Genomic DNA, 63896 nt, shown 5'->3' on the forward strand with positions numbered 1-63896 from the left:
TTGATTCTATACAACAGTCTTGTATTATATATGATATCAAAATATGCTGCCGCATCGCACGTGTTTAATATCTCCAAAGGTTTGTAGGCCTACTGCATACAAGGAAGGAAACACCAAACTACAACGTCTTGCATTTGAGAAGTTTTTCTTTTTTAATTTATTCACTGTCGCTAACATGTTTAATCATTGTGTGAACTGGACTGGTCATAAGGGCACACTTACACTTGACCATTGATGATGAACTCATCTTTAAAGTTGCGTTGCTCCAGACTGTTTTTCACTTCATCCGTCTGTTGGTTTTGTCAGTCTGAGGTCACACGTTTGTCGCTTATTGAGAATTTGATCTAATGACGCGCGTTGTGGTCTCAAAAGGAAATGAAGAGGGGAAACTCAAAGATTTCAATGAACTGCACAAGCCCTTGTTTACAGGAAAGGGCACACAGGCCTGTGGTTTGCGCTGCATTAATGCTTACATGTGAGATTTTTCAAGTCAGGAAATTTACTTTATATACGTTTGTATTTTTAGTCTCACACACTGAGTTCCGAGTCATCTGAAGTCAAACCGTCATGCACTTTAATTCCTCAAAGTGATATTCTTCACGACACGTTCTCTTAAGAATCTGACATCAGCGGCCGGCCGGCCGGCGTGTGTAGTGTACGTATATCACAAATGCTCCGTAGAACTATGAGAACTATTTGAATTCACCAGCAGAATGCAGTGTAGAAACCTATCGAGGTCTTTAGAGAGACTGAAGGTTTGGTGTTTCCTGCTCTTAGTCAAACGTGAAAGGCTTTTCTCCGTGAATCAGATAATGTACCTGACTCTTTCCGTTCATTTCTGACCACAGACACACCCTCGGCTCGCACACTGTAAAAACCTCCACCGCTTTACTTGACACGAGGTCCTTCAGACGTGTTCATAGTCACAACGTGGTGTAAATTTGACCTTTGTAAAGCAGTTCTGTCTGAATGAGAATGACAACGTTTTTCAATTTGGAAACCATTAAAGCAAATGTGAGATTCTTTGCTCATCATCGCTGTTTGAATAACGTAAAGATTTAAAACAGGTTTAGAGACGAAACACATTTTTTATTCTTTTTAGTGCCTTTTGTTGTGTCGTCTGAGACCCAGATGATAAATTGCCTGTATATTTCTTGAGTTTGTGACATTAGTTTGCCTTTTCATTGCTTTTCAACTTGAATCTTTTTGCATTGTAGCGCAACCGAACCTAAATGCCCAAACATGAATTGATTTGTCCTTATGAACTGGTTTTCAGTGGGCGTACATGTTTGGTTCATTTAAATGCACTTATAGGAAGCTGGCGTTTCAGTTGTGACGTATCTATTGTTCTAATTGTTGTTCAGGGCATGTAGCGTATTTGTTTTTACACAAACCAACAGTTTATTTCACGTTTTTGGTCTCCTTGCGCTTCATAACGATTGAGTGACTGAAATGAAAACGTTTGGACAACCAAAGACTTTGTGTTTTTCAGGTTTATTGGCCGTGTTCCTCCAGTTTCCCCGTGATTCAATGGGTTCCCTGCGGTTCAAATCCTTTCCACAGAACAATAAGAAGGGAATTTACGTTCTGCCCATTAAAGCACATTGAACAGGCCTGAAGGGTTTTCATGCTCTGAAGGTATTGACTTCCCCCGCCGCTCATTGGACGAGATTTAGAGAGTCACCACTTGATGTCGCGGGCCTCCGCCCAAACCCTTCATGACTGATGTCTTTTTCTGTCTCTCTCTGGGTGACGGCTTATAGACGAGAGGCTTTTTTGTCTCCGTACGACTCTCAACAGCAAAGTGCACAACATGAAAGCAAACAATGTGACTGAGGTCACACACCTGCGCCCCGAGAGACCCGATGCAGGTGTTTTCATGTTTGTTTAATCGGTTTCCTCTGTTGATGGTAATGCTTTCTACGTTTATAGATTCTGACCTTCCACATCGGCCTGAAAGAAATAGACAAAAAAATGTATAGTAATAGTTTTGTCAACGGGTTAAATTTGCTCAAATTTTGCTCTTTCACAACTTGGTCGTGTTTTACTATAAGATACTAAATACGCCTAATCAAAAAACGAATAAATTGTTGAGATTAAAGATACAATATGAATGCAGATTGTATTATTAAGATCATTTAGGAGACATGAACTTGTATTGAGATCTCTGACTGTTGATTGTAGACTTTGAGTTTGGCATTTTGGAAAACACACGTCGAGATCTCATATCAAAGTTATTTTTTCCCAAAACTCAATTTCTGCTGGATTTAATCTCACTGATCCGCTGGATCTGTTCCTCTCTGATCTTTGTGCTAATGAAAGACAGATCAACATTACCGTCACGTAAATAAACTTGAATCTTCGCGCCAGCTATTAAACCTTAAGGATTTTGTTCTCTGCCTTTTGGTGCCTGAACAACACCGTGAGATGACGAAGGGAAATCCACACAGAACGTTTAGATGTCTCTTTTGTCAAGTGAACTAAACACGTCGAGCAGTTTGTGAACAGAAACCACATTTGACATCACTTTCAGATTTGATGATGTACGTTTGCAACACATTTCATCATCAAACCGAGCTGTTGTGAGTCAGGCAGCTTAACTGGAAATGCTAGACAGGTGCGACAACTGGTTTAAGGCTGTTATTCAGGGACGTCCGTTTGTTGATAAAGTACAAAGCACAACTGGGATCACAAACCAGCAGAAGTGCACCTGTGCCGGCCGACCGACCGCACCCTCTGTCAGTTTGCGTGAGAGCAGTTTACAACCATTGATTCATAAAGACAAATGAAGGTCACAAAGATGTGAGATGAGTGACTGACAGTGTGTTGTGGTCAACGGGACAGTACACTTCTGAGGCGATGTTAAAAACGTCAAAAATTAATTGTACAGAAATCACGAACGTATACATAAAGCTTTAAATGTGCCAAAATGATTATAAAGGATTTTATTACAGATGTAGAAATGAGTGTTCAACTCGCAGAATGTTTCTACATAATAAATGATAATAAATTATTCTCTTAAAATACACAACTTTACATTGAAGAAGCATCTCTTTCTTGCCTTTCATAATCTGAAGAACCTTTGAAAAGACATTTCTTAATCTTAAAGGTTCTTGATGAGACAAAAAACGTTCTTCTATGGCACCGAAAAACCTTTCGAATCACCTTTATTTTCAAGAGAATGCAGCACTTGGTAGAACCACACATAACAACAAAATCACTTCTCAAATATTTTAATCAGGCTCAGTTTGCAACCTCTTACAATTTGTTAAAATAATATTACAAACGAAAACAAGAAAAAAGGAACTACCAAAAAAATAAGCATTTACAAAAATATGACTCAAACCTCGACCAAACCCCCATTTTTAATTTCCAAAGGTAAAAAGTGTGACATAAATAAGTTAGTTTTAATTTTCTCAGTGTTTTTACATTTATGTACACAGGTACATCGTTTGCACAAATACACAGGCAGTGTACATTGTTCAAATATTAATATTTACTTTCTCTATAAATACAGTTATGCATCCGTCTCACCACAGAATCGATTGATAGAGTTTTTTTAAGATGCTGACGGGTCCAAACACACAAGCGCGCCCGCACACAAAACTAAATCAAGGGTGATCGAGTCAAACAAAAGGAAATCAGTAGAAAATCTCACTCGAAAGAAAGACGATGAACAGAAATAATTTAAGCGAGGCCGCTCGGCCTCTGGAAGTGCCTGACATTAATACTGCTCAATGCTACAAGGTTTGACCTCAAACTTTGACTTTTTCAATGATCTGGAAAATTAAAACAAAAGGTTGATGTACCTCTCTGAACAAAAGTTCGGATGTGAAAAGACACTCCAAACTGAAACAAATTATAATATTTTAAACAGCATTTTAGAAATGATCTACACACGGCTCTTCAAGTCAAACCAAAAACTCACACCTTCTCCAAGAAAAACCAACATAATAGTAATTATGTGCTACATACGAAAAGAAACAAATATATAATTATATACACAGGTAGTAAGAAAAAAATGGGCAAAGAAGTTTTTTTGAACCTAATTGCACACTGCTACATAGACTGCTTGAGACGCAGCGGCTCGAGTGCCACACGTGTAGTGTTTCAGTGCTCACAAACACACTCCGCTCGATATGTTCCTTACAAACGCTCCTCTGGGTCTCCCACAAACTCACTCGTGAAGCACTGAGATCTTCAAACAGACGACGAGATGATCTTCAGCCCTGCCACGAGACACAAGAGAGAAGCGGTGAGACACAAAACACACGGACAAAATATTGTGTAAGAACAAACACGGATTTATTTATCTATACACACACACACACACAGAATATCCTTGTGGAGAAAAACACTGCACACCTTTGTGAAGCAATGCTGGAAAAACACTTTATTGTAATTAACTTTTTCTTATTTGATTTGCATCATCAGCGAATATAAAATATAACACACAAATAAAAGGATATGAGCGATTCTCAGACACGGAGAGAATGTGAACACATTATTTGCGCATTAACAGGTTATTGGATTCACCCGCAGGTTTGCGGTGTTGCGATGCGAGATCTCGAAATGTGTGTTTTTATGAATCGGAATGCGGCTTTTGTTTTGGAGTGAGTGGCTCAGGTGTAAACATTGCAGACTTGCTGACGTGTAACATGTTTTTCACTCAAAGGGAAACTCGAGCTCTCGTAGTAAAGCGCGCTCCACATTAACCCTTCAAAGGTCCGACAACAGAACTCGGACAAACCGCATCACAACACTGAGTATCAGACACGAACCTTCATTGTGAACTCTTTACTTTGAAATGTCAAAGGTTTGATTGAAAAGCCATAAAGGCCGTTGTGACGTTCTCGTCTGTTTCCAGGTGAAGACTTTAGATGCAGAATTAAACCGAACAAAGACTCGTTTCTCACCTCGCTGTTGTTTATGTGGGTGTCGGGCTCGGGTGTCTCCGGGTTTTTCTGGGCGTCCGGGTCACTTCATCCACACAGATGTGTGCGCGTTTACTGTGACACGACGAGTCTGAAACAAAGCAAACACATTTACAATCTCCAACTTAAACCAAACACCGCTGTCCAGATGATAAACATCGCTGTGACTTTTCTTTGAGTTGCTCAAACTGAGCGTAAATGTTAAAGTCGCAGATGCGCGTCATGAATTGTCGTGTGCGCGCTTTAATTCTCTTTTGATGGGCTGTCTATCGCACCCGGGATTCACAAGCATGATGTCTAGAGGCGAGAGAATGAAAGACAAAAACACACACCGGGGCAGGAGGGTCTTTTCCGCTGATCTCCGGGTGACTCGGGCGTCTCCGCGGTCTCCTCCGTCACCAAACAGTCGTGATTACCATTTAAATCCACATTAATGTCGTTGTTATTATTCCCAGGCGAGCAAACATTCCCACTGGAGCCCTTTCTCCGCGCAGACCTGCTGTAGAATCCGGGCACCGCGGTGATGTCCAGCGCTTCCCAACGGAACCGCCCGCCGGTCCGCGGCGTGTGCGCGCAGAAGTCAAAGTTCCACGCGTCCGCCGCCGCGTCCTCCGTCGCCTTCATGTGACGCTGGAAATCCTTCTTTAACTCTTCGTGATCCACCGGGCCGAACAGGTTTCGACACGCCGACGGCTTGGGCTGATCGGACATCCGCGCTCCCATGCGCTCCTGCGTCGGGCTGCCGCTTGACAAGCGCACGTCGGACATCTTTCGGGTGTTATCGTCGCCAAACAAACCAAACCCAACAGCTGTTCACTCCCGACTCAACGCGATCCGAGAACGAAGAACGCAGACGTGAGAGTCACGCGCCGCATGAGCGAGAAAGACACGGACGCGCGAGGGGCGTCAAAACAAAAGCGGCGCTCGTGTCAACTGCGCGTCGTAGTAAAAAAGGGGAAGAGAAATAACAAGGCGAGGCCAAATGGCGATGAAGGAGGACAGAGCTCGAAAAAAACGCGTGAGTGACAAAGGGCTCTTTAAACGCGACGGAGAACGCAAGCTGATTGGTTGATCTGAGATCCACCTTCTTTAACCCCCCCCCCCAAACCACACACACACACAACACACGAGAGAACAAAAATCAACAAACACATTCGTAGACACTCAGATTCATTTGAGTGAGTGAATCGATTCATTCGGTTCATACATCATGATTCACAGATTCTTTAGCACAACTATTCTCTTCGAATCCGCGAATAAATATACACAAAGTCTTCATTAAAATGCTGTTGAATTGATTTTTTGAATAAGTTATAAATGAATCATGTTTCCTGCCAGATAAAACGATCTAAATCTGTTGACTCGTGGAAAGGGTTTTCGTTAATGATTCCCATATGTCAGCCCAAAAGAAAGTTTGCCTAAAGCAGGAGGGATTCGCTTAAGCTTTCCGATTCGTTAAAAAAGAGCCGATTCAAATGAACGATTCGACCCGACTCGTCGAAAGATTCACGACGCAGAATTAATCAACGAAAAAAGAAAAGAAAGAAAGAAAAAAGAGAACAAAGGTTTCTGTGTGAATAAAGGTCTCTGACATTCATCATGAAACTGAAACTAAAATACATGCGACGGAATGGAGATATTGCTATAGTTTAGTTTTGGACTAAGATTTACTGTCCATTCAAATCCAGGAATTAGTTTAAAGTTTTGAACTAAATTCATTAAAACATGTGTTGTTCAAAACTCATTGATGGGATTTAGTTATGTTATAACGGAAAGGTCTTATAATGATAGTGTTATGAAACTTTAGAATTGTGAGATCACAGTGCTGTTGGTTTTTAAAAGCGCATTGAAGTAAAAACACTTTTTATAGATGATGAACTGAAGAAGATGTTCAAATGAATCATTCAAACTCAAAGAAAATGTGGAAGTGCAAGACGTGACATTGCGACTATGATGTTCCTAGAAGTGAGAAACAACAACAGCAGTTCCAGGAACAGTCCTGTCCCGCTCACAAACACAGAATCACTTTCTGTCTTTATCGTATTCTGACCACATCACACTGCAATAAATGACTTCTTACTTTCTATTCTTGTCTTGTTTTCCAGTACAAATGTACTTGTTTGTTTCTTGATGAGTAAAACGACATGTATTGTTTTTAGACCAAACATATGAAATGTCAGTGAATTTGTGCTTAAAACAAAAGGACCAAGAAAAATGTTAAGCTTAATTCAAGATTATTTTTCTTACCTCATTGGCAAATTGTTTTTGTTTGTTTTAAGCACAAATTTACTGAAATGTCATATGTTTGGTCTAAAAACAATACATGTCGCTTTGCTCATAAAGACAATGCATCTGATTCAAGAATTTGTAGACATTTGTACTGTAAAACAAGACAAACATACGAAGTAAGAAAGTCATTTTTTGCAGCGCAGACCTTACTGATGACATAACATCTCTACATTTAAAGTGTTTTTAACTTTATGCACATTTTACACCTAATTTAAATACATACATTATTGTGTTTTAAACCGATAATATTTAACATTTTTATCTAATGTGGACAGACCTTTTTAATACATCTAAATCATATAAGGCCGGTTTCCCTAAAGCCAATGTGTGACCTGTCTTAACATTACATGCCCAGAAATATCTTTAAATATATCAGTGCCATTGTTTAGTCTTAAACAAACCAGCATTGTATTCTACTAAAAGCGACATAACCATCTTAATTCAACTAAGGCAGAGTCATGGCTATATAAACTCAGCCGTGTCTGTGAAACTGGGAGATAATCTCATATATTTCATTGAAGAGTGTGAATTTGAATCAAGAACACATTCACACTCGCATTATCAAGACCTGTAATTTGTCCAAATAAAACAAGTCAAGACTGTTCTCATGTCTTTGATATAATCCACAGACTGTAAATATAACCATCCAAAAAAAACAATTCATAGTCTTTGATGAAATTACAACAAGCTCTACTGACAACTGCTGGAGAACTTCAGAATTACACGACTATTTTATTTTCTGTCATATTAAATACACAACATCCATTGGAAAACACAAGTGTGCATTGATTATTTCACATTCTGTACACATTTCTGGATAGATTTATTTATCTCTGGAAGGCATCGGTGCACCGGACGATGGTTAATAAATCACATACTGAGCCACTTGAGGATGTAAAAGTTTCTCTTGCCCACTCGGATCAAACTGAGTCCATTAGCCAGGATGTGCTGACCCGGAATCAGAATCTGCTCTGGGTTTACTGCCCTCTGGTGGTTCATCCAAACACCACCATCCTTTATCATCTGATACCTAAAACAACACCAATAAACACATTATAAATCACACAAACATTTGAGTTAACAAGTGTTTTTGTTGGGTTGTGTCTTGAAATACTACACTAACATTTAGTCATTTAGCATAAATAAACATCGACAGAAAGACAAAAAAATAACATATTTGAAATAACATAGTCTGAAATAACATATAAAAGCTTAAAAATAATGTAGACTATAATGACCAAATTGTCTTTGGTAATGAAAAGTTACAAATAACACTTTTCTGCTTTTTTAAGTTAAATAAAAACAAACACAGACCGTAAAAATAAGCAATACAGATAACTAAAAAACAGATGCACGCCTTGTGAGAAAAATTCAACATTTATTTTGTCATGTTATTATTGTCATACAAGGCATCCTACTCTCACTTATATTTAGTTATTGTGTCAATGCTTAAATAAATAAAAAAGGTATGAAAACAGGAATCATTTTGTACAAAATAAAACCAATGTCATGAGATACGTCTGGAGTAAGATGATGATGTAATGAACAAGTGACATCAGACGGAGGGGCGGCGTCTCTTACCCGCGTGGACCCTCAGGAATGGCTTCTGCCCGTCTGCAGGCGTCTAACACAGTCGACCCCGGATCCAGAAAAACCTCATGAAACGGAGCCTCTCGGAAAAGCTCCTGTAATTCCACGTCGCTCATCTGTTCCAGAGCCTGAATGTTACTGTGATAAAGAGCGTCTGTGCATCTGTGCACACACAAATCAAATATTAAAAGACCTTAAAGTGAACGTTTCTTCAGTCTGACTTCTTTAACGTCTCCTGCATGATGTGAAATAAAGTAAACAGGGCACACGTCCGATTTGGGTTTTGAAATGATCTGAATATCCACACTCACCTCTTGGCACTTTCCAGTCCCTCTTTACCGTGGACCAGTTTGGTGACCTCAGCGGCCAGACGTTTGTGAGCGGCCCGCTTGCCCGGCTCTTGGCTCTGCCGTTCCATAACCTTCTGCACTTCAGCCAGCGGTAGAAAAGTGAACAGCTTAAGATACCTGCGGGGTCAAAATAAGGCCGATGACAACTATACACACAGAGAACATAAATGTTCAATTCAAATGTAAAACCTTTAGAGAAATCTTTAGTCATTGTGTTCATGTTCATATTAAAACAGGAAGTCAAATCGCTAACCAGAACTGTGACTTTCGGTACAAATAAACAGCGTGTAATAAAGTCATCTGGGTTCGTAATCCTCATTTTTGACTGAACGATTTCTTTGTTTCCATTATTAAAAGTCTCACCCCTCTACGCTGTTATCGGGCAGGCGGAGGAAGTATTGGTAGAACTCAAAGGGCGATGTTTTATCTCTGCTCAGCCAGACAGCGTTACCAGCCGTCTTTCCCAGTTTATCTCCCATCGAGCTGGTCACCAGAGGAATGGTCAAACCGTACACGTCCTCCCCTGTCTTTCTATCAGAAAATAAAGAAATAAAAACATCACACGTGAAGGCCAGAGACAAGAGGTTCATGTTCAGCTTAGACGGAACATTTTGGCATATATACAAATATATATATATATTTTTTCAGTGCAAGTTAAAGGCACAGTTCACACAAAAATCTAAATTCTGATTGTTTGTTTCAAACCTGTATAAATGTTTTGCTAAACACGAAGATATTTGTAAGAATGTCAGTAACAGATCTCTTCCCCATTGACTGCCATAGTATTTATATTCCCTACCATGACAGTCAATGGGGGAAGAGATCTGTTACTGACATTCTTACAAATATCTTCATTCGTGTTTAGCAAAACATTTATACAGGTTTGAAACAAACTGACGTTGACAACATTGTCCCTTTAAATGACGTCATACTTGTGTACGAACTCGTGGCCGCTCATGATGTTTCCCAGCTGATCGGTTCCGCCCAGTTGGATCCTGCAGCCGTGCAGCTGGTGCAGATGATAGAAGTCAAAGGCCTGGAAGAGCTGATAAGAGAACTCGGCGTAGCTCATGCCGTCTGCGCTGCGCAGTCGCGTCTGCACGCTGTGTCTGCTGAGCATCGTGCCCATCCGGAAGTACCTGCCCACCTCCGATAAAAACTCCACCACGTGTCTGTCCTTATACCAGCTCGAGTTATTCAACACGGTCACCCGACCCAGTCTGCTCGGGTCCGAGCGGAAATAAAGCTCGTGGTGGGTGAAGATCCGCTGGAGGTCCTCCAGGATCCCGCGGGCGTTGCGCTCCACCGTGGCCGGGCAGAGTCGCTCTCTCTCGGCCGTCTTCCCGCTCGGGTCGCCGATCCGCGCCGTGGCTCCGCCGAGGAGCGCGATAACGTCATGACCCGCGTCTCTGAAGTGCAGCAGGCCGATGATGGCGAGCAGGTTGCCGGCGTGCAGGCTGTCCGCTGTCGGGTCGAAGCCGCAGTAGACGGTCTGCGGGCCGGACCGGAGCAGATCCGGTAACTCGACCTGAGCCGCTTTCTCCGGGAAAGCCTCCTTCAGAACGCCCCGGTTATATAGGGACGAAAGGAGTCCGGTTCGTCTGGACGCGGAAGTGTGGAATAAAAGTCTCAGACGAGAAGTTAAAGGTGTTTTTCTGTACATCAAGTGCGATTTCGATCGACTGACTCTGCAGCATGACCGCGCGAAGGGCGCCGCCATGTTTGAAGGCGGTGATGAGACATCAATGCCGCCACCGTGTGGCTGAATGTGGAACTGTCAAGTACACGAAGCGCGCAGCTAGAAATAAAGGGTCTAAATGTTTGACTTTCAGTGTTTTACTATCAGAAATCATACATTTCATGTTTAACGATGCGTTACAATTTAAAATAATCACAAAAACTCCTCACTAGAAGATCCGCAATCTGTCCTAGATATATGGCTCCACATTAAATCGTATATAGTAGTTTTATCAGATCAAAAACACTTTATATTTGTCTTATTTATGTGTAAAATCGAATATATTTGTGTTCTACATGCATTCCTACCTACCACAGGGGGCGCTACACATTGTCTTATGTAATGTTTGGACTCCATAAATAAAGACTGAAAGAAAAGCACAATGCTTGAGTTTACAATCATTTTTTATTCTAGGACAGTACAAACATTGTCTATAGTTACGAAGCCGTCATAAAACAAACGTCCTTTTGTGCAGCATTATATTCACAATCAAGAGCCAATAGAAAGATCTGCTTCTTAAAATGGAGCGTTTATTAGAAACGATGCTGTCGATGGCAGAGCAGTATTTCACTGTGACCTGAGCTATAGAGACTATGGGAAGACCAACACACCGTTCCCTGATACAAAACATTTCAAATCCCTTCTACCTATAAACTGCTGTGTGTCATTATTTAAAAAAACAATCAAACGTGTCATTTTAATTTGAGAAATAAAACAATACTTCATGCACAGGCTCACATTTGCTCATGTACTGACAAATTACTTTGGGATATTGTGAAGCGGACTGGCATCAAAGTAGATGCAAGTACGTTTTTAGAGAAACACAATTGTTCACTTTAAAACAAATAGTATTAAACTGTGCTGTGACATCATTCACCTTCATAAACTTGCATTCTTCACGTAAGGCACAGGTGAAGGACAATATTCAGAATGTCACACTTCATCCTCTATTTATACTGTATAAAAAGTATGCTGTGCTATTGTTTAAGCAGAATAAGCAAATATGAAATAAACAATATATCCCACAATGCAATGCGCCTCATTTGACCCCAAACAAACTGTCAGCTGTAATATTCACGTTCCTGGTTGACATTTCCACACCAAATTGGACCAAAATGCACAATGAAGTTGATAACAGAACCCACCCACCCAATCACACCTGCGATACGTTTAACATTGCATTCTGATTCACACACAAATGCAGTATACAACATATCATGTGCAGTATTCAGTACGTAGCAAGCTAGTATTCAGTTCCTCATAGAAAACGTTCATTCAGTACATTCTGAGGGGATTTGATGTGTAAAAACAAATACACATCAAACCGCAACTAAATCAGTGAACGTTAGCATATAAACACTAGCCGAGCAAGTAAAGTTAAGCAAACACGTGTGTTTTACTGCATTCCTGACAGTGTGTCGAGAGACAGCAAGGAGTGCTCGGAGAGAACATTCGGCTTGATTTATATCACATGGCAGTCGTAGATCATCTACATGATGAAAATGTCCACGAGCATCTTCACACCTGAGACCACAAGAACGTTACAGTACATCAAAGCAACCCGACAGGAGACAAAGATCATTTGAGCCAAACTCAACGTGATTGGTCGAGATCCGTCAGGATCAGATGTTCTTGTTTTCCAGTAACATCTTGTTTTATGGCACTTGCTTCAGAAGACATTGACGTTTAAATATGACATGGCCAAGAGTCGGACTCTAACTCGCCGTTCATCTTCAACACCTCTGTCATGATGTGTGTGTTTGGAGATTCTCAGATTAGGAATATTGTTCTAGTGCGTATCCCTCAAACCGTCCCTGATGATGGGAGAAAACAGTCTAATCACATCTCAAATCATGTTTATAGATAAATCCATTTGTGCATCGCTTCTGGGAATCTCAATGGAATGTGGAAATATTGAATTTCCATGACAACCGGTTTGCTCTTTCTCCATTCTTACATTGCACCGCATTAACCGCTTTAACAATATCTGATATTTCAATCTATTAGTAATAAAGATACCTTTGCTTTAGTATAAAAAGACAACGTCATCACAATCCCGTCTAGTGCACAATACCAAGAGAACATCTGACAAAGCGTTCATCAAAACCGGCCTACAATATTGAAAGGGTTACAAAACTCCATTGATTCCACCAAAATATACTTTACAGTTTAAGTGCATGTCTCTGCAGGAGCGATGCAAGAAATGCATGAAGATTCACTGACGTGACGTCCATTTATCTGCATGCACACTCGCAAGTGACCCGTTCCTTCATTTTCAATGAGAGCTGGAGATTTTCAGACACTAAATGCAGGATCGGATCAAACGTGGTGATGTGCTGAAAACTGAGCCAAACAAGAGTTAACAACTTCTAAAAACACAGCGACCTTTAGTGTAACCTTTCAAAACTCAGAAACAAAGTCAACGTGGGTCTGGACTGTCTAAGGAACTAAAGTTTCATTTGTTGAATATAAAAGAGAGAAAATGATTTTCTGTAAGACGGCACAAGTTGAGCGAGTGTGTCAGTAACAAAGAAAAAAATCAAGTACACAATTCTGCAGATTTGTACAGAATTCACAAAGTTCACTCCGCCTCGTTCTCACTCATATGTTCACCAAATATTTAGATTTCGAGCAGAATTTCAGTGTAGATTCCTGTCAAGGTCTGATAATAAAGTATTGCATTAACTGCGCTTGCACTAATGGACTAAATGGCATGCTAGCACGTGTCCTGACAGAACTTCCATTAAACACCCCGACCAACACTGAAATCTCATCGGTCTGAATCTCACTTCACTGATTTTCTGTGATTTTGTTCGTTTCACGTTGCATCTGTTACAAACACAGATCTGAGAACTACCAGAAACCGTTGACATAAAAAGACTAGAAACCGCTCAAGGAATCAAAATTGTCCAGTGCTTGTGATACAAAACAAAAACACGTCTTACTTTCGTACTTTCGTTCCCTGTACAGTAAAAATGAGTTTCACTAGTTTCTGTGGAAGTCACTTGGGTGGTCGTACTAATACAAAAGTGATATTGCCGCGTGAAGACATGTTTCATATTCACAGTTTCTGGCCGAGCGTTATAAAACATCTTCAAAAATATCTCCAGAGAAAACGTTACTAAACCGCAGGTCAAGTTTCTATTGACATTGTCTGAATTTTCACGAACACACAAGCCGATCGGTTTTTACGTGACAATGTTCGGAGAACGCAAACGTCGACATCTGTGCATTTCCAGACATGCTTTTTCCCAGAATCCCGCATCCTGGGAACCGTGGTCAACACTGCAGCACGTCAGCGTTTGGAGGCAGCGTGTCTGTTTTAGAAATCTACTAGAAGAAGAGTCAGTACATGTCTCTGTAGATCTCCTGCAGTAAGGGATGCAGTGACATGTCCTCCGTCTTCTTGATCTCCTGCACTAAGTGAGCGTGCTCGGTCACCAGCTGACGCAGATCCACCAGTTTCTGCAGGAGTTTGGGGAAGAGAAAGCTGTTGTCGGGATGGTTGCTCTTCAGGTGCGTCTGAAGAACGTTCACGATGCTCTCCTGCATGCGCTCGATGTGAGGGACGTTCATCAGACCGGGACGATCTACGAACACAAGATGAGTGAGAAAATGAGTTCACTACAATACAAATCACATTTCAATGCTTCTGTGTTCACACCTCCACAACAGATGATGGCAGCGACGAACAGCGCCAGATCGCTATCGTCCAGCTCGAGGGAGTTGAACTTCCTTGCGAACTGAAACTTGGGCTCCATCATGTCGCTGAACGGCCGTCGTAAGCTCTTGAGAAACTCTCTGGTGATGAAGCCGCTGCCGTACGCCACCAGCAGACCGTCTTTATTCATGCAGGACGCCAGCATCGCGAAAAGTGCCTCGTGAACGCCGTACTTCAACAGCGTCACCTGACGGAGAACAAAAAGGATCATTAACATGCACAATTCTCACACAATTCTGCTCTAATAAAAGGATAATAATGAATTAATGATTAATTCTGTAAATACTCGAATGAGTGAGATTTTAAATACTTCATCTTGACACAGAGAAGGGATACACCAATTCAACATACATTTTCCGTTTATTAAATCCCCTTTTTCCATCAGTACACGCTGGATGTATTTTAACACACCTGGTCGTTCAGGTCCAGGTCAGAGAAGCCCGGCACAGACTTGGCGAATTCCGTCAGCTCTGTGACCGTCTCCACCGATGTGCACTGACAGCAGTGGAATATTCGCACCTCAGCGTCTTTATTCAGCAGACCACCGGAGGAGCCCATCATCTTCGCCACAAACGTCTGTTCGGCCAGCTGAAGCGTCTCCATGTCGTGAATGACAAACGGCTGGACACACCGATGAGAATGATATTAGAAATGTTACACACTATTGCAAACAGGCCAGGAGAGTTCTCAGGTGGGTCTCATTTAAGTCTCAGATGTTTCTCTCAAAATTGCTAAAAACATGAATGTAGAGGAGAAATAATCTGGATTTGGGTCAATTTGATGAGAAATGATTGTGTTCCGATTGAGATCTTCAACAATATTGACAAATCTCTTCTCAAACTCTAATCACAGACACATTTATTTTTCTCAAGAATAATATCTTAGACGCACGCACATGATACTTCATTTGCTCTCCATTTAACCTCATCGATGTCTAGGAGAAATAATTGAGATGTTACGGAGATCTCATTTTTGAATGTTTCCTTTGGGTATTAATATAATCCTGATACAGTCACAGCTTCAGCTACACGATGAACTGTAAAAGTAAACTGGGTTGGTAAGGAAGATCAAGAAGAGAGAGAGAGAGCAATGAAAGACAGCTGCTGCTCATGTCCCGTCGAGCTCACAGTAAGAGAATATGCCTATGAACGGAAACAACACTGAACTCCAGATGCAAGATGGGAATCTTTGTTGACTTGTGTTCACACCCGACAGTCTCATTCTGTAACCCCTGACACATAATATGGGTCACATTTTTTTAAATATTCATATTTAGAGTGCAGTGACGTTGTGCTCTGGCCGGTTGCTTCCTGTATGAAGTCCAGTAAACTCAAATAAACTTATTAGTCAAGTTTCCTCTTCTCCAGACCTCTTTAACTACTTGCTTATACAGCTGTGATGGGACAAGCATTTCAACATTCAATAAATAATCACCTGTTTTAAATAATGCATATTTTTGTAAGGATTCACCGCGAGCCGGCTGAAAATCGATTATAATATGTGACGATTCAAGCCGGTTGAGATGTTATTTAAATCGCAATACCTGTTTTGAACAGCAGGGGTCGATGTGTTTACTGCAAACTTGGATATGTGGACATGCTGATGTTTCTTAAATGTAAAAATCTGAGAAAAGCACAAAGTCTTAGTCTGTTTATATAAAAAAACTTTTGTATTATTCATTTTTTATTTGATTGGGAATTTGTTTTGAAATTGCAGTTTACTTTTGCCATTTGACCTAAAATATATTTTTATTGTACAAAGAAATGTGCAGCATTTGAGCACGAATAAAAGGACAGTTGTTCATTTGTAATTTTCTCATTTTGTAAAAATAAATCGTGAATGAATGGTGTCGTGAGATCATTATCGTGAATCGCATCACATCCTGAGCTAAATGAGTCGTTACATCTCTACGTATTTTGGTCGTCATGGCCGTATGGTCTTACCGGCGTGCTCGCCTTCCCCATCAAGATGGTGCGTGCTTTTGATTTGTTCATGTTGAAGTTCTTCAGGTACGCCTCGTAGATCTGCTTGGCGAGAGTTTTCTGGTCGGCCACCTGAGGATCCTCCACCTCCTGCTCTCCGGTCAGAATCTCCGCCTTTAACCTCAACTTCTCCGACTGAGGCATTCGACCGAAGCGGATGGCTGTGGATGACAGAAGAATCTCAGGTGAGATTAAACCGATTCATCACAACAGATCTCAACAGTAAACGTGACAGTTCAGACAAAAATATAATGAGAGTCTTTCTTCAGTGCAACACCAAAGAAGATATTTTGTGAAATGTCTCAGTGGATTTGGGTTCATACAATGGAAGTCAAAGGAGATTGGTGTTTTATGATTATCGATGTGCTTCAAGATATCTTCTCTTGTGTTCTGCAGAAGAAAGAAAGACAGAAGGGTGTATTTTGGGTGCCAAGTAACATCTGCTGAAAGCCAAGAGCACTGTTTATAGATGTTGTCAGATTCTGATGTCTGGTTCTGTACAAACTCACTCAGAGGAATTGAGAAACACGGATTTCAAACTGGCCCGTGTTCAAATGGTGTCAACGGTGGGCATTCAATTGAATTTTCAACAGATTACAACAGAAACCACATTTGTGCAACTTCTGAAGAGACAAAAGCTAGAGCGTTGTGGACACTTGATATTTACACATTTGTCAGACACCCTACAGTATGCAAAGCGAGCTTTCCATAACAACCGCCTGCCAGTGCATTATCTCATATACATGATGATTTATCTTCAGACATCAGTGAGATTAAATGGACTTGCTTTGGTCTCGTCTGCGTCTCAGATATTTCTCCTGAGAAAAAGAGTCAGAAATGTGTCTGAGTTGAGACACAACTGAGAACTCCATCAACATGGATTTTTTGCCTTTAATGTCTCGTTTGCCTGACACTACAGAACTCCTGCCGTGGCTCTGAGGAATGTGTATTTGTCCAGGGGTCAAAGGCCATCCTCATATAGGGTTTCTGTGACGTCAGAGTCGTTTCAGCACATTCTGTGTGAGATGAGAGCTAGCCGGAGGGTTAGTCAGACCTTAAAAAACAACGAAATCTATGACAGACTCGCAGTAAAGAGGTCAAAGACAAAACAGCTTGTGTTTGCACCTGCTTATTAATACAAGTTCAATTCCGTCATGTCCAAACCTGTTTGATCAAGTTATATTAGTATTATTTATTTTTATTTATATAGTATTAGTACATATGTGCACATCCTTTATATACTTCAAACTGTAAATAATCTCTGTGTGAACACATTTTTTACATTCACATTTATTCATTTGGCAGACGCTTTTATCCAAAGCGACTTACAAGTAGTTTTATACAGTGTTACATTACTGCAGAGCAATCAGGGGTAAGGTGTCTTGCTCAAGGGCCCTTCAGTCATGACCTGCTGGCACTGAGATTCAAACCTTCTGATCACAAACCCAACGCTCTAACCACCAGGCCACAACTGACCCCTAACACCTTTATTTCATTTCCTTTCATCCAGATTTCTCTTCTTATTTAATTCAATTAATTCTTGTTTTCTGCACTTAAATAATGCCTCTCTTTTATTATGTTTGTTCAATTTGGTTAAGTAAACTAACTGTGATGTTGTTTATTTGCTTATTGGCAACATAAGAAGCGCTCACCGTTGTGAGACATGCCCACCGACAGGCACTTCTGAAAGCGACAGTATTGGCACTTGTTCCGGTTCTTCTTGAGGATCTTACAGCGGCGTTCACACTTGTCATACTCCAGTTTAAGGCGAATGGTCCGGCGGAAGAAACCCTGACAGAAGAACATAAACAATCAACGACACACATCACACGTGTCAAATATATCTCCAGCGTTCTCTTTAAAGACAGTTTATTCTGTTATTAGTTCAGTATGAAACCGGCCAGAATCTGATGTACACAATGCAAAGCAGACGCTTCTCTGGATAGTCTGGCAACACATTCATACGCCGTTCTGGCTTCCAGGCGTGGTGACAAACATTGAAAATAGAAACAATCAGGGCTAAGGACAATCTTAGATATGGGGAACACAACGCTAATATTAGAACTGGACGGTACGACCACAACCTTATATCATGCTCTTGCTGTATGAATCATTTTACATCATAATAATGTAGATAAAAGAAAAGAAAGTCATTTTTGCCGTTCAATTCAGCAATTTTTTTTTCATTTTAATCTAAACTAAAACTTGCAAGCACCATAAATGTTGTGATTCTCTGATCTTTACAGTTGTTGTTGTTTTCATGTTAATTTGTCTGAACCCGTTGTATGTACATTTGAAAAATGTGAATATTAAAAATGTTCTGTTTATGTGTTTGTTTCAACAGAATAAAATGCAATACCGTGATCACTATTACAATTACTGCAATATGAAAGTCGTTTGTTTAATCGAGCCAATAATGTTCTTATTTTAGAAGTGATCGTTTATTTAAAAGCCTGAGAATAATATAGTCAGTAAACAGACAACAGCTTAATGTCTTTTACTTAGCAATGCAGTATATATTTACCGCGGTATGAACGGTAAAATCAAAAAAAGAGGGCCGTAAACGCATGAAATTCAGTGACTTGTGCAATCTAACTGAGTGATGAAGATAAGCAGCGATTCAGCAGGAGCCGCTCATAAAAACCAGTCCATGTTGCTTCACTTCTGTTGAGCCATTCTGTCCCCAGAAACACTCCTGCAGTTTCGAAAGCGAGATCACATGGAGCGATATGGAGCAGAGGAGGACGAGAGGTTGAGATGAGGACATGACCGTTTGGGGTGTCGTCCCGATGGAGGACCATGAACCAGAACAGAGAAGCGAGTGAGCCGACACATCACGACTGACAGACGTCTACTTCTGCTTTTAATATCTGTACAACATTATATTATACATACTTACACCTGTGCAGTAAACTTTGGTGTGTAAACCGTCTTAAAAGTATAAATAATAAGTCAGGGCTGAAAGGATGTGCATACCGCACTGGTTTAATAACTTATTTATTAGAATTTTAAACAAAAGTTATGTTTTGTCAAAAGTTAAGACGCATGCAGATAGCAGAAAGACTGTCGAGACAGAGAGCGCGTCGCATTCTTATCATTATTTTAATATAATATATAAATATTTATATTCATAAATTATATTTTAGATGATAGTTTAAGGCTATGCATCACATGACCTTTATGTAACCTTTGAATTGTGCAGCTGTGACCCTGTCACATAACTCACACCCGGGCCGGCTTCGGGACTCTTGATCATAATAATAATTCATAGAAAAAAAGAATAATTCTGTTTATCAGCTGCTCCCAGACCTGTGGCCTGTTTTCTGCTCGTCTGTCAGTAATATTATGACTGTGATGTTTGTGTCCCACTGTTCCTTCAGACACAGATATGAGTGGAAAACATGAGGCACATCAGCCCTCAAAGACCTCAAGAGAAAGTGTTTAGAACCAAAACAGACCGATGTCACGTGAAGTCGTTTATTGTTTTGTGTTGGATCGGTCAACAGCTACCAAAGGTGCGTCTGCTAAACATCTGGACTAAATCATAAACATCTTACAGACGTCTCCGAGACGTATTGCAAATGAGCAAACTATGTCTCGCAGATGTAAATGGAGACGTCTGCCAGATGTTTGTTTGCTATCAGGGTGGACCGGTGTAACCCACCTTACAGCCCTCACAGGCGTGAACTCCATAGTGATATCCAGACGCTCGATCAGAACACACGCGACACTCCAGGTTCAGAGAGCCGGAGGTGAACTCATCCTGTCCCGCCGGGCCACCATACACACCCGACGACGGGCTGGACGCTGGGGTCAGTGCATCTATAACAAACACGTGTAGAAACGTACAATGAGACCGAAAGTCCATTTCTAGTCAGAATACACAATGAAACATGACAAATATAAATACTGTAAATGTGATTAGTTACACATTTTTTAAAAAGAAGAACCCAGGAAGAATTTCCTGTAAAGCCGAATTGAAACCGTATCGTGAAAGTGCTATACAAACAAATGTGAATTGACCTCAACCTTGACACCAGAAATCTGTTTATCCAAAACAATAATGAGAAATCCAGTTCACCCCAGAAACATTTCCGTGATGTCATTATTCCAAATGCTTCACCTTCAAACATCTCCCTCCTCTCTGTTAGTCAGATTTTACTTTGCCTCGGGTTAAAATACAGGAAAGTAAAGTTTTTAACGTTCTCCAAAAATGCTGTTCGCTCAACGCACAGAGGAAGCATCTACACAAACCTGTTTTTTAGCTCTCGCAACATGACGGAAAACATGTTAGCATTTCTAAACGCACTCGGGCACATTTCTGTCATTCCGGTTGTGAGCTTCGTACCTAACGCAGTGGAACTCTCTGAACCTGATCCCAGACCTGACGACCGGTTCTCCGTCACCTCGAAGGTGCTGAGAGCGTCCTCATCGATGGATTGAGAGATGTCCTGAAGATCTTCCATTCCACCGATGAAGTCCCTGCACAGAGGACTGTCCAGCACGGAGTCGTCCAGCGGTGACGGAGGATTGTAGTGGCGCTCCATGTCCTCCATACTGGAATGAAGCGCAGATCACACATCAGCCTGCATGAAAAGACAAGTAAACATGCGTCATGGCAGAAATATCAATCAATCATTATAATTGAAAAAATTAAGCTAATTGATTGTACAAAAATGCATATAAAATCATCTGACGCTTAAGTCAGAAATGTTTAAGCATCCCCTTATAATAACAGCTTTCAGATATAAGCCCGACTCAAAGCCATGTGTTGTCTACTTTCCTCCCAATTGTGTCTTTATCAGCAATAAATGTGGTGAAGTTCACCCATAATACTCTTATCTGACGTCTGCGTTGCATCGGTCTGACACAGAGAGACAAATGCAGAGAGAGCAGAACGAGGTCACAAGATCCTTACAGTGACCTCGAAGATGAATAACACTGTGAAGTGTCATTCTGAGGGTTACATACTCACATTACTACACTGCTTTATTATCACACAACGGGGGGGGGGCTAAATTGTTCATTTGGGGGCTAAAGATCACATGACTTTAGACATGGGTGCATGACAGAGGAGCAAAACTCTTTTAAACACTAAAACTGTAGAAAAATCTGTTATCAAGTCAAGTCAAGTTTATTTATATAGTGATTTTACAATTTTCATTGCTACAAAGCAGCTGTACAAGAAAACATTGACTATACCCAAAACATATAAGGTGATGCAAGTCAAAACACAGGTCATATCAAACACACTATAAATTCCTATATGCAGTGTTAATGAAATAGACTATAAAAATCTATGTTCTGATAAAATTCTGATACCATGGTACGTAAGGGTTAACGTACAGGCTGCGGTTGTTATCGCAGAAATAAGCGTGTCTTGTATCACACCAAATGTTTATTTCGTGATAACAGCTGGCTGTTTGGACATTATCCTGCCTATTACATGTCTACTTGCCTCATGAGAAAAAACTGGACATGTGAATTTGAAATATTTTATAAGCTCATTTTATACAGAGTGCAAACCTTCCACGAGGTAAAGCCGTGGTTTTATGGTAAGAAACGACGTTCAAATAAAATGTTTTGATTTAAGCCATAATAACTAAAATGATCTCATTTTGGAACCAAACTCTTCATATATACAGTATATATTCATATATATATATATACAGTGCCAACTACTATACTACATACACTATAATATATAATACTATACTACTACTATTATATAGTGCCAAAAGTCAAACAATGAATTATTGTTATATAAAAAATACCAAACCACACTCACTTTTGCAAGAGTTATAATTAAATACATCAATTATTTAACTTGACCTGCACATTTACTACCGTTCCACATGTTCTAAATTGACAAAAAAAGTTTTGTGTTCAATGGAAAAAAGTTTTGGTAAGTTTTTACCAAGACATTTGAAAATAACACATCACATATCCGTCATACAGTGAAATCTTTGCCTAAATCTTAAATAATTACATATACATTTTGTTCAGTGTAATACAGGACTAGAGATGATATAGAGATAGATTTGGACAGGACGTGGTTTCATCAACCCACACACTCCTTCTATGTTATATTGACTTCATTTGTACATTGCTGGAAGAAGACAACACAATGATGAATTAATACACACATTATCAAAATAACTGTCGTAAACACTTTAAATGTTGAAATAAGTGTTTCCAGAGATGAGAACTTCATTATTTTGCTTCACAAACTGTGTTTTTTGGAGCAACATGTGCATGTGATGTTCTGCAGGATACCAGAACACACATCAGACGCAGCTGAATAAATGAGTTCATGTATAAATAGGATGACAACAAATAAACTAAGATCTGGGATGTAACGTGAAGCTGTTAAACGTGCACCGCTACACGACTGTGATGACACCGGCCAGGACGAGCTGTTCTTCTAAACTTGTCTTGGCCCTCGACACCGCTGCAGGACGGACGGTGGACAGAGACACCAGGACATATCCAACACAGACACCCCGCCGGCTGCTGAACGCCAGCGCATGCACAACAACAGTGAGGTGATATCTGTTCTGTATTTACTCCAGCTACAAATACATCTCTACATATATGACGCCCTCTTATTCCATTCATAAAAAAAATATTTTTGAGAGTCAAAGGTTTTGTTTGCAAACCTAAAACCATGTTAGGTTTATTTCTTTAAACATGAGGATTGAACGACTGTAGCAATAGATTGAATTGGTTATTATCTTCAGGACGGGCTGTGGGACGGTCAAGGTCAAGCTTAGAGAATCACTGATAAATTCTGCCCTCAGCATTATTCATAGAGCATTTATTAATTATTATTACTAAATTATAAAATATAAAATGAATACATTATTATTTCACATTATTTTTCTTCAACTTTTTTGTCACTAGATGAATATATCAGGAACGACTCAAGCGGCTATACAAAGAAACATGTGAAATATGAATAAAAAAAATGCAATATACAATGAGACATTATTTCAAAGTATAAAAGCATCACTATATCTGCATCAACCTGAAACTTTAACTATGCAACCGTATTAAAGTCTCTTCATTTATTGCAAACTATTGCAATTTGCACACAAAATAAAAACTGCACTTTTGAGCCGTCTCATGTTCATAGGGCGCATTCCAAACGTCAAACTTATTTTCTATGTCTCCAAACATTTTTCATCATTAATCGTATGAGCAGAAACTATTGTTAAAAAAGAAGCCAAATGTGTTCATTTATTTCCAGAAGTATTAAAGTCAGAACAACACATGCAAAAGCAGAACCTACGATTCACGTGAATCGATTCAATGTTTGTGTGATTCAGAAAAGATTCATGCGCCAGCTCGATGCGTCTTGTTTCTAGTTGCAACGCGACACATAACCCAATCATCTGTCATTCCTGCATCAAGCCTGCAATACCATATATATACGTGTAATAAAATAAAATGCAGGAAAAACCAATAACCATTGAACAAATACTGAAGCACTGCTGGTGTTTTGAGGGGTTCTGTAATAGGCCCGATTCACATTTCTAAAGCCGCGGAAACCCCTAGCGTCCCGATTTCTCTCCTCTAATGACCTGCGCATGGCACTCCGAAAAGTTGAACGATTTCCATCTCGATGCGGCGTCGACGCGCCTTGAAAAATGTGCCTATTTGCACGCACCTGCATTTAAAAGAATAAATATGTGCGCAAAATGTGAATCAGACCATAATGTGGTAATACCGTAGTACACAGAAACCCTGAGAGGATCACTGGCGTCTCACTGTTGACGGTTGGATTTAAACCCACATAAACAGGTCTCAACAAAAAAACCAAACCCGAAAGTCCTGTTTGAGGACCTTCTCTATTCACTTTTACTAAAGAACCCACGAGGAACAGTCCGATTAAACACTCTCACTAAACCCTGAGAGAGAGAAAACATTGAGAGATAGACAGACGACGATAGCTCAACATGTTCTGACACGTGTGAATGTTTGCTTATTATTCCACAAACACAATCTAACATGTGCCGTACTGAAGTTTCACTGGATTTTCGCACTTAAACAACTTCATCCGTAAACGATGGACATCCAAATGTGAATCCTGAAACACCCTTTAGGTTTAAGGCGATACTACATCATTCACATACATCAACATTGTGGATTTTACTTTCAGATTTTCTTTGTACTAAACATACAGGTCAACAGAAGTACGACGACACAACGTGAACTCAATGACCCTCACAGATCATATGGAGTTACACAACTCTTGTGAGGGGGTCTCAAGTGTTTCTAATTCAGACCCCCGGCAGCGAGATCAGGACGGTCACTTGTAAAGCCTCAGTTATAAGAGCTTGAGATGGAAAAACCCAACAACATTCCTGCATTCCGGCTCCGGGACACGACAGGTACTGCTGCATGTGTGTCATATTCATTACATACACAACCTCTGCTGCACACGTGTACAAGCAGAACACTCACTGTGAGATGATGGGAGTCCGAGAACACCGCACAGCACTGAAACCAAATAAATCTGTTCTGATAAAACATGAGCACATGTGTTTAATGCTTTTTAAATGCTTTAGGTCACATGCAGAAGTGTAATAGAAGAGATCAGATGGCAAACAGCGCCGTAAATAGAGATCGGAGGAAACCTGCGGGACGCTGAGACCCTCGTGTAAACCGCAGACGAAAGCGCGCCAAACACAACACACGTACAGCACAGCTGATACAGCAAAAGACATTCTGTGTAGATAACAACACAAAACACAATATCAACTCCTTCAGCATCTGTCAATAATGTCAAGACTCCTCATAAAACAATGAAAAACCTGCACAAGAGATTTCTCTGTCAATCTGTAACCACAGACCTCCTGAACGTCAGTCACGCATGACTTCAAACTGGGCATGAAACACATCATCCATGTTTCTCCAATAAATAAAGGATATAAAAACAAAGTCGACACACATTATAATGCACTCAATACCCTACTGAAAAAAACACTCAATAATGGTTTCCATTATACGGATAACATAATGAGTCATTAAAACCAGTACAATTCCCATCACAACCATTAAATAATAGAAATTACGTGATATAAACCACATGGAAAAAACTTTAGCATCTAGTATAGTGTTTTGAACCATGCAGTAGTATATTAAAGTTTGCTACGGTATTACATTTGATCAATTTAATATAGTTAACAGTACACAATCCCACATATTAGCCATGCACAATAAATTATCGGCCGATACCAATAACATTAAAATTATCGGCCGATATAAAAATGTTTGTAGATATTAAAGCCGATAAATCATAAATAATTTCCTCTGGTTAAACGTCTTCAGCTGCTCGCAGTTAAAATACAGTACGGTTCTGTCTTTCTGTCGTGATCATTCACTTACTGATATTAGCAAAACATTGATGTAGGTACAGTATTTATGAATGTGTGAATTATAGGAACAAAAGCTTATTGTTTGAATCTGAATGCTTTCTGTCTTGAGATCTGTTCGACTGGAGGCTATAAAGAACATTTTTCTGGAAGAACATCTAGAATATGTTTATTAAATATACCAGAAAAGTTTGAAGGTTAAATAATCTTTAACTAGTGTAAAGTAGGCTTGGTACATGATTTTCAAGGTACTAACGGTCACTTTGTTTTCTTTTTGCCTTTTGTTTCAGGGAATTTTATCTTAATATTTAGATAATCGGTTATCGGCTTCCAATGTTAAGGAATTATCGGTTACATATCGGCGCATCCGTATTATATAGTATACTAGAATGTACTACAGTTTACAAGAGCAATTATCGGAAAACACTACAGACTTGACTAATGTTTGATAAAGTTAACATTACAGTACAACAACATGTTATCAATTGCTACAGTTAACTGTATAGAATAATATAATATACTACTGTTAACTGGAGTATATATTACAGCATTGAATACAGTTTATTAATTTAATTTAATAGCACAGAATACTGTAGTATATTACAGTTAACTGAGGTAAATATTGGAGTATATACTACAGCATTTAATACAGTTTATCAATTTACTATTAATAGCACAGAATACTGTAGTATAGTACAGTTAACTGAGGTAAATATTGGAGTATATACTACAGCATTGAATACAGTTTATCAATTTACTATTAATAGCACAGAATACTGTAGTATAGTACAGTTAACTGAGGTAAATATTGGAGTATATACTACAGCATTGAATACAGTTTATTAATTTACTATTAATAGCACAGAATACTGTAGTATAGTACAGTTAACTGAGGTTAATATTGGAGTATATACTACAGCATTGAATACAGTTTATTAATTTACTATTAATAGCACAGAATACTGTAGTATAGTACAGTTAACTGAGGTAAATATTGGAGTATATACTACAGCATTGAATACAGTTTATTAATTTACTATTAATAGCACAGAATACTGTAGTATAGTACAGTTAACTGAGGTTAATATTGGAGTATATACTACAGCATTGAATACAGTTTATCAATTTACTATTAATAGCACAGAATACTGTAGTATAGTACAGTTAACTGAGGTAAATATTGGAGTATATACTACAGCATTGAATACAGTTTATCAATTTACTATTAATAGCACAGAATACTGTAGTATAGTACAGTAAACTGAGGTAAATATTGGAGTATATACTACAGCATTGAATACAGTTTATTAATTTACTATTAATAGCACAGAATACTGTAGTATAGTACAGTTAACTGAGGTTAATATTGGAGTATATACTACAGCATTGAATACAGTTTATTAATTTACTATTAATAGCACAGAATACTGTAGTATAGTACAGTTAACTGAGGTAAATATTGGAGTATATACTACAGCATTGAATACAGTTTATTAATTTACTATTAATAGCACAGAATACTGTAGTATAGTACAGTTAACTGAGGTTAATATTGGAGTATATACTACAGCATTGAATACAGTTTATCAATTTACTATTAATAGCACAGAATACTGTAGTATAGTACAGTTAACTGAGGTAAATATTGGAGTATATACTACAGCATTGAATACAGTTTATTAATTTACTATTAATAGCACAGAATACTGTAGTATAGTACAGTTAACTGAGGTTAATATTGGAGTATATACTACAGCATTGAATACAGTTTATCAATTTACTATTAATAGCACAGAATACTGTAGTATAGTACAGTTAACTGAGGTTAATATTGGAGTATATACTACAGCATTGAATACAGTTTATCAATTTACTATTAATAGCACAGAATACTGTAGTATAGTACAGTTAACTGAGGTAAATATTGGAGTATATACTACAGCATTGAATACAGTTTATTAATTTAATAGCACAGAATACTGTAGTATAGTACAGTTAACTGAGGTAAATATTGGAGTATATACTACAGCATTGAATACAGTTTATCAATTTACTATTAATAGCACAGAATACTGTAGTATAGTACAGTTAACTGAGGTAAATATTGGAGTATATACTACAGCATTGAATACAGTTTATCAATTTACTATTAATAGCACAGAATACTGTAGTATAGTACAGTTAACTGAGGTAAATATTGGAGTATATACTACAGCATTGAATACAGTTTATCAATTTACTATTAATAGCACAGAATACTGTAGTATAGTACAGTTAACTGAGGTAAATATTGGAGTATATACTACAGCATTGAATACAGTTTATCAATTTACTATTAATAGCACAGAATACTGTAGTATAGTACAGTTAACTGAGGTAAATATTGGAGTATATACTACAGCATTGAATACAGTTTATCAATTTACTATTAATAGCACAGAATACTGTAGTATAGTACAGTTAACTGAGGTAAATATTGGAGTATATACTACAGCATTGAATACAGTTTATTAACTTACTATTAATAGCACAGAATACTGTAGTATAGTACAGTTAACTGAGGTAAATATTGGAGTATATACTACAGCATTTAATACAGTTTATCAATTTACTATTAATAGCACAGAATACTGTAGTATAGTACAGTTAACTGAGGTAAATATTGGAGTATATACTACAGCATTTAATACAGTTTATCAATTTACTATTAATAGCACAGAATACTGTAGTATAGTACAGTTAACTGAGGTAAATATTGGAGTATATACTACAGCATTGAATACAGTTTATCAATTTACTATTAATAGCACAGAATACTGTAGTATAGTACAGTTAACTGAGGTAAATATTGGAGTATATACTACAGCATTGAATACAGTTTATTAACTTACTATTAATAGCACAGAATACTGTAGTATAGTACAGTTAACTGAGGTAAATATTGGAGTATATACTACAGCATTGAATACAGTTTATTAATTTACTATTAATAGCACAGAATACTGTAGTATAGTACAGTTAACTGAGGTTAATATTGGAGTATATACTACAGCATTGAATACAGTTTATCAATTTACTATTAATAGCACAGAATACTGTAGTATAGTACAGTTAACTGAGGTAAATATTGGAGTATATACTACAGCATTGAATACAGTTTATTAACTTACTATTAATAGCACAGAATACTGTAGTATAGTACAGTTAACTGAGGTAAATATTGGAGTATATACTACAGCATTGAATACAGTTTATTAATTTACTATTAATAGCACAGAATACTGTAGTATAGTACAGTTAACTGAGGTAAATATTGGAGTATATACTACAGCATTGAATACAGTTTATTAATTTACTATTAATAGCACAGAATACTGTAGTATAGTACAGTTAACTGAGGTTAATATTGGAGTATATACTACAGCATTTAATACAGTTTATCAATTTACTATTAATAGCACAGAATACTGTAGTATAGTACAGTTAACTGAGGTAAATATTGGAGTATATACTACAGCATTGAATACAGTTTATCAATTTACTATTAATAGCACAGAATACTGTAGTATAGTACAGTTAACTGAGGTAAATATTGGAGTATATACTACAGCATTGAATACAGTTTATTAATTTAATAGCACAGAATACTGTAGTATAGTACAGTTAACTGAGGTTAATATTGGAGTATATACTACAGCATTGAATACAGTTTATCAATTTACTATTAATAGCACAGAATACTGTAGTATAGTACAGTTAACTGAGGTAAATATTGGAGTATATACTACAGCATTGAATACAGTTTATTAATTTACTATTAATAGCACAGAATACTGTAGTATAGTACAGTTAACTGAGGTAAATATTGGAGTATATACTACAGCATTGAATACAGTTTATTAATTTACTATTAATAGCACAGAATACTGTAGTATAGTACAGTTAACTGAGGTAAATATTGGAGTATATACTACAGCATTGAATACAGTTTATTAATTTACTATTAATAGCACAGAATACTGTAGTATAGTACAGTTAACTGAGGTAAATATTGGAGTATATACTACAGCATTGAATACAGTTTATCAATTTACTATTAATAGCACAGAATACTGTAGTATAGTACAGTTAACTGAGGTAAATATTGGAGTATATACTACAGCATTGAATACAGTTTATCAATTTACTATTAATAGCACAGAATACTGTAGTATAGTACAGTTAACTGAGGTTAATATTGGAGTATATACTACAGCATTGAATACAGTTTATTAATTTAATAGCACAGAATACTGTAGTATAGTACAGTTAACTGAGGTAAATATTGGAGTATATACTACAGCATTGAATACAGTTTATCAATTTACTATTAATAGCACAGAATACTGTAGTATATTACAGTTAACTGAGGTAAATATTGGAGTATATACTACAGCATTGAATACAGTTTATCAATTTACTATTAATAGCACAGAATACTGTAGTATAGTACAGTTAACTGAGGTAAATATTGGAGTATATACTACAGCATTGAATACAGTTTATCAATTTACTATTAATAGCACAGAATACTGTAGTATAGTACAGTTAACTGAGGTAAATATTGGAGTATATACTACAGCATTTAATACAGTTTATCAATTTACTATTAATAGCACAGAATACTGTAGTATAGTACAGTTAACTGAGGTAAATATTGGAGTATATACTACAGCATTGAATACAGTTTATCAATTTACTATTAATAGCACAGAATACTGTAGTATAGTACAGTTAACTGAGGTAAATATTGGAGTATATACTACAGCATTGAATACAGTTTATCAATTTACTATTAATAGCACAGAATACTGTAGTATAGTACAGTAAACTGAGGTAAATATTGGAGTATATACTACAGCATTGAATACAGTTTATCAATTTACTATTAATAGCACAGAATACTGTAGTATAGTACAGTTAACTGAGGTAAATATTGGAGTATATACTACAGCATTGAATACAGTTTATTAACTTACTATTAATAGCACAGAATACTGTAGTATAGTACAGTTAACTGAGGTAAATATTGGAGTATATACTACAGCATTGAATACAGTTTATTAATTTACTATTAATAGCACAGAATACTGTAGTATAGTACAGTTAACTGAGGTTAATATTGGAGTATATACTACAGCATTGAATACAGTTTATCAATTTACTATTAATAGCACAGAATACTGTAGTATAGTACAGTTAACTGAGGTAAATATTGGAGTATATACTACAGCATTGAATACAGTTTATTAATTTACTATTAATAGCACAGAATACTGTAGTATAGTACAGTTAACTGAGGTTAATATTGGAGTATATACTACAGCATTGAATACAGTTTATCAATTTACTATTAATAGCACAGAATACTGTAGTATAGTACAGTTAACTGAGGTAAATATTGGAGTATATACTACAGCATTTAATACAGTTTATCAATTTACTATTAATAGCACAGAATACTGTAGTATAGTACAGTTAACTGAGGTAAATATTGGAGTATATACTACAGCATTGAATACAGTTTATTAATTTACTATTAATAGCACAGAATACTGTAGTATAGTACAGTTAACTGAGGTAAATATTGGAGTATATACTACAGCATTGAATACAGTTTATTAATTTACTATTAATAGCACAGAATACTGTAGTATAGTACAGTTAACTGAGGTTAATATTGGAGTATATACTACAGCATTGAATACAGTTTATCAATTTACTATTAATAGCACAGAATACTGTAGTATAGTACAGTTAACTGAGGTAAATATTGGAGTATATACTACAGCATTGAATACAGTTTATTAACTTACTATTAATAGCACAGAATACTGTAGTATAGTACAGTAAACTGAGGTAAATATTGGAGTATATACTACAGCATTGAATACAGTTTATCAATTTACTATTAATAGCACAGAATACTGTAGTATAGTACAGTTAACTGAGGTAAATATTGGAGTATATACTACAGCATTGAATACAGTTTATTAATTTAATAGCACAGAATACTGTAGTATAGTACAGTTAACTGAGGTAAATATTGGAGTATATACTACAGCATTTAATACAGTTTATCAATTTACTATTAATAGCACAGAATACTGTAGTATAGTACAGTTAACTGAGGTAAATATTGGAGTATATACTACAGCATTGAATACAGTTTATCAATTTACTATTAATAGCACAGAATACTGTAGTATAGTACAGTTAACTGAGGTAAATATTGGAGTATATACTACAGCATTGAATACAGTTTATTAACTTACTATTAATAGCACAGAATACTGTAGTATAGTACAGTTAACTGAGGTAAATATTGGAGTATATACTACAGCATTGAATACAGTTTATTAATTTACTATTAATAGCACAGAATACTGTAGTATAGTACAGTTAACTGAGGTTAATATTGGAGTATATACTACAGCATTGAATACAGTTTATCAATTTACTATTAATAGCACAGAATACTGTAGTATAGTACAGTTAACTGAGGTAAATATTGGAGTATATACTACAGCATTGAATACAGTTTATCAATTTACTATTAATAGCACAGAATACTGTAGTATAGTACAGTTAACTGAGGTTAATATTGGAGTATATACTACAGCATTTAATACAGTTTATCAATTTACTATTAATAGCACAGAATACTGTAGTATAGTACAGTTAACTGAGGTAAATATTGGAGTATATACTACAGCATTGAATACAGTTTATCAATTTACTATTAATAGCACAGAATACTGTAGTATAGTACAGTTAACTGAGGTAAATATTGGAGTATATACTACAGCATTGAATACAGTTTATTAATTTAATAGCACAGAATACTGTAGTATAGTACAGTTAACTGAGGTTAATATTGGAGTATATACTACAGCATTGAATACAGTTTATCAATTTACTATTAATAGCACAGAATACTGTAGTATAGTACAGTTAACTGAGGTAAATATTGGAGTATATACTACAGCATTGAATACAGTTTATTAATTTACTATTAATAGCACAGAATACTGTAGTATAGTACAGTTAACTGAGGTAAATATTGGAGTATATACTACAGCATTGAATACAGTTTATTAATTTACTATTAATAGCACAGAATACTGTAGTATAGTACAGTTAACTGAGGTAAATATTGGAGTATATACTACAGCATTGAATACAGTTTATTAATTTACTATTAATAGCACAGAATACTGTAGTATAGTACAGTTAACTGAGGTAAATATTGGAGTATATACTACAGCATTGAATACAGTTTATCAATTTACTATTAATAGCACAGAATACTGTAGTATAGTACAGTTAACTGAGGTAAATATTGGAGTATATACTACAGCATTGAATACAGTTTATCAATTTACTATTAATAGCACAGAATACTGTAGTATAGTACAGTTAACTGAGGTTAATATTGGAGTATATACTACAGCATTGAATACAGTTTATTAATTTAATAGCACAGAATACTGTAGTATAGTACAGTTAACTGAGGTAAATATTGGAGTATATACTACAGCATTGAATACAGTTTATCAATTTACTATTAATAGCACAGAATACTGTAGTATATTACAGTTAACTGAGGTAAATATTGGAGTATATACTACAGCATTGAATACAGTTTATCAATTTACTATTAATAGCACAGAATACTGTAGTATAGTACAGTTAACTGAGGTAAATATTGGAGTATATACTACAGCATTGAATACAGTTTATCAATTTACTATTAATAGCACAGAATACTGTAGTATAGTACAGTTAACTGAGGTAAATATTGGAGTATATACTACAGCATTTAATACAGTTTATCAATTTACTATTAATAGCACAGAATACTGTAGTATAGTACAGTTAACTGAGGTAAATATTGGAGTATATACTACAGCATTGAATACAGTTTATCAATTTACTATTAATAGCACAGAATACTGTAGTATAGTACAGTTAACTGAGGTAAATATTGGAGTATATACTACAGCATTGAATACAGTTTATCAATTTACTATTAATAGCACAGAATACTGTAGTATAGTACAGTAAACTGAGGTAAATATTGGAGTATATACTACAGCATTGAATACAGTTTATCAATTTACTATTAATAGCACAGAATACTGTAGTATAGTACAGTTAACTGAGGTAAATATTGGAGTATATACTACAGCATTGAATACAGTTTATTAACTTACTATTAATAGCACAGAATACTGTAGTATAGTACAGTTAACTGAGGTAAATATTGGAGTATATACTACAGCATTGAATACAGTTTATTAATTTACTATTAATAGCACAGAATACTGTAGTATAGTACAGTTAACTGAGGTTAATATTGGAGTATATACTACAGCATTGAATACAGTTTATCAATTTACTATTAATAGCACAGAATACTGTAGTATAGTACAGTTAACTGAGGTAAATATTGGAGTATATACTACAGCATTGAATACAGTTTATTAATTTACTATTAATAGCACAGAATACTGTAGTATAGTACAGTTAACTGAGGTTAATATTGGAGTATATACTACAGCATTGAATACAGTTTATCAATTTACTATTAATAGCACAGAATACTGTAGTATAGTACAGTTAACTGAGGTAAATATTGGAGTATATACTACAGCATTTAATACAGTTTATCAATTTACTATTAATAGCACAGAATACTGTAGTATAGTACAGTTAACTGAGGTAAATATTGGAGTATATACTACAGCATTGAATACAGTTTATTAATTTACTATTAATAGCACAGAATACTGTAGTATAGTACAGTTAACTGAGGTAAATATTGGAGTATATACTACAGCATTGAATACAGTTTATTAATTTACTATTAATAGCACAGAATACTGTAGTATAGTACAGTTAACTGAGGTTAATATTGGAGTATATACTACAGCATTGAATACAGTTTATCAATTTACTATTAATAGCACAGAATACTGTAGTATAGTACAGTTAACTGAGGTAAATATTGGAGTATATACTACAGCATTGAATACAGTTTATTAACTTACTATTAATAGCACAGAATACTGTAGTATAGTACAGTAAACTGAGGTAAATATTGGAGTATATACTACAGCATTGAATACAGTTTATCAATTTACTATTAATAGCACAGAATACTGTAGTATAGTACAGTTAACTGAGGTAAATATTGGAGTATATACTACAGCATTGAATACAGTTTATTAATTTAATAGCACAGAATACTGTAGTATAGTACAGTTAACTGAGGTAAATATTGGAGTATATACTACAGCATTTAATACAGTTTATCAATTTACTATTAATAGCACAGAATACTGTAGTATAGTACAGTTAACTGAGGTAAATATTGGAGTATATACTACAGCATTGAATACAGTTTATCAATTTACTATTAATAGCACAGAATACTGTAGTATAGTACAGTTAACTGAGGTAAATATTGGAGTATATACTACAGCATTGAATACAGTTTATTAACTTACTATTAATAGCACAGAATACTGTAGTATAGTACAGTTAACTGAGGTAAATATTGGAGTATATACTACAGCATTGAATACAGTTTATTAATTTACTATTAATAGCACAGAATACTGTAGTATAGTACAGTTAACTGAGGTTAATATTGGAGTATATACTACAGCATTGAATACAGTTTATCAATTTACTATTAATAGCACAGAATACTGTAGTATAGTACAGTTAACTGAGGTAAATATTGGAGTATATACTACAGCATTGAATACAGTTTATCAATTTACTATTAATAGCACAGAATACTGTAGTATAGTACAGTTAACTGAGGTAAATATTGGAGTATATACTACAGCATTGAATACAGTTTATCAATTTACTATTAATAGCACAGAATACTGTAGTATAGTACAGTTAACTGAGGTAAATATTGGAGTATATACTACAGCATTGAATACAGTTTATCAATTTACTATTAATAGCACAGAATACTGTAGTATAGTACAGTTAACTGAGGTAAATATTGGAGTATATACTACAGCATTGAATACAGTTTATCAATTTACTATTAATAGCACAGAATACTGTAGTATAGTACAGTTAACTGAGGTAAATATTGGAGTATATACTACAGCATTTAATACAGTTTATCAATTTACTATTAATAGCACAGAATACTGTAGTATAGTACAGTTAACTGAGGTAAATATTGGAGTATATACTACAGCATTGAATACAGTTTATTAATTTAATAGCACAGAATACTGTAGTATAGTACAGTTAACTGAGGTAAATATTGGAGTATATACTACAGCATTGAATACAGTTTATTAATTTAATAGCACAGAATACTGTAGTATAGTACAGTTAACTGAGGTAAATATTGGAGTATATACTACAGCATTTAATACAGTTTATTAATTTAATAGCACAGAATACTGTAGTATAGTACAGTTACTAGAGTTTACTGGAGTAAATATTTGTAGAGTTTTACAAAAGTGTATCAGTTTGCAATAGTTAACACTGAAGAAAACTCCACTTTACTACAATAAAGACTACAGTGTGGTAATATAATAAGAGTTTGAGTGAGAGATGTTAGTCTTCGGCCCGGGATCAGACCTCAGATCAGATTTTCAAACACAACAAACACCAGAGTCATCTCACCTTGAGTCGGAGAAGTCAGCGCGCGTCAAACATCGCGTACCGAGGCGTGCGTGCGCCGCTGGCGTCACTGTCAGCGCGAGCGAACCGCATTTATATCGCGTATAATATCATCGCGTGCGCGTGCAGCCGTCGAGCAGCTCCGCCGCTGTCAAAATCCTGCGCTCGCCCCCGCGCGCCCCCCGGAAATTGCGTCGTGACGCGGGGACGCACGCGCACACCCCCCGACACACCTCAGCTCTCGGCCAATCGGACGCCCCCTAACCTGCGCGCGCTCATCGTGTTCTGTGGATGATGGCCAGTACATGACACGACAGAAGGACATAAATACATTAACTGCACATACTGCATTCATTATCATGCGAATATCATTTAAGGCCATGCAGAAAAAACAACGCAGACTGTAAAGTTGAAAACCACGTCATTCCATTGCATTACAATAGTAAAATAGGCCTAATAATGCTATTTAATAATGTGTTCATGTTATCCGAGACAATAGCGCAATGCATGACATGATGATGCAGATATAACACAGTAAAATAAATCTAAGTAAATAGAAAATATACCACGTGCAATGGGTATAACGTCACAATAATGAAGTCATCTTTAAAACGGGCTTTGTTTCATGTTTTTATTGTCTTTACGATGTTTTTAGGATGAAGACCGTTTTTTTTGTATTTCTATGATTTATACACATTTATTGTTTTCAGACTGATTTTCAATACTGCCATCTTAACAAAACTAACAGCTGTGTCATATAAGAACATCATATAAGAACATACTATCATATCCCAATATTACAGGCACGCTGACAATGTAAAGTTCATTCTCTGCACTGAATCTGTTTCAATCCACAATGAACACTGTACATGTTTAAAAGCAAGTGTGTCCTTCTGATCTTTGGAAGATCTTCAGAGGCCTGGCCAGCCGTTGTGTTGCTGCTGCCCAGCACCTGGTGCCTCGTGATGGACTCCGAGCTCTCGTTCCTGGAGGTTCTCCAGAGGAAAGGGCTTCACCTTGATCTGTTTCAACACACCCTGAAATCTGCCCCGTCTCCCTCCCTGTTGCCCTCTGGGGACAATTTCATTGCGCAGCCGAAATTAATGTCTGGAAGATTTCTCAATCCTGAGCCCTGAGGATTCCCTCAAAGTGCTTTTGCAACACGATGACATCTAAAGTTGGATGAGATATTCACGTTTGCCAACCTTGAACACTGGACCCCTGCTAAGGTTTCAAAACGCACTAATGTTTCTAAGAATCAAACATAGATTATGAATTATACATTGACATATTTATGAACTGCACGGCATTTCTCCTAACCCTGCCTGTGTGTGTCATTTTTCTGTATGATTTATGTAGTTTTAAAAGCAAAATCAACCGAGAAGAAACACAAATGAAAGATTCCGTAAATAATGAAAGTCCAAATAATGAATTTTGAAAAAAAGAGATGCTGAAAAATCTTATAGACTTGCAAAATGTTTGTTAAATGATCTTATTATTTGACAAAGCACTTCTGAGGCACAGCTGGGAAAACAAGACATGAGGAAAATCAACAGCGCTATTCAAGAGGAATCTCTGTCGTGTTGTGTCTTTTTGAGATGAAATCATCTGGATTTGAGTCAATGTGATGAGAAATGTTTGAGTTCATATTGAGATCTTCACTAATATTGACTTTTGATCATAGACTCAGTTTGACACACTGTTGACGTCTCTTCTCAAACTCTCATGACAGAAACATCCGTCACATTTCTGACTCTTTTCTCAAGAGAAATATCCGAATCACACATGAGACTTTCAGATGAGATGAGCGTTTCCACTTGCTTTCCATTTAATGTCATTAGGAGAAATCATTGAAATGCTGAAGAGATCTTTTCATAGATCTGTGAAGTGCACCAGTATGACCAGTAGATGGAGTCATGTGATCTGTTTTCATGACCTGCAGCTGTTGGCACAGAAATCTACCAGCTCAGCACTTTTACATTCATGCAATTCAGAGACATTTAACAGAAAAGCTTTAATATTGTACAGGGTTGATGTAAACTTACTAAAAAATCATAATGTGCATGAAAGGTGCTTTTGTAAAAGGGTTTTAAACTAATTCAATCAAATGATCCAAACACAGCCGGATAATCTCATTACAGGATTTGTTTGTCTTTGAGATGCAGATGCTGTGGTTTCATTTTAAACAGGTTTGACTTTTTCTTTTTCATGTGACACATTTTCTTCTGGAATAACAAACGCAGACACACAGCCTATGTCAGATTACACGTGTTTTATGCTGCTTCCATGTGCTCTCGGAAGTGTGATAATTCCCACTTCCACCCGGAAATAATTTATGGAACGGCTCTTTTAAAGTCAGGATATACTCGTAATGTTTAATGCGTGTAAATCATTAGTGGCATGAAGGTTTAATGTTACTATCTAGTTTTAATGGGCTCATTTGCCATTTTATATATCCTACATAAACACAGATGCATGTTTCTTAGCAATACGGCTTTGACCAACAGCTCGCTTGAAAATTTGAAATAGTTTTGTTTAGGAATGATGGATAAATTGATCATTTATTCCCTTTCAAAAACGATATGATCAACAATTATTAAAACGCATCAAAATAAGTCAAGCAAGTTTGTTTTCTTCTTCACTATAGTCAAGAATTAAAGTAGTAAAGTGAAATGACTTGACGAATGAATCAGAATATACTTCTAAATTATATCTGAAACATTTTTAGTGCTTAAATGCAACACTTTGTTCTGTAACAAGACAAAACTATACACGTGAAGCATTGGATCAAATCTCTGACACGTTTTCTTCTTTCATGTGACATCACAATATTTGCTTTGCGTAAGAATCTGCCACACTTACTTTTTCCATCGCTTGTGTTTATCTTTAAGACTTCTACTCTGTATCGTATTTCTAATGCAGTGCAGGCTTATAAAAATGACACAACACAAACACTATTTATTCACACTGTTTTATTGCAGAGTTTATACACCAACATGGACTTTCATCATTTCATCAATTTGACTTGACAAAAATAACCTTAAACCCTTCAGCACATAGTGCCAATGATGCATATTTGAAGATCATTTGAATGTACCTGTATATCCGTCTGGAGGCGGTGACGTCATCCCCCTCCGCTGCTGCATCGCTGCCCTCCAGGGAAGGCAGTAGGTTGTATAGTTACCTCCTGATGGGGCAAAATCACTACCCTGAAACCACACAACCTACTACCTCACCCTGTACGAACATCAGGAGTGCACAAAACCATCCCATAATTCAGCCATTCATTTATAAAAGTCCTGTCGTTCACTTTTAATGAGGAATCAAGTTGTTTCAGTGATGGATGAGGTTTATTGAAGGCTGCTGACATGTTTGACATCCGCCTGACGTGATGATGATGATGATGATGACGATATCACAGTCTCTTCAGGAAAGACAGTAAGTTGTATAGTTATCTAACAGGAAGTGCATCACCCCACAACTATACAACCTACTACCTCACCCCAAAGGACAGTCTGACGGCCAGCCGAGAGACGCAGAGCTTTGATGAGCAGACCTCTGACCTGCTTCCTTCTGCTTGTGAAGGTCATGACATTAAACAAGATTATAGTCAACACAATAGGTAACATCATCTCCTCTAACCATCACAATCAGAAATGTGTCACACAACTTCATGAGTAAAATGGGTTGCAACTTTATGTCGATTCTGATGAAATCCCCTTCCTGTGTCCATATTCAATCCATGTCTTCTGCCTCTTCATCTTTTCTGTTTCTGCACATTTGTCCTAAAAGAGAGAAAACAGCAAAATATAAACAAGATTAACGTCATTATCTGCTGATTTTCTTCAGGAGTTGCTCAGATTTGTGTTACGGTTTCCTATCGAATTATTACAATGTGTGTTAAAGCCACAATATGTACATTTGGACCGTTAGTTTGTCCACTTTGGAAACAACAACAAAAGGTGAAGCTAAACGACGTTATGTAGGAGAGTGGAATTATGGGACATGTTGTTTTCACCATCCAGAGGCGTATGGAGATCACCCATCATGTTCAATACTTGCAATCTCTCTGTGATGTCCTTTCCTGCTTTATAGTTTTCCTGTCACGTTAAAACACCCCATTGACGATGATTTGGCAGACAAAATAATGTTTTAGAGAAGAAAATGACCTTGCTGCTTCTTTTTATCACAATATTAAATGAATGTTCTAGATCTAGCTCAACTGGTAGAGCGTTGCGTGAATTTAGTGTGATGTCAGGAAACACAAATACGAAAAATAAGTAACTTTGTTTTAGGCTCTTGGCAGACGCTTTAGCCAATCAAAACATTCAACTCAGAAGTCGGCGTCTTTATTAACACACATTTACTGTAGCACTATCTCTGTAGCTACCCAAGCGCCGGCCCCAGGTGCAGACGGGAGAAACCAGACAGCTGAGTGTGCTCGGCAGATAAATAGGGCATGAGAGGCTCTGCCGGAGCACAGGTTAACAGCGCACAGCCCTAAAGCGCCTATTTATAAACGCAGACAGCTCCTGTTCCAGATGTGCGGGGAACGTCTGGGGTTGGGGGGGGGTTGACACGGACACCACGAACCCTCCGTGATCTGTCAGTCTGACAGCGTGAAGAAATGTTTGATACCGATTTTTTTTATTTCACCCACTTGAAAAAAGTATTTACTATAGTAAACCGTAGTATGGTTCCTAAATATGATGTTGCTTTATACCTTACCATATGGATCTTAAAGTATACTTCAATATTTACTACAATTAACTATAGTTAGAATATTATAATGCACAACACTTTACCATAGTAAATATTACAGCATACTATTTTCTACCGCTCACTATGGTAAATCTTAACGTACTCTACAGTACATACTAGTATATAAAGTCACAATAATGATTATAATATTTACCATAGTAAACTGGAGTACTGAAGTTCCAAACTCAAACTGTGGTGAATACTTAAGTATACTACAGTATTTTCCACAGTTGATCAATCCACTATAAATGAATAACACAAATGCAGTTTAGTGTACTACAGTTTACTATACTGTACTAAATAGTGTAATATACCGCAAAGCGTTCTCAAGTTTACTATGGTAAATAAAAAGTACACAACAGTGCCAGTGTATCAATTTACTACAATCAATACTACAGAACACTATAGTGTACTAAACTGTCTTTATGACAGTAAAGGTATACTATACGTTCACAGCAGTTTACTGTAGTGAATACTCAAGTATACAACAGTATGTTGTCACGTAGGCAGTCTCCATTTCCTCTCCATTTCATGTCAGTCTGCAGTCTGGAAGAAACAATGGATGTCTGGTGTAAACATCACACACAGGGCAGGGGGTCAAACCTCCACAAAACCAAACGCACAAAAGAGCAGACAAGGATTGTCAATAAAATGAATGTTGTTAAACAGATTCTACATATTCCAACACTCTCGGCACAAGACAATGAGCCCGCGGGAGGGTCTTCGGCGGGGCCGCCTTTGATTCCGACCTCAGACTTCAGAGAGCGGAGGAATGTGGAGCAATGATCAATCAATGACGGCCGGATCAGGTTCTCATGTACAGTCACACAATGCTCAGGAATCCGGCGGAGCTCGACCACCTGCCCTGATTTCCTCACCAGCTTGTCTTTCATGGAAGCCTTTCCACATGATTTGTTCATCGTTTCCTGACCGTTCAGCATATACGATCGGTTGTAACCTATAAGACAATGGTCAACAGAGGCTCTCTGCCAAACAGACCCGCTGGGTGCGTACATGAGCTGGCACTCGACTCAGTTTTCCAGCGCCGTGCCGTAGCCTGAACTGAACCCTTGCCGTCCGTTGTAACTGATACCATGTGAAAAAGTGCTGCAGTGAAGACTTATGGGGCAGTGATGCGGTCAAAGGCTCTGTGAGTTCACCTTCATGAAGCCAACAGCTGCATCCTGTTATTAAAACTCAATATTAACCTCTGCCAACAACACCTGACGAACCAACTCAACTCGCTCACTTCACTCTTTCTACAGTATGTAGTCTACTGCCTTTTAGTATACTGCTCTTAAACTAAAATACGTTTCTTCGAAGTATACCTAAAAGAAACCTAAAGGGGTGGTGCAACGGTGTGTCATGCACTTCATTACACTGTTAAACGTGTTGTCTTCTCATGCTTAACCTGTCAAATACCGAGTAGTATTTCTCTGCTCGATACTCTCCCCCGGTGTACGTTCAGGTTTCGGAAAGTTTTTTTCTAACATGAAAAATCGTTACGTCACAACTTTTCTTAGTCCCTTATTGGACAATTCTACCAGAAAAGCACGCGGCACGCATCAACCATGGAGAGCGGGAGAAGGAGCACTTTCACTTATGTGCAGGAGAGAGAAAATATGTTCGTGAAGTTCAGCTGTGTTTGTTTGTTCGCTGCATTTGGGTGATGAATGTTATATAAACGGTGGATTCGTGACTGCATTCCAGAGACTGGTTACCATTATTTTTTGCAGTTGAATATGTTGCGGTTCCAGCGTGCAATCAGTAATGCAGTGCTTTAGCTAAATTTAGCGAACATTTCAAGTATTCAAGACAAGAAACAAAAGTGTTGAACTAGTAAACTATCAGTACGACTATAAGTTCACTTAAAGTACATTTCTTGTGTTCAAAAGATGTTTTTAAAACTAAACTTAACACTGCACAAAAATAGTTATGATTTCTTTGCAGAAATACGTTTACAACCATTTCTAAAGCCATCTTGCCGTCTTCGCTGATCGAAACAGCGACTGGGTTTCAAAAAGTCATTAGCACAGACGCCCTCCTTCACTGCGTTTGCCCCCCGCCACGGGCAGACAGAAATGCATCTGTTGCTATGCTATTATTAGAATGCTGAGAACAGAACGGGACCCTCCGTCAGGCCACCGGCGCGAGAGCAGACGCCCTTAACCTTGAGTAGAGCCAAAGAAATATTACAGCTCTGTACTCCTTCAAACTATCCCAAAATACTTTAAAGGCACTCTACAAAACAAAGAGTTCAACGTTCTCTGTTCCTGAATTGGAACGTCACGGTGCGCGCAACACCAAGGTCATGGGTTCCAGTTTTTATCTGGTCTTCAAAAGAAGCCGGTGACTAACTTTGGAGGTTTGCGACCTGACACAAACCCGCACTTAAGCCTTCCTCTCAGAACCCATTTCACCTTCAAAGTGCGCATCTGACGTGACCCGCTGCGAGAGATCCCACGCCATCAGGCCATCTGCTCGCTGGAAATGTGTCCAGACACAGGTCCATGGAAGAGGAACTCATCGCCGCACCTAACATGAGAGAGAGAGAAATTTGTGATCTTACAGGAGGACTTTTGGACATTTGTGCACAGTTATGTAATGAAGTTCATTACATATTTTCTCTCAAGCAATATGGAAGGTGTTTGATGCCAAAAGCAGTGTCACAAACAAAGCGGACTGATAAACAATCTTGTGGAAGTGTCTCCGTTCCGTAGAAATAAATATTTACTTTGCTTTTATTCTTGGATTTACGAATATTAAATCTGCCCTGAAAAAACACCATTTTAAGATTTCTATACATATTGTCAAAAAACTGAGAGATGATCAGCTTTGAAGCACTGTATCAATATTTTCAAGCATTTCAAGTGGACTCAGATTCGGAAACGGTGAACACAACACAGGTTTGAATGATTATTCGCTCAAGTGTTGTTGGTTGTGAATCAAACCCATGACCTTTGAGCTAAACTCCATCAGCTGATCTACAGAAACACATTCATTCTTCTGTCACACCGTCTCAGATATCAAATACGTCTTTCAAAAGACCATTAATATCGATGCTTTCCGCTGCGTGCAGCTGTAAATATGTATTTACCCAATGTATGAGGATTAAGAACAAAGCTGTCACTACTATAAATAACCAAACTGTTTGTGTACAGAAATGATTTTAACGGCTGTGATTTAGGTTATTGAAGAATGCAAAGATTTAAACCAACTGGAATAAAAACAGTTCTCCTCTTCCCATCACAGATAAAGGTAACCGGTGGGCAGGACCATCGTCTGTCCATCATCATCATCAACATCATCAAATATACATCAATACATACAATCAACAGAATGTGTGTATAAATGACTTCATCACTCATTTGTGTTCACAGGATTGCTAGTGATCTGTGCTCCAGTGTTCAAGTGTCAGTGTCGGGGCTTTAGCTCTAGAGGGCGCCACTATCAGGTAAAGAAACAGAAATATGAATCCCACCAGGATAGAACGCATCAATCTGATCACACATTACTTTACTGATTATCTTACGATCTAAATCTATCTGAATCATCCTGAAGAGCAGAAATAAAACTGTTCCTACCTCCATAAATGACACAAATAAAACACAGACAGGAAACACTGTTTAACCTTGAACTTCATCTTGAAGTTGAGAGGTCAAAGGTCAAGTTTACATCCTATTTGTTTTTTATAGAACATAAAACATGTAATCACTGATCAAAGTGGAGTGATCACGCGCATGTGTTCATTTTCATTCTGAAAGTCTACATTAGTCTAACAATGAAATGTGATTGCACTAGTAAAGTAATTAAAGTTAGTGAATTCAATAATTCGTCATATTTGTACTGACCTGGGCAGGGCTGCTTCAGTTCATCTCAGACGTCTCTTCTTCTCCCTTAAGAAAAAAAGATGAAAATGTGTTTAATTCTTAGATCTTTGCTTCGTTTTGTTCATATTTCTGTGTTTTTTTATATTTACTTGATTCACGCATGACGGGGTGGTTAAAAAATGCAAAATCTACTAAAATATATTCTTTGTATAAATTGAACCGTTGTAAACAGTAAAATGAAGCGCAGGGACATGAATCAATAGGAGCAATTGATCACTGGAGCAGATTATTTGTGTGAATTATTGATCAAAGATCACCATAAAATGAAGCAATTAGTGATTATTAACTGTACAGAAGATCTCAAACAAGATTTCATCATATTCATCACACATGTTTATTTAAAAAAGAAATATCAAATATAACATGTCATATTATAAAACAATGATAAATCTTAAGAAAACACAAATACAAATACACAAATATTAAGAATACCTACTAAATCCCATTTGAACACGTTTACGGAGAAAAACAATTAAGTAACAAAGACTGTAAATTTCCCAACATAACATAATATTGTATACAAGTAGCCTTTTTATCAATCTAAATATATTAAAAATCACATGAAATGTTTTTGACATGTTGTGCACAGAAGTACTGCTTCAAGACCTTTGAGGAGTCATTTTCACATTATAAAAATAAGATTTAAATGATTTTGAGCCTGTAATACTGTTATATAAAGACTTTTAGTTGAAGAACTGTTATTTTAAATACAGTACGAGAGTTTGACATTTACTAAGAAATACATCCGCATGTTTTGGTAAAAACTTTTTTCAGTGTATAATTTTGCATTTTACTTTGGAATTATCTGAGTGACTTCTTTATTGTACACACGCATAACATTTAGAGAAAACTGCTAAAAGAAGAAAAGATGTGTCAAATTGTGCCACTAACAAGTGTGCACCAAACTTTACAATGGATTATCAGACAGTAAATGATGCAATAAACCTGCCAGCAAACGCCAATGATTCACATGTGCTGAATTTATAAAGGTTAAGAAGTATACATTCATGTAAAATGATAGTATGAATATTAGAAAGTCAGAATAAACGGCAGCCTCTTAATGTGTGTATACATATGTGTATCTGTCTTTCACTGTTATTGTCATAAAACACATTAGATGTATATACAAGAAAATAAATATCCTGCCGAACATGATGAAATATTAACTGTTGTACATTGATTAACTCCGTTCTTGTTTCTGCAGTTTGGTTAATACACACAGAAACAGACAATCGCATTAATTTACACTGCGACCGGAAAAGTACGACAAAAACTTGTACCATTCTTGTTTAATGTTTAGTTTGTCAAAAACTACAAGCACACACACATGCACAAGAACACAAACAAACTTAAAACACACACTTTTTTGTTTAGTTATATAATAAATACGGACTAGACATATGTGCGTGTGTTTAGTCTATATATACACATTTAAAATGCAAAATTATCTTTGATCTAAACATTAATTTATGATTCATAAATAAACCAAAGAGTGAATGCAGAATAAGGACAATATGTGTGTATATATATATATATACTATAGAAGTCAGTACACTAGGGAAAACACACACACAAAGGGATCTTTGTGATAATTTATTGAGCATAAAATAAGAGCAGCACAAAATCTAAAAGTGTGTTTCAGTAACAAGTATATTTACATTAATGATGGCTGTACATTTAAATATTATGATTTCATCAAACTGCATATAAAACAGATTCACACACTGAACCAAAATGGAGGATTTCTACTTCACACACTGGAGCTTTAGGGGCTGAGAAATGAGACCCCTCAGTGTGTGAGAGAGAGAGAGAATCCTCCAAGATACTAGTATAGAAAGATTCAATATAAACATATATTTGGGCATATCCTATATTTATCCTATGGAATGTTGTATTTTGAAGAAGTTTTCACTTTTGTCACTGAGTGTGTTTTTAGTTAATTTTACTTGAATAAAATTGTCCAGACACATTCAATTAATATGACAAAACGTGGACGTTCAGAGACAATTTATATATGAATATATTTGTTAAGTCTGTGTTAACTGTTTAATATACAAAAATATCGACAGCATTCTCCTCATTCAGATACAGTAAGTGAAGATGTTTGTGCGGGGTTAACACACTCTTCTAAACGTTTCAGGTTTTTCTACATTCTGATGAAATTTGCATTTTCTTTTGTGTTTTGAAAAGGAAAACTCGCAAAGGCATCAAAACCAATGATAACTGCAGGTAACACACACACACACACACACACACGAAAGGCCACAATCGGGGAAAGCAATCAAACAATTCCACACCCACAAAGTCATAAGAAGAGTATTTGACTTGAAGTCATAATAACTAATACAAGACGACTTTTAATTTAATTTGATCACGATATTTGAATTCTGCACATTCTCTAAATTTAATTCAAGCATTATTATTCATATGAATTAGTCTTTGACACAGAAGAACCTTTTATTGCATGCAGACGTGTTAAATATATTTCAGACTTAGAGATAAGGCTTTATATTTTTAAGGCAATCTCCAACGATATTATAGCTATGAAATTCATGATAAACGGAGTAATAAAAGACATGATCATCAGAAATATATCTATGTATTTTTGCAAAGATTTAATCTCGAATCAAACCATTGGTGGAATTTTTTAAATCATGACGCCTGCACATAATAACATTTTATAAATCTAATTTAAAATACAAGTCTGGTTCACAATCAAACCATCAAAGTCCTACAGAGATTCAGACTCAACGCAAAGAGTTAAATCAGACCTCTTGTCCTCGATAATAATTCAGAAGAAAGATGGTTTCAGAGATCTCTGCTTACTGAAGTTTAATCAACGCAATAAATGAACATCGTAACCCTGATGATAATAACTGCATTACTACACTTCGGAAAATGTGAATGCAGAGTGTGAAATCTAATTTGTGTTTATGCAGATGCAAAGCAGGCATTTCAAAGAACATTCACAGTATCCCTGTAAAACCCCAAATAAACATTTGGGGAAGTTCGCCGGATCAGTTTGGTCTTGAACACTAACCGGTGTGTGCTTGACTTTTAAATACAAACAGTACTCACCAATCTTTCCCAAAGGTTCGTGAAATCCTCAGAGAAAGAGGGAGAAGAGCTTTGAGCTCCATCTGTCCAGAGCAAGCAGGCCCGCACGGACCCTCGGTTGAGCTCACGGGCCGATCCGCCGGAACAAAAGGAGGCCTCTGGGGTTTCTAAGAGGCGTGTGTGAACCCCGTCTGCAGAACGCTGAATGATGCGTGTTAGCAAACACACAATTAGCGTGTCTGTCGTATGCAAATGGTGCCTCGGTTACCACGGCTCATGCGAGGCCTGAGAAACATTTAACAAGCTAGAATCACCCCCCACCTCCCCATCTCCACCACCACCATCATCATCTCCGACACACCTCTTCCTTCAGTATCCTAGTTTTCTGTCTCAAGCACCTGAAATGCCAGCATGTGTTTTTTTTAAGGCGTTTTGCAGCTTTCTTCAGAAGTTGTGCGAGTTTGAGCAAAGGAGGAATCCAGCACACTCTTCACCCCCCACACGAGTCTCCAACATCTCCACACTCGCACATTTTTTTCTCGTTGCCTTTTGTGAACAATTGGCACCTGTCCCAGAGAAGAGCTCCGGCACGGCACAACTCCCTCGAGGAGACTCAGCCGCAGGTCTGTACTTCCGAAACGCGGGCAAGTCCTTCATAGCGACGCTCGGGCCTCTGCCGCTTCACTGGCACCCGCTCAACGACTCACTAAAACACAAGATTCTAAAAAGCAGTGGCATACAAAGTGGCTTAAAACATCACGGTTGGGTTTTCGCTGCAAACGCTAGCTCAGGTGCATGGAAAAAATGCAGCAACGTGCTGGACAACAGGAACGCATTGGCAGGTTTGGGGTGGGCTGTGGTACGGCTCTCGTCCCCTCTCTCTCTCTCTCTCTCTCTCTCTCCCTCAGCTGGGACCGCTGCTCGAGAGGCCCCACGGCAGCAAAAGCAGCTCAGTTTTTTCCTTTTTTCCTTCTCTTTTTCTAAAATGGTCTCCAGCAGTCAGTCCCCACCTCACGCACAGCTTAAAGACAGAGGAGACTGAGAATCCGAACATGTACGGAAAGCGAAACACAGAGAGAGAGAAAGAGAGAGAGAGAAAGAAGGGAGGGGGGAATGAAACAGGAGACATTCAGGAGAGAAACTCCTCATCACTCGTCCCACATGGCCTTGCACTTCAGAGAGAGAGAGAGAGAGAGAGAGAGAGAGAGAGAGAGAGAAATTAAGAGAGAAGTGGGAGGGTGGAGAAAGTCCAGAGCAGGAGGAGAAAGAGAGAGAGAGAGAAACATAGACACTCCTCCCCCAGCACGCAGACGCAGTGTGTTCTCTCTCTCTCTCTCTCTCTCTCTGTCTCCCTCTCTCTCTCTCTGTCTCTCTGTCTCTCTCTCTCTGTCTCTCTCTCTCTCTCTCTGTCTCTCTCTCTCTCTCTCTCTCTCTCTCTCTCTCTCTCTCTCGAACACACAGATAATCCCACCAGAGACGGAGAGTGTGCAGTTTGAGTTTCTGAACGTTTCTAGAGAACCTTACAGGTAAAGGATATACTGTATGTTTTTCTACAGTCTGTTTTTGCCTCCCAAAGATTCTCAAAGAATATTTAGGTTATCAAACATGAAGCCATCTTAAAGTGATATTTCTAAATTCTGTTATGAATTACTCATCCTCAAGTCTTTGTTCTGTTGAACAGAAAGAAGATATCAAGAAGAATTTGAGCAACTGAGACTTCTGGGGTACACTCTTAAAAATATATATTCACAGCGATGCCACAGAAGAACCATTTTCCTTTCAACAAAGATCCATTGAGCCAAAGGTCCTTTAAAGAAACATCTCTTTCTTACTTTGAGTCACAAAGAACCTTTTGTTGAACAGAACGGTCCTTGGGATGATAAAGGTGGCATCGAAGAACCTTTTGTAGCACCTTTTATTTTAAGAGTGTAGTCCAAAAATGGTGGTCTGAATGGTTTATTTTCCTACATTCCTCAAAATATTTTCTTTTGTAATTAGCAGAACAACAAAAAATTTGCAAAACTGTTTCCTGCGGGAGTCAATGGTGCCCCAGAAATGTCAGTTGCTAACATTTTTCCAAATATCTTTGTGTTCATCAGAATAAAATTCATTCAGGTTTGAAAGAACTCGGGGAAGAGTAATTCTAATTTATTTTGGGGTGAACTGTCCCTTTAAACATAAACTGCCTAACTCTTGGCTTGCTGATGCTCATTTCATAGCTAGCATTGTAACTGTATCAAGTTCATATTAATATATTCTATACTTGCATAATTTGACACAAATGATGGTTTGAATAAGAATGGTGAATTGTGATTTTCTTTCATTTTTAATCATTCTCAGGATATGAATTCAATCAACAATTCAATTTTCACTAGTAAAAATTATAAATCTGGATATCAAGAATGGAATTTCCACTAGTAACAATTTGAATTCTTGATATCAACAAATAAGTCATCACTCGCAGAAATGTATATTCTTGATATCAAAAATGTAATAACCAGTTCATTATCAGAACATTCATGTTCAATTGTTTAGTTTGATCACGTTTATAAAAGAGAGACACGCCTGTACGATTATTTCCGGAAAAACAGGAGCTGCTGGAGGCGGGACTAGTGGGGAGAGTGGACTGGAACTACCGTTCAAGCACACAGAACATCATCACATGAATCCCTTCGTGTTGTTTACATTACGCACGTACGCACGGATTGCCAACAACGCAGAGATGTATGACTTAGTTTGACTCTCAACTTTCAGTTCATGTCCGGCATCTTTTAGCACTGGGACCGCTCCATCTATCAGTTTCAAACCATCACCAAACCCAACATCCATCACTGAAACGCCGTGATCAAACAGACACACCTCCGCTACACAATCGCAAGATTATTGAGTAATGAGCTGAAGCGCAAATAATCTTGATGGTAAGCAGGTCTCGCTCATCAGCTCTTTCTTTCGCCTTGTCGTGCTTTTCCAGGAGAATTGCCCAATAAAAGCAATAAGATCCCTGTGACGAAACAGTGATCCAGACTTTAAAAAAACGTCCTTAACAAGTGTGAGTGCTGGCGGAGAGTATCAGGCACAGAAATACTGCGTCACACGTCACATACTAAGCATGATACCTCCACTTTAAAGCCTGTAAGGTAAAAAACACTCTGAAACATCCACCAATCAGAGTCATGTCACTTTGAACTTACAGCCAATCAGAACGAAGTAAAACAGACAGTTGGTGTAAATCCCTCGCCCATCCTCCGTCCCGTTGGTGTAAATCCCTCCATCTCCCCGTCCTCCGTCCCGTTGGTATAAATCCCTCCATCTCCCCGTCCTCCGTCCCGTTGGTGTAAATCCCTCCATCTCCCCGTCCTCCGCCCTGTTGGTGTAAATCCCTCCCTCTCGCCCGTCCTCCGCCCCGTTGGCGTAAATCCCTCCCCCTCGCCCATCCTCCGTCCCGTTGGTGTAAATCCCTCACTCTCGCCCGTCCTCCACCCCGTTGGCGTAAATCCCTCCCCCTCGCCCATCCTCCGTCCCGTTGGCGTAAATCCCTCTTCCTTGCCTGTCCTCCACCCCATTGGTGCAAAGCCCTACCTCTCGCCCGTCCTCTACCCCTTTGGCGTAAATCCCTCTTCCTTGCCCGTCCTCCGTCCCGTTGGCGCAAAGCCCTCCCTCTCGCCAGTCCTCCACCCCGTTGACGCAAAGCCCTCCCTCTCGCCTGTCCTCCACCCCGTTGCCGTAAATCCCTCCCGTCCTCCGACCCGTTGGCATAATTCCCTCCGGTCCTCCGACCCGTTGGCATAATTCCCTCCTGTCCTCCGACCCGTTGGCGTAAATCCCTCCCGTCCTCCGACCCGTTGGCGTAATTCCCTCCCGTCCTCCGACCTGTTGGCATAATTCCCTCCCATCCTCCGACCCGTTGGCATAATTCCCTCCCGTCCTCCGACCCGTTGGCATAATTCCCTCCCGTCCTCCGACCCGTTGGCATAATTCCCTCCCGTCCTCCGACCCGTTGGCATAATTCCCTCCCGTCCTCCGACCCGTTGGCATAATTCCCTCCCGTCCTCCGACCCGTTGGCATAATTCCCTCCCGTCCTCCGACCCGTTGGCATAATTCCCTCCCGTCCTCCGACCCGTTGGCATAATTCCCTCCCGTCCTCCGACCCGTTGGCATAATTCCCTCCCGTCCTCCGACCCGTTGGCATAATTCCCTCCCGTCCTCCGACCCGTTGGCATAATTCCCTCCCGTCCTCTGACCCGTTGGCATAATTCCCTCCCGTCCTCAGACCCGTTGGCATAATTCCCTCCCGTCCTCCGACCCGTTGGCATAATTCCCTCCCGTTCTCCGACCCGTTGGCATAATTACCTCCCTTGCGGTGAAAGAACGTGAGAGCGAAGGAGAAACCACAGAATTCGATGACGTAGAGTCAAACACACAATGTAAAATCAGTCTTATCTTGAGTTCTCCACATCATTTGTTCTCACTGTTTGTTATTGAGGCAACTTTATCCCACACTATTGTAATAAAAGAGAAAAAGAAAAGAAACGAGTGAAAGTGTTCAGAGTGCTTGCTCTAGAAAGCCTTTCAGACCGGAGCTGCAGGGAACTTTCTAAGTCTCCGACTTCACTCTCTCACTCTCTCTTTCTCTCTCACGCTCTCTCTCTCTCTCTCTTCGTCCATGCGGAGTAACTAATGAGAGTGCAGAAAACGAGACAGAGCTTGCGATCTTCAAATCTTTAGCAAGAATCTTCTGCCTGGTCTTGTGAACTTAACGCTCTTTTTCGTTGAGGACACTCGTGAACTCGATGTGTTTCTCTGTCGACACTGAAGTATCATGGCCGCCGCTGCAGCAGTCGCTCCCCTCACACACAAACACACTCGAGGGGTCTGACGCGGGCCGTCCTGACGGGCTGAACGTCACAGGAATGGTTCGGCCCGGCACACAGCATCATCATCTATACGTTCGCACGGAGGCGTTAGGTAGGAACCCTGCAGTTTTTCTGACCAACCGCCAGCCTCGATAAATAAATCCACACTCATGTTTAATGTCTGCAGAGCTAGAGGATGATGATCACATCTTTATCTTCTGTGGGACGTCTTTAAAAGCTCTGCAGTGTGTGTTTCTGTTTGCTGAGTTCTGGCGCTCTGGTGCTTTTGTTGAACGCCGCCAAGTTCATCCGAGGACAAAGGTTTGCTCGCAGGATAACTTTTAACACGCTGAACGTCAACACCGCTATTATGTCTAAGCACGGCTGCTCGCTTGGTTTGAACTAACAACTTTAATCCTCATTATAAAGGTGATCAAACCTTTAAACCTTTCATGCAAATGCAAAGAGAAATCCACGCTAGAAGCTTCACCCTAACGCTGCAGGTTTTTCTCGACAGACAGACGAGTGACTGTTGGTTAACATTTCATGTGGACTAGAAAACCGTGATTCTGATGTAAAAATGTGGATTTAACGTAAACACACTTCACGTCTCGACCAACACACAACACAAAATGGCGGCTGCCACCATCTCGCTCATATCTCGACTGTTGATCTATTGATATCTTTACTATGGTTGTATAAAACATGAGATCACTGAAACAAAACATAACATCATTCTGTATCATTTTATGCTGAAATGAGTGAGAAAGCTGATGTCTGGAGCATTTCTTCTGCTTTAAAGAGAGAACACATTTGCAGAGAAAAACACACCGTTGAAATAAATATTTCAGTCTTTTTAGAGTTTTCATTTAAATGCCACTTTGATCGTAAAATGGATAATTCGGTCTTCATTTTTATTTCACAGTAATGTGGTTTTACATCTTGTGTGAGTCTTTCTGTGAAACACAAAAGAAGATATTTTGAGAAATGTCTCAGTGGTTTTGTGTTCATACAGTGGAAGTCAATGGACTTCAGTGTTGTTTGATTATCAGTGTCTTCATAATATCTTCTTTGTGTTCTGCAGAAGTAAGAAACCCATGCAGGTTTGACATGAGAGTGGATAAATGATCAAATCATTTGCATCTTTCATCTCTAATGGGAAAACAATGCATTTTTCAACGCATTCTTGAATTAGGTCATTTTATTTTGCTGTTAAAGTCAGGTGGGTTTCTTCCACAGATTTCCAATGGATGAAATCCAAACCCATGTAAGAGCTAAACAGTGCGCCAACTTCCATGAAAAAATACAGCAGATTTAAGAGGAACTGCATTGATATCTTGAAGTTAGTTTGCTGCGTTAACATTGATAAATGTTCTAGAAGAGGGCAGAAAGCATGAGTAAGCGGGACACACACAAAGGACAAATAAGAACCAATGAGAAACAGCCAACAACAAGACCTTTGAGAACTAAGAGTTTGTGTCGTCTTCTTGATGTACAGAAATACAACCAGTGTCAGTTTATTTCTGCATAAAATAAGCAGCATTTGTTAATTCTGCATTCAATTTTATTCACATTTTAATATGCAGGCCTCTTCACAGCAATCCACCCCGTTTTAATGAGATCTCAACCAAATCACATGATCTAGTAAATCTTTCCCCGGCTTTAGCCGACTTCACACAGAAAAGGCGTCTGAGGTGGTCTGACCTCTGACCTCTCCACACGTGCCTAAAGGGCTGCTCCATTGACTCCCTGCGGGGTCAGACAAAAAGGTCACGACCCCGGGTCAAAAGCTTTACCCAAGGGGGTGTTTAGGCTAAATTGAGAGGGTGCGACAGTTGTTTGCTTTGACAAGGTAAAGATTACACTCACATTAAGTGTTGCCGACAAACGGCTCGGCCTCTTGGGAATGACCCCTGGGACCCCAAACAGCTTCTCTTATTAACCGCTGCTGACCTTCGACCCCGGCCAATATGCTGCGAGACGCTTCTCACCTGGAACTGATCAGAGATCAATAACACACATTTATCTATTTAACATTTAACAGATCGACAAAAACCAAGCATCAGTGTAAAGACCTTTTATAATGTAATATTACATCCAACACTGTCTGTGTGAAAATGAAAAATATATTTATTTTAAAAAGTGCAATAAAATGTATAATAAAAGTACCCTTAAAACACAGATTTATATAAAAAGTAAGAAAATAGACATAGTCTACTCAAATATACATTAATTAATAATATAATGGATGTGTTTTGCACATTCAATTAAAATAAAATTGTAAAGGCAAACACATAGAGAACAAGCAGTGTGTGTGTGCGTGTGTGTGTGTGTTTTAGAGTGTGTGAAAGTAAAAAAGGTGAGTTTAAAAAAAATATATTTTGTATAATTTCCTTATTACTTCTATTATATCTGTTTAAGTTTTCTTAAATAAACCTTTTGTCTGTCTTTATAAAGGATTTAGTCTGTAATCCAAAAACATTTTAAACATTGCATTCATTAAATTGCTTATATGTATTTAGAAAATTATTCAGATTTTACCCATATTTCTTTATTTAATATTTTTTTAAATAAGCCGATCAGAACAACAATGAAGTCTGTATACTCATAAACTGCATTGATTTGTTTTAATAAAATGTATTTGATTGTGTTGAATTAAATACATTACATATAAAGTAAACTATATAAAGCTGCTGGAATTACTTTTTGATAGGAATTATATCGCACATAAGGTTATATTCTAATATTCTTTATATCGCACAAACAATAGATTAAAAAACAACTATTATTTACCTGTTATATTCACTATTATATAATTCTGTCACAACTTCCTCAAAAACATTTATCAATTCCAGTCATTTTACATTTCTTTCAGTTCTACAATGACACGAACACACAAAAATAGCTTTTATTCTGTTTTCTAGTTTTAAGTTAAAATATAACAACTATATATAATATTTCGTACCATTAACGTTGATACATTTGATCTGAGATTGATAAAAACAATACTGATGTAATTAATAAGAGAAATATTATCGTATTCAAACATTGTCTTATTCCTTGAAATCAACATCTTCAAATGCAAATGTCAGATTTTATTTCAAATAAAAAGTTTGTCCGATACACGTGACACTTTCTAAACACAACCAATAACACACCACTAAAGAATTCATTTAAAAGCAAATTTGACAGTTCTTTGTTGAAAATAAAACACTTTAATGCAATGAAATCGACATATTAAAGTGAATTTATATTTGATCCATTTGAATGTATAATAAAAGTGTTGTAATCTTGTAAAAGTGAGGTGTGTTATTTCTGTAAGATCCTTAAATTTAACACAAAACTCAGTTTTGATATGCGACTGAAATCTGCATTTCGAGATCTGCCATTATGATACAAAATTGTGATATTGTAATGATATATTCAGTTTACATAAATCAGTGATCTATGAAATGAAACTCACCCGAGAAGATTTTGAAGCAGTAAAAAAATGATCTTGAAGTTTATACGGCTGGAGGTTGAGTTCTTCACAGTCCAGTAAAGTCTGACTGAAGGGTCACTCGTACCCGGAGCTGACACACACACACACACACACACACAGATGAGAGAGAAACTCTACTTAGAGCAATTTTATGAAAACCTTTCAGATTCTTTTTTTAACACAAAAATGCATGAAAGATTTTACAAGATGCCCGGAGGACCGGAGATGCAACCTATTCCATCAATTCTGAAATTGACCTAATGGAGTTTAGTTGAAGTAAAATCTGTGCGTCTGCACTGACCGTCTGCACTCACTGCGAGAAGAATCAATTCAATCAGCATACGAGAAACCTCATTCTGTGTTATTCAGCCGAATCTGTGTTAAATACTGTACCGGCCGTAACAGGACCTGACCGAGTGCCACGTCAGCAATGGACTGGGCATCATCACGTTCCCCACTCGAACCCGACACACCCATGATGCCCTCCTCACAAATGTCTTTAAAATCATATCAAACGAATAAAACCATCAAGAGTTCTTTCATGAATCCACTCATCCTAAACTAATACAGCTCTTGCATCCGTTAAAACACACTGTGTAAAGTTTGGATTAGAAATTATTTCAATTGTTTTGTAAGCACAAATGATCAATGCACAATCTTTTGTGACCTGTTGATCATCACTGAACAAAGACATCATTAACTGAGCTTTATACTACAAATAAAAAGTACATCTGGAAAAGTGAAAAGCATCTAAAAGCTGTTTCTTTAAGAGAACTTCACCGACAAACGATTCTGAATCCGCTACGGTAACAACGACAACCAGAATCTGATCATGCCAGTTTAATAATCAACATTTATAGCAAGAATTCTGACAGAATCACACAGAGATTTCAGAAGATGAACAGAATATGTTTATATACAGTCATGATAAACTCTCTGACAGATTCTGACTCTGTCATTCCTGTTGACATAATAAAAAACTACGTTAAAAACATATCACATTAAATAAAAATCAAAGAGGTAGACAAATAATTATAAATACTCTTCACTTTTCTAAGCAGCTGGTGTCAAGTGATTTTAAATTGATGTATAAAGTTTATACACGGCACATTCATTATAATAAGAAGATAAATATATACTTTATTAGATTCAATACAAAATAAATGCAGAATACTTTAAATAAATATTAAACTATGAATGCAATTTTTTTAATAAATAATTGTAATATTATAATATATATATATATATATTATATTATAATAAAGATGATTTGAAGTTAATATCTATTATAAATAAATAGCTGAATTTATCATGTACTTTCAAATAAAATGAGCTGGATCAATTCTTTTTTTTAATTAGGGACAAAAATATGAACTATAAGTTACAATCTATAAAGCAGCTTTTTCTGATGAGTAAATGAATTAAACAATAATTCTGGTTGCACTTTAAAACCAGAAAATTTCATCTTAATTAGAAATGTGTTTGATATCTAAATCTCAATAAATTCTGTTCAGGAGTTTAAGTAACGTGAATATAAATCTGTCTGTCTGAGTATTTAAACCCAACACACGCTGGTATTAAACAGATGTACTCTGAAGACACACATGCGAGAGAAAGAAAGAAAGAAAGAAAGTGAGTTAACAGGGGGCTTCTCTTTTCTTTCTGAAAGGTAGAGCTGTCTCTCTCTCTCTCTCTCTCTCTCTCTCTCTCTCTGTCTGTCTGTCTAGACTGAGGGGGGTTGGGTGGGCTTTAGAAGGTCATGTGTGCCAAGCTAATGACAAAAGACTCTTTTATGTGGAGCGTATGCAGATAGGAGCAGCGCTTTTGTGCTCGGACCCCAAGCTTGGATGAAGAGAAGGTGGGCTGGGGGGGGTGAGAGAGTTTTGTATAGATGCGGTGAGACCTTTAGATTGGTGTGAAATTGTGCTCAGATGTGTCTTAGTTTAGAATTAAATCTAGTTCAATAAAAAAAAACAATGATTTCGAAGAAAAAGCTTAATTTCATTCAAACAAACTCAAAAAACACGTCTCCTCCATTTTATGACCATTTATTCAGAGAACGTAGATAAAAATGGCGTCTTGAAAAAATAACTTTTTTGTCTGATCTTCATCTGGCTGAATGAACTTTCCTTCTCATCCCAATGAATTAATCCTCTCCTACATTTGATCCCTCTTTAGCGTCTAGTTTTCTTTAAAACCCGTCACATCACAAAAGTGAAATGCCTATTGAACTTCACTTTGACTTTGACTTTCGCAGGTGGATGCGGAACAGCGACACATTTGCATCTTAAGTTCACGGGACGGCATGCACACACACACGCGTGCTAATAAAGGACATGAGAGACGGCAGGGAGACAAGAGTTGGCACGGCGGCCTCGTCCGCCATCTTACGCCCAACTGGCACCAGCCTGGCAAATATGAAACTGAATAATTTACATTCACAAACACACACAGTAAATCACATAAAAGTTTCTTTGTTCAAAGTTCGAAAGATGTGAGATTAAGGGTTCACATGTATGATGCTCACCTGTTAAATATTTGCTGTCAATTACTTTTAGCCAATCCCAGTGTCCTGAAAGAGATGATGTCATGCGCACACGGGCGAGTCTGTGATGCCAATGTCAAAAGTTGTGATTAATTACAGAGTTTCTTTCCATCCGAGCAGATGAAGAAACGCTGTTTTTTAAAGGTCATTTCTGACACATGACGTCACTGAAAGGCGCTGATGTACGAGTGCAAGTCATACGGAAAAATAACAAGAAAACATACAATACACACGTGGCACATTTTCAGGAAAAAGACATTTCACCAACTTTTCTGCAATTTACCAGATTTGACGAAAAATGGAATGAAAGTGAACATTGTATTACACAACAACATCTTAAAGCAATCAAATGAAGCCAGAGCTTTCCTGTTTCCAGAACTTCCAGAGTTTTCTGAGTCTGGTTATTATGGGATGACTTCAAGAAACTCATGTAGAAAGTTCACATCATATTTTGTTCTTCTCATATTCATACGTAATATCTTTAGATCCATCCTCTTTACATGATCATATTTATTTATATTTAAAAATATTTATAGTACTATTATTCCTTAATCTCATTCATAATTCTGCAGTTTATTTTTATTATTCAATTCAATTTTATTTATATAGCGCTTTTCACAATTTGCATTGTTCCAAAGCACCTTTACAGGAGAAAATAAGAAAAACACATGACCATTATTATATAATTATTATTATATTCTTGTCCTTTTTTGTCTGCAATTTGTGCCCGTGAAGACAGTTGTATAGAGCATTTCACTACATGTACTGTGTATAGCTGCGTTCGTGACAAATAAAGTTGAAAATTATAATCAGATTTACATTCAGATTTGAAGCGTCATCGAAGCAAAGTGAGATTCATAAATTACAGAAACGCAACGATGAACTTTAGACAAACGGCCTTCATTCCCTTTTGAAAATCAAGCATGGTCTTCTTACAGTCACTTAAGAATAAGCATGTTATTTCAAGTCAAACTATGTTAAACGAATGGCGTTTAAAATGGAATTAAATGGCGATTAACTTACAATTACAGACACATGCTGATGGATATAAAGAGAAATTTCACCATGTGCACACGTAGAGAAGATCTAGACGATGAAATTCACATTTAACATCATCTACTCAAAAAGCTTCCAGTAAAGTGCTCAGGAGAGAAATAAATCCCCCACAATTCACAGCGAAGAATCCATTCTGAACTGAAACCCACTTGTCACTCTCAAATCAATTTGACCAGGTTAACCTCAAGTCCCACCTGCCGTATATTAACTCTCTTCATTCAGAAATACATCACATGGTAGTCGAACGGTAACCTGTCCTGTTTTACTTTACGAGTTAGAAGAGCCGTTTAAAAGAGAAAAGTATAAACAATGCATTTGACCTTATCTTGCTTCAGACTATTTAAAGTCTCCATTCAATCCTGAAATGAGTTTGAAACAGCGATCTGAAGCACGTCACAATGAATGTTAGTCCGCTGGAAGATTTTTTGTAGGTTTGCAGGCAGCTTGTCAGACAGCCAGAAGTCCCAGAATGCCTGGCGAGAGCCCAGCTGTGATCTGCTCGCCGAGTTAACTGTTGCGACACAAGGCTCATCTACACCCAAACCACAACGATGCTCAGAGTCTCATCAACCTACATCACTGTAAACTGAATACATTATGTGAACTTGGACATGTGAAAATGCAGAAAGGTTTGTGTGAGGGTTCGAGGTTACAGAATGCAATGTACAGTATAAAATCATGATCACACAAAAATATAACACAAATAAACAAATGTGTGTGTGTGTGTGTGTGTGTGTGTATGAAAGTTTGTGTTAATGATCGGTGACTGTAGTTCTTCTGTGTGTATAGAGAACACTAGCGCCACCTCATGGATATACTTGATAAACCTGTGAAGTTCTGCAGGGCGGCACAAATCAGTGACATTTGATATGTAAATACTTGATTGATTTTAAAACGGATGTCACTGATGTCACTGATGTCACTGTGCTAAAGTGCTGTGGGGTGTTGCTATGGAAATTGATGCAGGAATTTATCTGTGGCAGGACTCACTATGACCAGACCTTAGAAACAAAAACCCTAAATCAATTCAAATGAATCAAACAAATCGGTGTATAGAGATCAAAAACTGATGAAACACGGTGACGAAGAGATCAGCAGAATGTCCGCGGTTCATGAACACAAATGACTTGTGTTAGTTTATCATCAGCTTTCAGTAAATGAAAGTAAAGCCACAGTGAGTCACGGTGAGTGTTTAACCACAGACTGACACATCAAACACAAATGACACCAGTTAACACACCTGCATGCACACACACATGCACACACATGTACCCATGCATACATACACAAACACACATACACACATGTACCCACGCATACACACACACACACACACACATACACACATGTACCCATGCATACATACACAAACACACATACACACATGTACCCATGCATACATACACAAACACACATGCACGCACATGTACCCATGCATACATACACAAACACACATACACACATGTACCCATGCATACATACACAAACACACGTACACACATGTACCCATGCATACATACACAAACACACATACACACACATGTACCCATGCATACATACACAAACACACATACACACATGTACCCATGCATACATACACAAACACACGTACACACATGTACCCATGCATACATACACAAACACACATACACACATGTACCCACGCATACACACACACACATACACACATGTACCCATGCATACATACACAAACACACATACACACATGTACCCACGCATACACACACACACATACACACATGTACCCATGCATACATACACAAACACACATACACACATGTACCCACGCATACACACACACACACACACACATACACACATGTACCCATGCATACATACACAAACACACGTACACACATGTACCCATGCATACATACACAAACACACGTACACACATGTACCCACGCATACATACACAAACACACATACACACATGTACCCATGCATACATACACAAACACACATGCACGCACATGTACCCATGCATACATACACAAACACACATGCACGCACATGTACCCATGCATACATACACAAACACACGTACACACATGTACCCATGCATACATACACAAACACACGTACACACATGTACCCGTGCATACATACACAAACACACGTACACACATGTACCCATGCATACATACACAAACACACGTACACACATGTACCCATGCATACATACACAAACACACGTACACACATGTACCCATGCATACATACACAAACACACGTACACACATGTACCCATGCATACATACACAAACACACGTACACACATGTACCCATGCATACATACACAAACACACGTACGCACATGTACCCACGCATACATACACAAACACACGTACACACATGTACCCATGCATACATACACAAACACACGTACACACATGTACCCATGCATACATACACAAACACACGTACACACATGTACCCATGCATACATACACAAACACACGTACACACATGTACCCATGCATACATACACAAACACACGTACACACATGTACCCATGCATACATACACAAACACACATACACACATGTACCCATGCATACATACACAAACACACGTACACACATGTACCCATGCATACATACACAAACACACATACACACATGTACCCACGCATACACACACACACACACACACATACACACATGTACCCATGCATACATACACAAACACACATACACACATGTACCCATGCATACATACACAAACACACATGCACGCACATGTACCCATGCATACATACACAAACACACATACACACATGTACCCATGCATACATACACAAACACACGTACACACATGTACCCATGCATACATACACAAACACACATACACACACATGTACCCATGCATACATACACAAACACACATACACACATGTACCCATGCATACATACACAAACACACGTACACACATGTACCCATGCATACATACACAAACACACATACACACATGTACCCACGCATACACACACACACACACACACATACACACATGTACCCATGCATACATACACAAACACACGTACACACATGTACCCATGCATACATACACAAACACACGTACACACATGTACCCATGCATACATACACAAACACACGTACACACATGTACCCATGCATACATACACAAACACACATACACACATGTACCCATGCATACATACACAAACACACATGCACGCACATGTGCCCATGCATACATACACAAACACACATGCACGCACATGTACCCATGCATACATACACAAACACACGTACACACATGTACCCATGCATACATACACAAACACACGTACACACATGTACCCATGCATACATACACAAACACACGTACACACATGTACCCATGCATACATACACAAACACACGTACACACATGTACCCATGCATACATACACAAACACACGTACACACATGTACCCATGCATACATACACAAACACACATACACACATGTACCCACGCATACACACACACACACACACACATACACACATGTACCCATGCATACATACACAAACACACA

At 37.8% G+C, this 63896-nt stretch overlaps 3 protein-coding genes across 4 annotated transcripts; all 3 read right to left on the reverse strand.

Moving 5' to 3' along the window:
* Window positions 1–3217: 3217 nt before the first annotated feature.
* cdkn1bb (cyclin dependent kinase inhibitor 1Bb) lies at window positions 3218–6167 on the reverse strand. Its single transcript, XM_079450531.1, has 3 exons — window positions 5267–6167; window positions 4917–5025; window positions 3218–4229 (listed from the first exon to the last, which is right to left on the reverse strand). The coding sequence occupies exons 1-2, from the start codon at window positions 5700–5702 to the stop codon at window positions 4928–4930; spliced, it is 534 nt and encodes a 177-aa protein (XP_079306657.1). The 5' UTR covers window positions 5703–6167; the 3' UTR covers window positions 3218–4229; window positions 4917–4927.
* Window positions 6168–7280: 1113 nt separating this feature from the next.
* On the reverse strand, window positions 7281–11304 carry yars2 (tyrosyl-tRNA synthetase 2, mitochondrial). The gene is made up of 5 exons (XM_079450535.1): window positions 10096–11304; window positions 9527–9694; window positions 9125–9280; window positions 8805–8975; window positions 7281–8253 (listed from the first exon to the last, which is right to left on the reverse strand). The coding sequence occupies exons 1-5, from the start codon at window positions 10881–10883 to the stop codon at window positions 8094–8096; spliced, it is 1443 nt and encodes a 480-aa protein (XP_079306661.1). The 5' UTR covers window positions 10884–11304; the 3' UTR covers window positions 7281–8093.
* On the reverse strand, window positions 11290–36909 carry pparab (peroxisome proliferator-activated receptor alpha b). 2 transcript variants are annotated; one of them, XM_079450536.1, is made up of 8 exons: window positions 36689–36909; window positions 20953–21190; window positions 20269–20426; window positions 18257–18395; window positions 16566–16765; window positions 15034–15243; window positions 14566–14809; window positions 11290–14491 (listed from the first exon to the last, which is right to left on the reverse strand). In XM_079450536.1, exons 2-8 carry the CDS (start codon window positions 21158–21160, stop codon window positions 14247–14249), a joined length of 1404 nt encoding a protein of 467 aa, XP_079306662.1. In that variant the 5' UTR covers window positions 21161–21190; window positions 36689–36909; the 3' UTR covers window positions 11290–14246. The 2 variants fall into 2 exon arrangements, with proteins under 2 accessions (XP_079306662.1, XP_079306663.1); XM_079450537.1 differs by lacking the exons at window positions 20953–21190; window positions 36689–36909 and adding an exon at window positions 20728–20837.
* Window positions 36910–63896: the final 26987 nt, after the last annotated feature.

The sequence above is a fragment of the Barbatula barbatula genome, assembly GCF_947034865.1.
Source record: "Barbatula barbatula genome assembly, chromosome: 25".
Lineage (NCBI taxonomy): Eukaryota > Metazoa > Chordata > Actinopteri > Cypriniformes > Nemacheilidae > Barbatula > Barbatula barbatula.

Excerpts from the sequence above, each read along its gene's own strand:
- cdkn1bb (XM_079450531.1), bottom strand. The coding sequence starts at position 5,702 with ATGTCCGACGTGCGCTTGTCAAGCGGCAGCCCGACGCAGGAGCGCATG. Across the intron at positions 5,026-5,266 it reads GAAAAGACCCTCCTGCCCCG|ACTCGTCGTGTCACAGTAAA; the intron begins GTGTGTGTTTTT and ends GCTTTGTTTCAG.
- yars2 (XM_079450535.1), bottom strand. The coding sequence starts at position 10,883 with ATGGCGGCGCCCTTCGCGCGGTCATGCTGCAGAGTCAGTCGATCGAAA. Across the intron at positions 9,281-9,526 it reads CCCGATAACAGCGTAGAGGG|GTATCTTAAGCTGTTCACTT; the intron begins GTGAGACTTTTA and ends TTGACCCCGCAG. Across the intron at positions 8,254-8,804 it reads ATTCCTGAGGGTCCACGCGG|GTATCAGATGATAAAGGATG; the intron begins GTAAGAGACGCC and ends GTGTTGTTTTAG.
- pparab (XM_079450536.1), bottom strand. The coding sequence starts at position 21,160 with ATGGAGGACATGGAGCGCCACTACAATCCTCCGTCACCGCTGGACGAC. Across the intron at positions 20,427-20,952 it reads AGAGAGTTCCACTGCGTTAG|ATGCACTGACCCCAGCGTCC; the intron begins GTACGAAGCTCA and ends TGTTTGTTATAG. Across the intron at positions 16,766-18,256 it reads GGTGGGCATGTCTCACAACG|CCATCCGCTTCGGTCGAATG; the intron begins GTGAGCGCTTCT and ends TGTCATCCACAG.